This window comes from Stegostoma tigrinum, chromosome 11 (assembly GCF_030684315.1).
Source record: "Stegostoma tigrinum isolate sSteTig4 chromosome 11, sSteTig4.hap1, whole genome shotgun sequence".
NCBI lineage: Eukaryota > Metazoa > Chordata > Chondrichthyes > Orectolobiformes > Stegostomatidae > Stegostoma > Stegostoma tigrinum.
This window is the reverse complement of record NC_081364.1, coordinates 2431951-2504039: the sequence shown is the minus strand read 5'-3', so window position 1 is coordinate 2504039 and position 72089 is coordinate 2431951. Positions and strand designations below refer to the sequence as shown.

General features: G+C 45.6%; 1 protein-coding gene across 10 annotated transcripts; it reads left to right on the top strand.

The window, feature by feature from the left end:
* The first annotated feature begins 41712 nt into the window (after positions 1-41712).
* Positions 41713-64083, top strand: klf15 (Kruppel like factor 15). 10 transcript variants are annotated; one of them, XR_009446479.1, is made up of 5 exons: positions 41716-41923; positions 45727-46838; positions 51861-52078; positions 58868-58915; positions 60577-64083. XR_009446479.1 is itself a non-coding variant. In XM_048547611.2 (4 exons), the coding sequence occupies exons 2-3, from the start codon at positions 45820-45822 to the stop codon at positions 60635-60637; spliced, it is 1080 nt and encodes a 359-aa protein (XP_048403568.1). In that variant the 5' UTR covers positions 41713-41923; positions 45727-45819; the 3' UTR covers positions 60638-60671; positions 62250-64083. The 10 variants fall into 10 exon arrangements, 8 of the variants coding, with proteins under 8 accessions (XP_048403568.1, XP_048403567.1, XP_059505677.1 ...); XM_048547611.2 differs by lacking the exons at positions 51861-52078; positions 58868-58915 and having other exon boundaries at positions 41713-41923; positions 60577-60671; positions 62250-64083; XM_048547610.2 differs by lacking the exons at positions 51861-52078; positions 58868-58915 and having other exon boundaries at positions 41713-41923; positions 60577-60671; positions 61297-64083.
* Positions 64084-72089: the final 8006 nt, after the last annotated feature.

Below are 72089 nucleotides of genomic sequence, written 5' to 3'. Positions count from 1 at the left end.
GGGAGAAACAGCAATCCCCTCCCCAACACATCACCCCCACCAACCTTTCCACTGCACCCTCTCCTGCTTATCCCACTCCCCACCATTCCCCCCACTTCTCTTCCCCACTTCTTCCCTCCCCTCCCCCCTTCCTGTCTCCCACCTCCCCTCCCCATCTCCCCTGCCTTCCATCCCCACCTTCCTCCCCTCCCCCTTCCTCCCCTCTTTTCCCCTCCCCGTTCTCCTCACTCCCTTGGCCCCTCTCTAAGCCCCTTTTGTGGTCTTTCAGGGTCTTCGTCCACCACCCTTTACCTGTCTCTCATGGCCAACCTCCACATCTGTCTTGCCCCTCCCCCAACCCTTTCTATGTGCCCCACTAACCCATCACTCCCAGGATGAAGTGCTTGACATATGAGAAACAATTGACCACTCTGAGGCTGTACTTGATGAAATTTGGAAGGATGAGGGGAGATCTGGTTTAAACTTACAGAATACTGAGTAGCCTGGATAGAGTGGATGTGGAGAAGATGTTTTCATTAGTAGCAAGTGTTTCACTAGTAGATGTGTTCACGTAGGACCTGAGGACACAGCCTCAGAGTGAAGGGTCAACTCTTTAGAACTGAGATTAGGAGGAATTTCTTCAGGCGGAGGTGAATCTGTGGAGGCCAAGCGTGTTTAAAATTAGATAGGTTCTTGATTGGTAAGAAGGTCAAGGATTGTTGGGAGAAAGTAGGAGAATTGGGTTGAGAAACATATCAGATTGAATGGCGTAGAGTAACTGAGCCAAATGGCCAAAAAACAGACAAGAGCAAATCAAAGAAAGAAGTAACTCTGAAGAATGAAACTGCATTTATTTTAATGCAAGGTGCCTTACAAGTAAGGCTGATAAACTGAGGGCTTATTTGGGAATATAGGATTGGGATTTCGTAGCTATTACAAAAACTTGGCTGGTAGGGCAGGAATGGCAGCTCAGTGTTCCAGGTTTCACATGCTAAAGGAAGGATAGAAAGGGAGGCAAGAGAGGAGGGGGAATGGCATTACTGCTGTAACTAGCAAAGGTATTTCAAAAAAATCCAGTGAACATAAATGGGTTGAAATTAAAAATAACAAAGGAAAGATCACCATGATAGGGTTGTACTACAGGCCTCCAAATAATTAGAGGGAAATTGAAGAAGAAATATTTAGAGAGATCTCGGATATATGTAAGAATAAAGTTGTAATATTAGGTGATTTTAATTTTCCAAACATTTACTGAGACTGCTATAATTTTAAAGGTTTGGATTGTGAAGGATTCTTTAAATGTAGGCAATAAAATTTTCTTTATCAATATGTAAATGCCCCTGCCTCCAAGCTGATATTTCATTGCCTCCAAACTGATAGCCCCCCAGCCCTGCACAGGTCACTTCTACCTCCTTCCAAAAAACCACAAACAGGACTGTCCAAGCAGACCTATTGTTTCAGCCTGCCTCTGCTCCATTGAACTCATTTCTTCCTACCTTGTCTCAGTCTTCTCTCCGCTGGTCTGGTCCCTGCCCATGTACCTCCGTGATTCTTTTGATGCTTTACATCAGTTTGAAAATTTCCAATTTTCAGGCTCACTGAGTCAGACTCATGGGTCTCTAGTTTCCAGGCTTTACCTTCTGTCCCTTCTTAAACAAAGGCACAACATTAGCCAGTTGTCCAGCACTTCACCCATAGTTATAGATGAAGCAAATATATCTGCTAAGGGCCTCGCAATTTCCCCTCTAGCTTCTCCTAATGACCTGAGATACACTAGATTGGTCTCAGCGATTTATCTACTTTTATATTTTCTAAGATCTCGAGCACTTCCTTTTCTGTAATGTGAGCTGTTTTCAAAATATCAGTATTTCCAAATTCTCTAGCTTCCATTTCTTTCTCCACAGTTAAAGTGGATGCAAAATATTCAAGTAATATCTCTCCCAACTCCTGAGTTTCAATGCAAAGATGACCTCTTTGATCTTCAAGAGGCCTACTTTCTCTCCTTAGTTGCTCACTTGCTCTTAAAATATATGTAGAATCTCTTTGGATTATCCTTATCTACTAAGGTCATCTCATATATCCTCTTTGCCTTCCTGATCTCCCTCTTAAAAATGCTCCTAAACATTTTATACTGCTCAAGAGATTAATTTGAATCCAATTGTCTATATCAATGATTCTTTTTTATTCTTGACTAGAATCTCAATATCTTTATTCATAATAAAAACCAAAAGAACTGTGGATCTGTAAATCAGGAGCAAAAACAAAGTTGCTGGAAAAACTCAGCAGATCTGGCACAGGCAGCACAGTGGCTCAGTGGTTAGCACTGCAGCCTCACAGCACCAGGGACCCGGGTTCAATTCCAGCCTCGGATAACTGTCTGTGTGGAGTTTTCACATTCTCCCCGTGTCTGTGTGGGTTTCCTCCAGGTGCTCTGGTTTCCTCCCACAGTCCAAAGATGTGCAGGCTAGGTGGATTGGCCATGTTAAATTGCCCGTAGTGTTCAGGGGTGTGTGGGTTATGGAGGATGGGTCTGGGTGGGATGCTCCAAGGGGCAGTGTGGACTTGTTGGGCTAAAGGGCCTGTTTCCACATTGTAGGGAATTGAATCTAATATAATCTATGATGAAAAAATATGAGCTAACATGACCCTTCATCATTTCTCTCTCTAGTTGCTGTCTTGCTCTTAACATACATGTAGAATCTCTTTGGATTGCTGTTACCTACTAAGACTATTTCACATCCCCTCTTTGCCTTCCTGATCTCTTTTTCCTACGCTCTTCATACTGAGTAATGGTCACCAGACCCGAAAGGTTAACTGATTTTTTTCATTGCTCCCTCATACAATTAACCTTACCTTTCAATCTAACAGGAACACAATGACTCTGAACTCTCATTATCACACTTTTGAAAACCTTCCACTTACCAGACATGGTAAGTTTTACAATAACATTGCACAAATACTATTCCACACCACTAGAGCAGGTCATATTTGAGCGTTGTGCTTCCCAGCTCAGATTTAGGATGCTACCACTGGGTCACAACAGCCCAAACATAATAAACCAATCAACCCGTCATTGCACACTGGATGGTAGGCAGGATTTGAACCCAGGTCTGACAGGACATTATCTGGTTCTTTAGATTAATGTTTGAGTGATAATACCATAAAGCCGTCACCTCCCCAGACTGTCACTCGCAAAAAGATTTTAAAATTGTTCTCCTGACTGTGACTCAGACAATAATTGGCACCAGTCCATGGAGGAAATGTTTGGGCAAATGAACAAACATCCTGGAAAGAGGAAGTTTAACGATAGTACATTATATAATTTAATGGTGCCACAGATCTTTTTATGAGTATTGAATAGATATTGAAGTGTAGTTTTAATCATTGTCTAAACAGAGAAAGTGTGGCAGAGATGAATTCCAGAGCCTTGGGCACATTCACCAGTTCTGGGCCAAAGTGAGTTTAGAGTTTGCATAAGGCTAGAGTTGGAGGTGTACAGAGTTTTGTAGGGTCTGAAGGAGGTTTCAGGGAGAGAGATCTCAGGTCTGGTGGAAGTTATAGAGGGGTGTGGGTGCTGGAAGAGGTTACAGAGATGGGGAGGAATATGAGTGCTGGAGGTTACAGAGTTAGGGAAGGTTGTTGGGGTTGGAGGAGATTAGAGATTTAGGAAGGATTTTGTGGGTCTGGGGAAGGTTTCGGAGCTAGAGTTGTAGGGGCAGGAGGAGGTTACAGAGATAAGATTGTACAGATTAGAGGAGATTAGAGAAGGGGAGGACTGTTGGACTGGAGGAGGTTTCAAGAGAGGGTTACCAAGATGGAGATACTACTTTGTTTACAATATATCGTGCATGACATAATGTAAGACAATGGCTTTCTTCCAACTTTGGCATACACAGTGACAAAGTGGAGGGAGGAATTGGATTATATGGAGTGATTATCTAAATTGGGTACATTCTCACAGGAAGAGTCAAGATTGACAGATGATACAATTATAGATTTGAAAGGGATAATTTTAGTTATAACAAGCTATCCAACTTCATCCAGAGTAGTAAAACCAGATAATGCAAACTGCTTGAAGGAGAGATATTCTAAATTAAACTGGGCCAATTATATCACAATAAGAGAAGGTGACCAAACAGGTAGATGAGAGTTAACCGGTTGATGTGGTGTATATGGATTTCAGCAAGGTGTTCGATAAGGTTCCCCACAGTAGGCAATTGTACAAAATGTGGAGGAAGGGATTGTGGGAGATATAGCAGTTTGGATCAGAAATTGGCTTGCTGAAAGAAGACAGAGGGTGGCGGTTGATGGAAAATGTTCATCCTGGAGACCGGTTACTAGTGGTGTACCCCAAGGGTCGGTGTTGGGTCCACTGCTGTTTGTCATTTTTATAAATGACCTGGATGAGGGCGTAGAAGGATGGGTTAGTAAATTTGCAGACGACACCAAGGTCGGTGGAGTTGTGGATAGTGACGAAGGTTGTTGTAGGTTACAGAAAGACATAGATAAACTGCAGAGCTGGGCTGAGAGGTGGCAAATGGAGTTTAATGCGGACAAGTGTGAGGTGATGCACTTTGGTAGGAGTAACCAGAATGCAAAGCACTGGGCTAATGGTAAGATTCTTAGCAGTGTAGATGAGCAGAGAGATCTCGGTGTCCAGGTACACAGATCCTTGAAAGTTGCCACCCAGGTTGACAGGGCTGTTAAGAAGGCATACAGTGTTTTTGCTTTTATTAATAGAGGGATCAAGTTCCGGAACCAAGAGGTTATGCTGCAGCTGTACAAAACTCTGGTGCGGCCGCACTTGGAGTATTGTGTACAGTTCTGGTCACCGCATTATAAGAAGGATGTGGAAGCTTTGGAAAGGGTGCAGAGGAGATTTACTAGGATGTTGCCTGGTATGGAGGGAAAGTCTTACAAGGAAAGGCTGATGGTCTTGAGGCTGTTTTCATTAGAGAGAAGAAGGTTGAGAGGTGACTTAATTGAGACATATAAAATAATCAGAGGGTTAGATAGGGTGGATAGGGAGAGCCTTTTTCCTAGGATGGTGACAGCGAGCACGCGGGGGCATAGCTTTAAATTGAGGGGTGAAAGATATAGAACAGGTGTCAGAGGTATTTTCTTTACTCAGAGAGTAGTAAGGGAATGGAACACTTTGTCTGCAACGGTAGTAGATTCGCCAACTTTAAGTACATTTAAGTCATCATTGGACAAGCATATGGATGTACATGGAATAGTGTAGGTTAGATGGGCTTCAGATTGGTATGACAGGTCGGCACAACATCGAAGGCCGAAGGGCCTGTACTGTGCTGTTATGTTCTATGTTAAAAATGTTTTCAGTCTGTGGAGCAGGTCCTATTGGAACACAGTAGGAGTAGTTGTATTGATATATTCATTTTATAGATTTCTTTTGGGCAGTTTAGAAGGGACATCTAACACCTTGCTGTACCTGCCGTGGGAGTGTTTGATGGAAACAGTGTCAACAGAGTTTTACTTTCAGTTTAAAAGATTCAAGAGAGCTTTACTCTGTCTAACCTGGTCGTGTCCCCGTCAGAGTGTATGATGTGTATAGCGAAAATGGATCTTTATTCTGTATTAAACCCCATGTTGTAGCAGTCCTGAGAGTGTTTGATGGGGACAATGTTGAATGGTTTTATTTTTAGTTTCGAAGAGTAGTGGAAGCTTTCAGTTTGAAAGAGCAGAGGAAGCTTTTCTTGTATGTAACCCCTCATCATCATAAGGCTGACATTTACAAGTTAACACCTTTAGCAGAGTTAAACAAAACATACAAAGCTATATCTAACAAAATATGTGACTTAGTTGTTCATGCTGCTTCATTCTTTATTCTGTTTCTAATATTTCAGTTCATGTGCTGAAGCAATTCAGATAAGCTTGAATAGAGAACACAGTAATGTTAAAGTCTACATCCAGACGTGGCCGCCAGCCTTACTTAGAACCACAAGAGGCAAAAAGACGGCGTTTGGAACGGTACCGTTTGCGGAGGAAGCAGATGGTTAATATTGGCACAGAGACTGATCGCTGGCAGCAATTGAAATCAGAATTGGGTTTTGACAAAGATACTTGTTTGGCTAAATTCCTCTTAGATTATTACAGGTCTCATATTCATTCATGTATTGTTTCTGTGTCGTCTGTCAACATCACCAAATGTTTATGAAGCATGAAGTAAATGGAACAAGATAAATATTTTTAAAAATGCACTCATCTTTTTATCTCTGTAGGTCCCATCATGTTTCCACAACATTACTTTCAGATCCAAAAGCAAGGAGAGAGCTTGTTCACCACAGAAGTTAGTAATTACAAACACATATATTGATTGACTTGTGTCCTGCATGCTGTTTGAACCTTCCCAGTGCTGAATCTTTATGTATTCACTGTCTGTGGCCATTGTTGGCTGGGCTAGCATTTTGTTACCCATCCCTAACTGCTGTTGAGCAGGCAGAGTCTCCAGGTGTGAGGGTGGAAAAGCACAGCAGGTCAGACAGCATTTGAGGAGCAGGGAAGTTAATGATTTGGGGCAAAACTCTTCGTCAGGACTGATGTTGAAAAGATGATGGTGAGCTGCTTTCTTGATCTACTGCAGTCCTTTGTTATAGGTAGACCCACAAAGCTGTTAAGGAAGATTTCCAGGATATTGACCCAACAACACTGAAGTAGCAGTAATATATTTCCCAGTGAGGATGGTGTGTGGCTTGGAGGGGAACCTACAGCTAGTGGCGCTCCCATGTATCTGCTGCCCTGTCCTTCTACAGTGTCTGTAGGTTTGGGTGGTACTGTTGAAGAACCAGCTGTGATTTGCTGCTGTGCATCTCATGATTCTTGCACATGAAGGAGTTAATGTTGAAAGTAGTGGAAAATGTCCTCTGTGAGCTGTGCAGCACTGAGAGGTTCTTCACACAGCGATCATCGTGCCACCACATTGTTTTCTAACGTGGAAGCTGCTGCATGTGGACTTCTGAGGTCTGGCAATGGAAAAAAAAGGTAATGTCGGTGGTAGATAGGATGCCAATCCAATGGCTGCTTTGTCCTGGATGGTATTGAGTTTCTTGAGTCTTATCGGACCTACATTCAACCAGGCAAGTGGTAAATATTCTGTCACAATCCTGACTTGTGCCTTGTAAATGCTGGAAGTCTTGTTGCTGAATCCAAACCAGTAGCAAACAGTCTTTAGCAAAAATGTAGTGTTGGAAAAGCTCAGCAGGTTTAGCAGGATCAGGGGGAAGAGAAACAGTTAATGCTTTGAGTTCAAAATGACTATTCTTTGGAGCTCAAGACTAAAGTGAACATGTCCAGAAGAACAGTCATTTTGGACTCAAAGTATTAAATCTATCTCTCAATGAAGGATACTAGGCACTGAGAATACCAAGATAGAGATAGGTCCAGTAGACCAATTAGTATTGTTTCATACAGAAAGTTGTGTATGTTGGGTCCATCTTTCAAATAATTATCCACAGAGTTATGAGTGCACTTTCATCAAATGGATTGTTTAACAAATTAATATATAAATTCAAGCTGCATATAAATACACAATCTTATATTTTTCTAGGGAAAGGTGAAAGCAGTAATGCATCATCTACATCCTCCTTGGAAGATCAAAGTGAACAACGTGTTCGATCTTCACTGATGATTAAATTTCCTCAAAGAACTCCTTTACAATTGTCAGCTGTTGGGTATGTTTCTCAATAAATCATAGTGGATGTTAATACCCAAAACATATAGAATAATGATTTGAGTGCAATATTGGCAAAAATTTTAGCATTGCTGCTTCATCATGCATGAGTGCAATGGAACATAACTATTTACGTTGGAACATTAACTGTCATCTTTATGTTTCTACCCCCAAAGATTTTTCTCCCTCTCTCAAGCTGCTGCCTTTTCTAACTGTGGCTCTGTAGATAACGTTCTCTCAAGCCACTGCCTTTTCTAACTGTGGCTCTGTGGATAACGTTCTCTGTCTTGCCACTGAGTCAGAAGATTATGGTTTCAAGTCCTTTTTCAGAGACCTGATCACAGAATCCTAGGCTGAAATCTTCAGTGCTGAACTTAGGGTGCTGAATAGTTGGTGATACTGTTGTCTCGTGGTTGAAAAGTCAATCTGAGGCTCCTTCTTCTTCCTCAGATGCACGTAAAGATCCCATAGCCACTATCTTGAAGTAGCAAAGTGGAGTCTCATTAATGTCCTTAGCTAATATTTGCCACTCACTCAGCATAATTGAAACATACTATATAATCGTTATCTCGTTGCTATTTGTGGGAGCTTGCTGGGTACAGAATGGTTGCTATGTTTGCTACACTGCAACAGTGCTTACACTTTAGATAGCATTTAATTGAGTGCAAGGTGGTTTGTGAGGTCATGAAATCATAAAAGGCATTAAAGAAATGCAAGTTGGTTCTTTGTTCCCCTTAATGCTGATGGTCAGTCAACCACATAATTAAACAGAAATCGATAGAGAAACTCAGCAGATCATAGAATCCCTACTGTGCAGATAGAAGCTATTCAGCCCGTTGGGTCTGCAACAACCCTCCAAAGGGCATCTCACGCAGACCCACATTTACCCATGGCAATCCACCTAGCTTGCACATCCCTGCATTCTACAGGGCAATTTAGCATGGTCAATCCACCTAAACTGCACATCTTTGGACTGTGATGTGGTAGCATCTGTGGAAAGAAAACAGAGTTAGTGTTTTGAGTCCAGTGATCCTTGTTTAGAACCTCTTCAGTCAACAAGACGTGTCTGGCTCTCTGTCTGTCTGTCTCTCTCTTTCTCTCTCTCACTCTGTGCGTCTCTCTCAATGTTCTTTGTGAGTGTCTCGGTTTTTTGAGTGAAAGCAAGTTGTGGTACCATGCTTAGAGAGATCCAACTGGGAGCTGTCCTTCAAGATTATGCATGCTCATCCTTATCTGCGTAAAGATCGCCACTGTTCAGAAGCACCACGTGTTTGGTTTTCTTCATCCCTGGCCATAATGTTGATGCTGTTAACAGAGTCAACTGTTACATGGGGCTTGTTCATTTGATTAAGCATTGGATGGAAATTTCATCTTCAGTTCTGCATGGTGTCACATAGAGACTAATAGTTTTTAAGAGAATCAAATTTACAGTTAATCACTGAAAGAGGTAACTCAAGATTGTATGTTTTAAGATTTTTATTATAACTAATGACCCTGCATTATTTATGGAGACAGAGAGCATGGTGAGGTACTGGATGAATACTTTACATTTGTCTTTACCAAGAAGGCAGTTTCAACCCATGTTATGATGAAAGATGACATAGTTCAGACAATGGAAAGATTTAAGCTTGATAAGGAGGAGATATTGGACAGGGTGCCTGTGCTTAAAGTTGACAAGGCACTAGGACTGGAAGTTGGCATCCTACTAACCAGGCCGTCTACTCCCTACTCATCTGTTATCCCTCCCCGGCATCCTGCTTACCTAGCACCTTACTTCTCACTCATTTGGCATCAGGCACTCTGCCTGTCAGACATTTACAATGTCTACACTGTCTGCTGATGTCACTTCTGGTACTTCAGTCCACCCAGTTTCATTCCATTTTTAGGCCCTCTAGCAGTTGATAGAACTTGACCATTTCAGAGGGCAGTTCTCAAGTCACATGTAGGCCACACCAGATAAGAATGGCATATTTCATTCCCTAATGGACATGAGTGAATTTATTACAATGGACAATGGTTTGATGGTCATCATTAGACTCTTAGTCCAGATCTTTATTGAATTCAAAGTCCACCATTTGCAATGGTAAGATTCGAACCTCAGTCTCCAGAACATTAACACGATCTCTGGATTCACTATACTATTACCACCTGAGATAACAAGGTGTAGAGCTGGATGAACACAGCAGGCCAAGCAGCATGAGAGGAGCAGGAAAACTGTTGTTTCTTCAGAAATGGGGGAGGGGAAGGTGATTCTGAAATAAATAGGGAGAGAGGGGGAGGTGGATAGAAGATGGATAGAGGAGAAGATAGGTGGAGAGGAGACAGACAGGTCAAAAAGGCAGGGTTGGAGCCAGTAAAGGTGAATGTAGGTGGGGAGTTAGGGAGGAGATAGATCGGTCCAGGAGGACAGGTCAAGGAGGCGGGATGAGGTTAGTGCAGAGGAGATAGGGGTGGGGCTTGAGGTGGGAGGAATGGTTAAGGAGGCGGGACAAGCTGGGCTGGTTTTGGGATGCGGTCGGGGGAGGGGAGATTTTGAAGCTTGTGAAGTTCACATTGATGATTCTCCAGCATCAGCAGTTCCTACTATCACTGTTATCACCTGCATTTGTTATTCTAGACCCTCAGAGTTTATTATTTACAGTTACCAATTATTTTATGAATGGGTTCTGATTCACTTTCCAATGTTTAATTCACTGTGTATTTTTTTTTGTTTCTTAATGGTCCACTTTTCTCTCCCCTTCCTTCAAAAATTATCGACTGATGCTGTATTTCAATCCCTATGCTATCAGTAAGTTCACAGTATTGGCCTATTTGTAGAGGACCTCACAGCTGAGACAGACCCAGTCCTCACCTGATTCTGACAACTGTCCCAGTTCTACAGTTTGTGATGTGAAACAGGAGCCATGACAGACATCCGACTGCTCCAGATTCAATCACACATCTGGAGTTAAACCTGGGACTTTCTGCTCTAAGATAATAAAATGTGAGGCTGGATGAACACAGCAGGCCAAGCAGCATCTCAGGAGCACAAAAGCTGACGTTTTGGGCCTAGACCCTTCATCAGAGAGGGGGATGGGGTGAGGGTTCTGGAATAAATAGGGAGAGAGGGGGAGGCGGACCGAAGATGGAGAGAAAAGAAGATAGGTGGAGAGAGTATAGGTGGGGAGGTAGGGAGGGGATAGGTCAGTCCAGGGAAGACGGACAGGTCAAGGAGGTGGGATGAGGTTAGTAGGTAGATGGGGGTGCGGCTTGGGGTGGGAGGAAGGGATGGGTGGGAGGAAGAACAGGTTAGGGAGGCAGAGACAGGTTGGACTGGTTTTGGGATGCAGTGGGTGGAGGGGAAGAGCTGGGCTGGTTGTGTGGTGCAGTGGGGGGAGGGGACGAACTGGGCTGGTTTAGGGATGCGGTGGGGGAAGGGGAGATTTTGAAACTGGTGAAGTCCACATTGATACCATTAGGCTGCATGGTTCCCAGGCGGAATATGAGTTGCTGTTCCTGCAACCTTCGGGTGGCATCATTGTGGCACTGCAGGAGGCCCATGATGGACATGTCATCTAGAGAATGGGAGGGGGAGTGGAAATGGTTTGCGACTGGGAGGTGCAGTTGTTTGTTGCGAACTGAGCGGAGGTGTTCTGCAAAGCGGTCCCCAAGCCTCTGCTTGGTTTCCCCAATGTAGAGGAAGCCACACCGGGTACAGTGGATGCAGTATACCACATTGGCAGATGTGCAGGTGAACCTCTGCTTAATGTGGAATGTCATCTTGGGGCCTGGGATAGGGGTGAAGGAGGAGGTGTGGGGGCAAGTGTAGCATTTCCTGCAGTTGCAGGGGAAGGTGCCGGGTGTGGTGGGGTTGGAGGGCAGTGTGGAGCGAACAAGGGAGTCACGGAGAGAGTGGTCTCTCCGGAAAGCAGACAGGGGTGGGGATGGAAAAATGCCTTGGGTGGTGGGGTCAGATTGTAGATGGCGGAAGTGTCAGAGGATGATGCGTTGTATCCGGAGGTTGGTGGGGTGGTGTGTGAGAACGAGGGGGATCCTCTTTTGGCGGTTGTGGCGGGGGCGGGGTGTGAGGGATGTGTTGTGGGAAATACGGGAGATGCGGTCAAGGGCGTTCTCGATCACTGTGGGGGGAAAGTTGCGGTCCTTGAAGGACTTGGACATCTGGGATGTGCGGGAGTGGAATGTCTTGTCGTGGGAGCAGATGCGGCGGAGGAATTGGGAATAGGGGATGGAATTTTTGCAGGAGGGTGGGTGGGAGGAGGTGTATTCTAGGTAGCTGTGGGAGTCGGTGGGCTTGAAATGGACATCAGTTACAAGCTGGTTGCCTGAGATGGAGACTGAGAGGTCCAGGAAGGTGAAGGATGTGCTGGAGATGGCCCAGGTGAACTGAAGTTTGGGGTGGAAGGTGTTGGTGAAGTGGATGAACTGTTCGAGCTCCTCTGGGGAGCAAGAGGCAGCGCCGATACTGTCATCAATGTACCGGAGGAAGAGGTGGGGTTTGGGGCCTGTGTAGGTGCGGAAGAGGGACTGTTCCACGTAACCTACAAAGAGGCAGGCATAGCTGGGGTCCATGCGGGTGCCCATGGCCACCCACTTAGTCTGTAGGAAGTGGGAGGAGTCAAAAGAGAAGTTGTTGAGGGTGAGGACGAGTTCAGCTAGGCGGATGAGGGTGTCGGTGGAGGGGGACTGGTCGGGCCTGCGGGACAGGAAGAATCGGAGAGCCTTGAGGCCATCTGAATGTGGAATGCAGTTGTATCGGGACTGGACGTCCATGGTGAAGATGAGGTGTTGGGGGCCAGGGAATTGGAAGTCCTGGAGGAGGTGGAGGGCGTGGGTGGTGTCACGGACGTAGGTAGGGAGTTCCTGGACCAAAGGGGAGAAAATGGAGTCCAGATAGGTGGAGATGAGTTCGGTGGGGTAGGAGCAGGCTGAGACGATGGGTCTACCAGGGCAGGCAGGTTTGTGGATTTTGGGAAGGAGATAGAAATGGGCCGTGCAGGGTTGGGAACAATGAGGTTGGAGGCTGTGGGTGGGAGGTGTCCTGAATAGTGTTGGAGATGATGGTTTGGTGGTTCTGCTCTATTTTGCTACCAAGTGAGGAAGTGTGTTTACTCGGAGTTACAGTATTAATTCATTATTTATCCATTCATGGGATGAGGACATAATTGACTAGCCAGCATTTATACTCCATTCATAATTGCTCTTCAGAATGTGGTGGTGAACTGCCTTGTCATATTAGTGATGGCCATGTGGTGTAGGTACATCCCTTTTCGGGAGGGAGTTCCATGATATTGATCCAGTAGTGGTGAGGTAATGGATATAGCTGCAAGTCAGCATGATGTGTGGCTCAGAGGCAAACCTGTAAGCACAGGTGATTCTGTGCATCTGCAGCCCTTGTCCTTCCAGCTGGTGGCAATCGTTGGTTTAGAAATTGCTTTCAGAAGAGCTTTAGTGGCTTGTTGTTGTGCATCTTGTAGCTGGTGCACATTGTTTTCACTTTGCCTGTTTGAAACCCAACGCTGTCAGTCAATAATGCAAAGATATAACATCTTTAGCATGGTAAAACATTCCATATCCATCACAGGAGCATTGTTAAACTAAAATTCATCCCAAATCACAAAGGATCTGTTTGCAACAATGAACAAAAGTGAATCATAGAACTGTTACAGCTCAGAAGGAAGCCATTCAGCCCACTGTGCCTGGACCAAGAAAATCAGGAATGTTCAAAGGGCAGAAATGCTATAGGGTTAGCCATTTGGAGGTGGTCACAGAAAGAGGTGCAGGACCATGAGGATTGGAAAAATAAGGTGAATCTTTTAATTGAGACGTTGACTGAACAGGAGCAGTGTATCTCAGCGAACGCAGAAAAAGTGAGGTAAATGGATCTTGTGCGAGTGAAAATGAATATTGGCACCCTACTGGAATCAAGGCTGATGATGGCTGGGGTTAGCATTCCTTGCATATTTTCATATACTATGAGGTATATTCCTTTTTACAGTTTATCCACTGTTGATAGTGATACAGACACGGAGCATGATAAAGACAGTATGGAGTTTGTCGAAGATTCTGTAGATGTGACTGAATATCTTCTGCCAGACAGGTCGGTATATTTATACTTACTTATTTATTTCAAATAACTCATGTTGTGTAAGGATCCCTGCTAGGGACATTTATTATGCGTCCTTATTCCAGGCTCACAGGAACATGCAATCTATCTTTGTTAACAACTGCAGAAAATATTGGAAATGTTCAATTCGCCAGATATCATCTGTGGAAGAATACGTAGCATTCATATTTATATTGAATAATATTCAGTGGCCATTTCCAGACCATCAAATGCAAACACTAACTGTGTATTGACACATACACACAAATACCCACCTACCCAACCGGACACACACCCACACCCATGGCATTGCTCAGATCGGGTCTGAAATTTCCATGGAATGACGTGGAATACAGAATATTTTGGAGTACTCTTAAAACAATGCATTTGCCAAGAGCAGAGAATCTAAAATCTATTAATTGAACACCAACTGAGGTCATTGTTCAGTTGCAGTTGAAAGCTTAAAGTCTTAACTCCTGGTTTTCTTTAAAATGTGTCAACTGGTAACTGATGCAAAATATACATCATAAAATCAAGCTTAGTAAGTCAGTGTTGGTGTTTATACATCACACTAGTGTCCACTCACTCCTGTTCATCGAACTTTAAAACTATAATATGTGGGACCACATGTAGGCTCATCAGATCTTCTCTAGCATTCAAAGAGAACATAGCAGATCTCAGTTCCACTTTCTTGCCTTTTTTGCCATAATTTCTTGATGCTTTTGCTGGAAGGTTGTAAAAATCTATCTGCCTTGAATATATCATATGACCCAGCCTGAAAAGCCCTCTGCAATAAGGAATTCCATGGATTGAATACTTTCTGGCAGAAGACAGTCTTCATCTTTGTCTTAAATGCATAACCCCTTATTCTGAGATGATGCCCTCTGGTCAGATACGTCCACAAGGGGAAACAACCTTTTACCCTGTGAAGCCCCACTAAGAATCTCGAATTTTTCAAAAGGCTTCCTCTCATTTTTCTAAAATCCATTGGGTACAGGCAGAGCTTACTCCTCACAACTGGGTATCGAGGGACTATTATCAGCCTAATGAACCTCTTCTGGACTTTGTCCAATACCTGTACATCCTGTCCCTGGTTTGCCAATGGGTTCTGTTCCTGAGTTAATTTGCAAGTGGATTTGTATGCAAGTCAGAACACAATGCAGGATAATATAAAATAGCTGTTTGTAAGTGCCAAAGATATTTAAAGCTATAAACTTGCATTTGTACGTATGGGCTTTCATAAGTTGGATGTCTTTAAACTGGGGACCCCCAGCCCCATTTATCTGCCCTTAGGTAAAGGGCCCAATATTTCAGCTCTGGTCTGCATGGTATCTTACTTGTATTAGTAAAAACTCTGCTTGTAATAATAAACCATTGCTCGCTAACTCTGTATCATCCTCATAACTTACCTTCCGACCTACTTTTGTATCACCTGCAAACATGATAGCGCATTCACATCTCTCAACAAAGTCATTAATGCATATGTATATATATAGCCAATATTGTGGCCCTAGCACTGATCCCCATGGCACTCCATTAGTTAGCAATTGTCACCCTGAAAATGCCCCCCTTATCCCAACTCTGTCTTCTATTATTTAGCCAATTCTCTATCAATCCTGATACGCTACCTCCAACACCATTGTAGCCAAATGTGTTCTAGCTTAGCAAACACCTTCTGAAAATCCAAATATATTATATCCTCTGCTCCCCCTTTGTCTAACCAACTTGTTATTTTTTGAAAGAATTCTAGTAAATCTGTTAGGCAAGATTTCCCCTTCACTGCTGCCATGGAGCTGGTGATCCCAAAATCTTGCCCTGTGACCTCACATGGATGGCTACAATACAAATCTTTTCAATTGTATATGGTAGCATTTTTAAAATTCTGCACCAATCTCTTGTTGAAGGTTCTGAATTTCTTGTTGCATTTATTGATGACTATTTTTCTCTCCAACTCTTACTCTTTATATATATGTTAGACATGTGAATTACACTTGTAAATAATATTTCTGATTTCTGAACAGCTGCATAAGTTCTAAGCTGATGGACTGCACAGTTGAAGAAGAGGTCTTAAATATCATTAACAATGAAATAGTGTCTGGGGAGGAAGAATCTATCCAAGTTCCAGTGGCTTTGACATCTGACAAGAGCATACGTAGCATGAGGACTGGTATTGTCTACGATACATGTCTTATGTCCCTCGCTAAAAAAGCATTTTCAAGGTGTGAGCATCTCAACTGCAATGGTAAAATAGATTTGAAACTGCAGATTGTAGCAACAGCAATGAAAGTTGTGAGCCATTGCTGCCATGGACACACATCTGTCTGGTGGTCACAGCCATTGCTCGAAGGTGCCCCTGCTGGCAATATTCTGCTGGGGTCAAGCATAGTTTTATCAGGGAATAATTATCGAAAAATTGCTCTGATGTTCAAATTCCTGAATATGCGTCCAGTCAGTTATGAGTCATTCTTTAAGAATCAAAAGTCATACGTTCAGCCATCAGTGACAAATTTCTGGAAGAAGATGCAGGGGAAACATTTTCTGGAGCTCACACATCCCCTTGTGGTGTTGGGGGATCAAAGCAACAATAGCTGTGTCTCTTCTGAAAGATACCTCACTTACACAATGATGGACAATTGCACTCACAAGATCCTTGATGTTCAAGTGATTGATGCCAGAGAAGGAGCCAGGAGACTGAGAAATTTGGAAACTTCTGGGTTCCAACGTGCCTTCCAGTGCTTGGTGAAGAATAATCTCAATGTTTCTGAGATAGTTACAGATACAGATTCTCAGCTTTTGTCAATGATGAGTAAGTGTTCATGTGGTAAGAGAAAATAAGAAAGAATGATATGTTCAGTTGCCTTATTTGATTCTCCATCCTTGGTCTGACAAAGTAAAACTCCGCCCTAAGCCTACTCCTGGTATAGCTTTAAATTCTCCAGTTTCCCTCCTATCTCCCCTCATAATCTCTCTCAGCTCACCGTCCAAAGAACCTGGTTACTCAACCCCATTCCCACTAAACTGCAACCACATAACTTCACTTGGTCTGAAAAAAATCCCCTCAACCTGTCTTACTCCTAGCAAATAACCCCAGCTTCTCCAACCTAACCATGTAGCTGAAATTCCTTATCCCTGCCACCAATTTGGTAAATCTCTGCATCCTCTCAAGAATCTTCACATTCTTCTTCAAGTGGGCTGACAAATACCATACACAATATCCATCACTTATCTGCCACTTTGTTGTCAGGTTGCTTGTTCGATATCTGGTCTTTGAGGCACTGCAGTTTACTCCAGCTAAACGTTGGACAGACAAAACCCTGTGGCATATGTTTGAGGGAAGAGTGTAGGGTTAGAGACGATATTGAGCTGCCATTTCCATGACTGAAGAACAGTTCACAAGTGCTATTCATCTTCCAGCGCTTTGCTTAAGTGATCGTTCTTCAACAAGATTAATTTGCAGTTAAAGCAGTGTATAGTCCCAAAGCATTTCACAGGAACGTTAGCAGGCATAATGGTCAGCATAATAGATAACAAAGTGTGAAGCTGGATGAACACAGCAGGCCAAGCAGCATCTTAGGAGCACAAAAGCTGACATTTTGGGCCTAGACCCTTCATCAGAGAGGGGGATGGGGAGAGGGTTCTGGAATAAATAGGGTGAGAGGGGGAGACAGACCAAAGATGAATAGAGGAGAAGATAGGTGGAGAGGAGAGTGTAGGTAGGGAGGGGATAGGTCAGTCCGGGGAGGATGGACAGGTCAAGGAGGCGGGATGAGGTTAGTATGTGGGAAATGGAGGTGCGGCTTGAGGAGCGGATAGGTGAGAGGAAGAACAGGTTAGGGAGGCGGGAAAAAGCTAGGCTTGTGTCCTAAAGACATGTTAGGACAGATGGTCATAAAATTGGCAGGTTTTGTAATAGTATCCACTAATTGCGGTTTTATGCTTTTCTCTATTTCTGTTTAGAGTCAAAATATCCAAATATTCTTCACCAGTTAGATCTTTGGCATGGGATCAGAGCTGTCCATGAGAGGATAAGCAAGGTAATTTGATTTGAACAAATATTCATCTCTTCGGTCACGCAAGGACTAGCATCAAGCCGGTCAGTCTTGATCTGTCAGTTAGCATCATAGAAATGATGCTTTACAGAAGGAGATCATTTGCTCCATCTCGTCCATGTTAACCCAAAGACACCCAGATGACTTTTAATTCCATCTTCCTGGATACAGCCTGTAGCCCTATAGCTTTCAGCACTTAAGGTGCAGATCCTTTTTGAAAGAATTTAGAATCTCTGCCTCCACCACCAATCAGCCAGTGAATTCCAGACACTCACCATCCTCTGCGTAAAAAGTGGATTTCCTCCTGTCGACTCTATCTCCAGCCCTCTCAATTTTTTATATCTCAATCAAGGGCGGCGCAATGCATCACAGTGCCAGGAACCCAGGTTCAATTGCAGCTCCATGCAGTTGTCTGTGTGAATTTTGCCCATTCTCCCCATGTCTGCTTGGGATTCCTCCGGGTGCTATAGTTACCTTCCACCAAAAATGTGCAGGTTAGGTGGATTAGCTGTGGTAAGTGAAGGGTTACAGGGATAGAGTAGGAGGTGGGTCTGGTGGGATGCTTTTTAGAGGGTAGGTGTTGACTAAAGGGCTGAATGGCCTGCTTCCACACTGTAGGGATTCTATGATTCTGTGTCTCGCGTCAAACTTCTCTGTTCCAAGGAAAACAACCCCATCCTCTCAAATCTGTCCTCATAACCACAATTCTTTCTAGTAAATCTTGTCTGTGCTCCCTCCAGAGTGATTCCGTCCTTCTGTAAGTTAGATCATAGTAGATCTGTTCCTTGATTGCATTTGCCTTCCTTTGCTCCTTATTCCTTGATAGCCTTATTTAAGTCATTAAAACACTGTCTGTGTCGTAGCATACACGCTCTTTTGAGGCAGAGTGTTCCAGACTTCATTATTTTCTGTATGAAAAATTGCTTGTAAAAAAGAGCTTCATCCGGAAAGAGATAACAAGGTGTGGAGCTGGATGAACACAGCAGGCCAAGCAGCATCTTAGGAGTAGGAAAGCTGACGTTTCGGGCCTAGACCCTTCTTCAGAAATGGGGGAGGGGAAGAGGATTCTGAAATAAATAGGGAGAGAGGGGGAGGTGGATCGAAGATGGATAGAGGAGAAGAGGTGGAGAGGAGACAGACAAGTAAAAGGGGCAGGGATGGAGCCAGTGGAGGAGAGCATAGGTGGGGAGGTAGGGAGGGGATGGGTCAGTCCGGGGAGGATGGACAGGTCAAGGGGGCTGGATGAGGTTAGTTGGTAGGAAATGGAGGTGCGGCTTGAGGTGGGAGGAGGGGATAGGTGGAAGGAAGAACAGGTTGGGGAGGCAGGAACGAGCTGGGCTGATTTTGGGATGTGGTCGGGGGAGGGGAGATTTGAAGCTTGTGAAATCCACATTGATACCATTGGGCTGCAGGGTTCCCAAGAGGAATATGAGTTGCTGTTCCTGCAACCTTCGGGTGGCATCATTGTGGCACTGCAGGAGGCCCAGGATGGACATGTCATCTGAGGAATGGGAGGGGGAGTGGAAATGGTTCGCAACTGGGAGGTGCAGTTGTTTATTGCGAACCAAGTGTAGATGTTCTGCAAACCGGTTCCCAAGCCTCTGCTTGGTTTCCCCGATGTAGAGGAAGCCACACCGGGTACAGTGGATGCAGTATACCACATTGGCAGATGTGCAGGTGAACATTTGCTTGATATGGAAAGTCTTCTTGGGGTCTAGGATGGGGGTGAGGGAGGAAATGTGGGGGCAAGTGTAACACTTCCTGCGGTTGCAGGCCCTGAAAGGCCTGACATTATTTGTAAGATTTCAACTGGACAGACTGTGTGCAGTTGTTGGATAAATGTGACGATACCATGGCTTTAAGAAGTGTATTTTGACTTTTTCTTTTAATGAAGAGTTGTTGAGACAGAGGTACCCAGTCTGTTCCAAAGCCAATAAAGTAAACATCTTGTGAGGCCGTGGGTTAATTTTAGAACATAGAACAATACAGTGCAGAACAGGCCCTTCGGCCATCGATGTTACGCCAACCTATGAACTAAAAGTTGGAACAATGGAAGCAGCCTGAATGGGTGAGGTCAAGCTCCCACAGAAACAGGATTCTTTTTAGTTTTAGCTTTGTGTCAGTTGCTGCTGGGTTCTTGAAGCTGGATGTGGAAGGTGTTTTGTCTCTTTTTGTTACCAAAAAATGGGTTTCTCGTCCTGCTGCTAAATTTTCATGTGAGAAAATCTATTTTTCTGAGATTGCCTTTGCCAAGGGTATGTTTACAAGATATGATATTGGAACAGTTACTGTTTAGTAGTTAAATCTATCATTCCGTTAGGTTTTCCAATAAAGTTAGGTTATTCTGATTTCTTCTTTCTTTTGTTGTCTTTTAACTATAGAGTATTAATAAAGTATGTTTGTCTCAAGATTATAAAATGTGAGGCTGGATGAACACAGCAGGCCCAGCAGCATCTCAGGAGCACAAAAGCTGACGTTTCGGGCCTAGACCCTTCATCAGAGAGGGGGATGGGGAGAGGGAACTGGAATAAATAGGGAGAGAGGGGGAGGCGGACTGAAGATGGAGACTAAAGAAGATAGGTGGAGAGAGTATAGGTGGGGAGGTAGGGAGGGGATAGGTCAGTCCAGGGAAGACGGACAGGCCAAGGAGGTGGGATGAGGTTAGTAGGTGGATGGGGGTGCGGCTTGGGATGGGAGGAAGGGATGGGTGAGAGGAAGAACAGGTTGGACTGGTTTTGGGATGCAGTGGGTGGAGGGGAAGAGCTGGGCTGGTTGTGTGGTGCAGTGGGGGGAGGGGACGAACTGGGCTGGTTTAGGGATGCAGTTGGGGAAGGGGAGATTTTGAAACTGGTGAAGTCCACATTGATACCATTAGGCTGCAGGGTTCCCAGGCGCAATATGAGTTGCTGTTCCTGCAACCTTCGGGTGGCATCATTGTGGCAGTGCAGGAGGCCCATGATGGACATGTCATCTAAAGAATGGGAGGGGGAGTGGAAATAGTTTGCGACTGGGAGGTGCAGTTGTTTGTTGCGAACTGAGCGGAGGTGTTCTGCAAAGTGGTCCCCAAGCCTCTGCTTGGTTTCCCCAATGTAGAGGAAGCCACACCGGGTACAGTGGACGCAGTATACCATATTGGCAGATGTGCAGGTGAACCTCTGCTTAATGTGGAATGTCATCTTGGGGCCTGGGATAGGGGTGAGGGAGGAGGTGTGGGGGCAAGTGTAGCATTTCCTGCGGTTGCAGGGGAAGGTGCCGGGTGTGGTGGGGTTGGAGGGCAGTGTGGAGCGAACAAGGGAGTCACGGAGAGAGTGGTCTCTCCGGAAAGCAGACAGGGGTGGGGATGGAAAAATGTCTTGGGTGGTGGGGTCGGATTGTAGATGGCGGAAGTGTCGGAGGATGATGCGTTGTATCTGGAGGTTGGAGGGGTGGTGTGTGAGAACGAGGGGGATCCTCTTTGGGCGGTTGTGGCGGGGGCGGGGTGTGAGGGATGTGTTGCGGGAAATACGGGAGACGCGGTCAAGGGCGTTCTCGATCACTGTGGGGGGAAAGTTGCGTCCTTGAAGAACTTGGACATCTGGGATGTGCGGGAGTGGAATGTCTTATCGTGGGAGCAGATGCGGCGGAGGCGGAGGAATTGGGAATAGGGGATGGAATTTTTGCAGGAGGGTGGGTGGGAGGAGGTGTATTCTAGGTAGCTGTGGGAGTCGGTGGGCTTGAAATGGACATCAGTTACAAGCTGGTTGCCTGAGATGGAGACTGAGAGGTCCAGGAAGGTGAGGGATGTGCTGGAGATGGCCCAGGTGAACTGAAGTTTGGGGTGGAAGGTGTTGGTGAAGTGGATGAACTGTTCGAGCTCCTCTGGGGAGCAAGAGGTGGCGCCAATACAGTCATCAATGTACCGGAGGAAGAGGTGGGGTTTGGGGCCTGTGTAGGTGCGGAAGAGGGACTGTTCCACGTAACCTACAAAGAGGCAGGCATAGCTGGGTCCCATGCGGGTGCCCATGGCCACGCCCTTAGTCTGTAGGAAGTGGGAGGAGTCAAAAGAGAAATTGTTGAGGGTGAGGACGAGTTCAGCTAGGCGGATGAGGGTGTCGGTGGAGGGGGACTGGTCGGGCCTGCGGGACAGGAAGAAGCGGAGGGCCTTGAGGCCATCTGCATGCGGAATGCAGGTGTATAGGGACTGGACGTCCATGGTGAAGATGAGGTGTTGGGGGCCAGGGAATTGGAAGTCCTGGAGGAGGTGGAGGGCGTGGGTGGTGTCACGGATGTAGGTGGGGAGTTCCTGGACCAAAGGGGAGAAAATGGAGTCCTGATAGGTGGAGATGAGTTCGGTGGGGCAGGAGCAGGCTGAGACGATGGGTCGACCAGGGCAGGCAGTTTTGTGGATTTTGGGAAGGAGATAGAAACGGGCTGTGCGGGGTTGGGGAACAATGAGGTTGGAGGGTGTAGGCCCGAAACGTCAGCTTTTGTGCTCCTGAGATGCTGCTTGGCCTGCTGTGTTCATCCAGCCTCACATTTTATTATCTTGGAATTCTCCAGCATCTGCAGTTCCCATTATCTTTGTCTCAAGATTGTTAGTTTGACCAATCGAATTGCATGTGGAATGCAATGCCTGGCACTTGTCTTTAAATTAAGAAAATGCCAGGGTCCAGGCTATCTTTTTAGTATTTTGAGAGGGTTTGGTCTGATCCATTATAATGAGAAAGTGTAAACTAGTTTAGTTCGTAGTTGGTTTAAGCTGAAATCTGCAGTTTAAATGGTGGAGTTGACAAATGTAAGCAGGTTTTGTTCAACAGTTCCAATGTACCAGCAGCTAAATTAAACTTAATCCGGCTGCAAGTTGGTCCACATCAAATTAATCAGATAGGCCTTTTATTTTAAGAACATATAAGTTCAGCTAGCAAGTTCAGTTTAACTTCAGGCAAGAAAGTTTTCATTTTATTTTGCACAAGCCCAGTTTAGTTTGTAGTTTTCATTAAAATGAAAAATACAGGTGATATCAGCTCATTCGAGAGGATGACCTAAATGCAGGAAACTAGGATGTCAAACAGTTTTGGTAGATATCAAAAATACTAAAGACAGGAAGACGCTCGTGGGAGTAGTGTGCATACCACCACCACCCCCCATGGATAACCACAGGTTAGGGTGAAGCACAAAGGAAGAAATAATGAACACTTGTCGCAAAGGTGCAGTGATAATTAAAGGAGATCGTAATCTAGTTATAGACTGTTTTCAAGACAGTTTTTTGGAACATAAGGTTCTGGATCCTTCCAGAGAATATGGTGCAATGAGATAAAATTAATTAAGGATCTCAAAGCGAAGGCTCTGCTACATGTAAGCAATCATAAAAAGATTAAATTTTACATTCCGTTTGAGGGAGAAAGGAGTGGGTGCAAGATTACAAGAGCACGAAAGTAGAGGTGATTGAAAGGCAAATAAGCTTAAAGGATAGCTTGATAGAGATGCAATAATAGACATTGAAGGGGACATTTCAGACACTGTTGAAACTCTGCCTGAAGTACTATACACAGTGCTAGTCACCTTATTTAAGGATGGATGTAAATGTATTGGAGGATATTCAGAGAATGTTTATTAGCCTAATAACTGGAATGAACATGTTCTTTTATGAAGAGAGGTTGGAAGGGCTTGGCCTGTAGCTGCTGGGGTAAGAGGTGATGTGATTGAAACATGTTAAATCCTAAAGAGCCTTGACAAGGTAGATATGGAGAAGGTGTTTCCCTCTTATGGGGAATCTATAATTAGGTGTTGCTGTTTAAAAGCCAGACGTAGCTCATTTAAACAGCAAAATGGCAATTTTAGATTTTTCCAGGGGGCAATGGGTCTTTGGGTTTCCCTGCTTGAAAAGTGGTGGAAGCAATGTTCTTGAATATTATTTGGCAGGTGTGAATTGACTAATGTTAAAAAAGTGTTAAAGGGTTAGCAGGGTAAGCAGGAATGTGGATTTGAGGTTACAATCAGTTGAGCCATGTTGTTATTGAATGGCAGAAAGCATGAGAGGCTGGATGTCTTATTCTTACTTATTCTTACACTTCTATGTAACTTGTTCTGCATTCTCCCAGCAGAGGGAATAGTTTTCTCCACATCCCGCCCCTCCTCTATCAAATCCATGTATTTGTTAAACACCTCAATCAGGTCACCCCTTAATCCTCTAAACCTGAGGGACTCAAACCAAGGTTATACAAGCTGACATTGTAGATTAACGAGCATACTGTCAAAATATTTCTGCTCTGAGTGCTGTCTGAGAGCAGGTTGGTATAATGTAGGCTATTTCCTGATAGGACCCTTTTGGAATGGCGCCCCAGTCACATTTTGTTAATTTTCCCCATAACGATGAAGAAGTAATCAAATTTTGAATCTTTTCACCTTCCCTCAAGTCTTTTATTGTGTGATTTGATGCCACACGATGAGCTTGGATTCTTTATAAGCTAGATGAGAAGACAAATTCAAGACCTTCTTCAAATTTCAAAGTACCACTGTTTGTTATATATTAATATTAAACACATATTCGGCACTGACATTGGGTAAGAACTAGTCCATCTTCCTTGTGTTCATGTCCTATCAGTTCTCAGTCTATTATCCTTCTATATAGGTGATTTCAATGAACTTTAGACCATAAGACATAGGAGTGGAAGTAAGCCCAGTCGGCCCATTGAGTCCACGCAGCCATTTAAGTCATGGCTGATGGGCATTTCAACTCCACATCCCTGCACTCTCCCCAAAGCACTTGATTCCTTGTGAGATCAAAAATGTATCGATCTCTGCCTTGAAGGCATTTAACGTCCCAGCCTCCACTGCACTCCATGGCAATGAATTCCACAGGCCCACCACTCTCTGCCTGAAGAAATGTCTCCTCATTTCCATTTTAAATTGACCCCCTCTAATTCTAAGGCTGTGCTCACGGGTCCTAGTCTCCCGCCTAACGGAAACAACTTCCCAGCGTCCACTCTTTCTAAGCCGTACGTTATCTTGTAAGTTTCTATTGGATCTCCCCTCAACCTTCTAAACTCTAATGAGTACAATCCCAGGATCCTTAGCCGTTCATCGTATGTTAAACCTACCATTCCAGGGATCATCTGTGTGAATCTCCGCTGGATACGCTTCAGCGCCTGTCTAAAATTTGTTACATTCCTGTTGCATATGATACATCAGAGAGCTTGGCTCCTACATTTTGTGCACTGTTATAATGCTTCTTATCCTGTTTTTTAGGTAATGGCTTCCAGTAACAATAAAGACCTACAACCGTGGATTAGTGACATCATAAAACACTTCGTATACTGCTGCCAACATAGTAATGGTGATGTAAACACCTTGATGGTGCGTGTCACTAGTGTATGGAAATTATTATATTTGGAATTGGAATGAGGGCAGGCTGTGATTCACACAAGGGATGTTGGAATTCAGTGGGGCTTTTTGAATTCAGTACTGTATTCAATCAGATCCCATTTTGACTGTTGAAAGGGCGTTTGTCTGCAGTGTGGGAGTCACGAATTGATGGAGGAGACACAAACAGTCTTGTAGGGTGGGCAAGGTCTGCTCAAATGTCATGATATGAATTGTTTAAATTCCCAGGTTTTTAAGAAAGAATACTTGCAGGCGCCAGTGGGCTGTGAAACCACTCTGCTTTCTTACTTTGATTGACAAACCAGACGGACCAACATTTACTCTATCAGTTTCAATAATTGTTTGTTGACATTTCCCCAAGGACACCTAATGAATGCCTTGCTGTTTCCAAAAGCTGTAGTTATCTCAGTAAAGGGAACAGGGTTTGAGTTCACAATTTGAATGACATATTAAACAAGAAGTGCTTAATTTCCCATTAAAAGGCCTCTTACCTCAGGTCAAAGACAACTAATCTATTAAAGGATTAGTTGTCTTTGACCTGAGGTAAGAGGCCTTTTAATGGGAAATTAAGCACTTCTGAGGTCTAAAAATTGTTTGATGGGCTATCATGAAGTAAATTTTTTGAAAAAACAAATCTGTCAGGTGATATCTGTGATAGATTTTTAGTTTATCTCTACTTGGCTTCTGAGTGCTACCCATGGTAGATACTGAGTGAGGTGGCTAAAAGGGGTGATGTGTGAGGGGTGCAGGCATGACTTGCCGTGAGTTGGTATGGAGGGAATAAGGGGCCATGGAAAGTGAATGAAATGCTTTCCAACTAGCCGATGTCAGTGCTCACGTGGCCCTCCCCAGGGTCACCTATACCTTGTTTCCAGAGCTGCTGGACACTTTGATAATCTTACAAACCTCTAGTGGATCGCGGCTTAGCTGAGCTTTTGGAATGTTGGGAATCCTGGGATCAGTTGCTTCATCACAGGTTAATGCTTTCAGGAGAGAGGAGGGGATGGGGAGGAACTCATGATGTCTTTGAAAATCTGAAACGAATGCCTTTTATTAAAGGCTCGCTGGCGCAGCATCCTGCATCACACTGTAAATGTGCATGAGTGGCAGCTTGGAGATGGCTCCACTGCAGCATCCTGTGAGCATGGTCATCTCTCAGACAAGGAAATCAAGGACAAGCAGTGGCTAATAGCAGGTTCACCTGCTCATCATGCTCTTCGTGAAGTGGTCTATGACAAATGGCTCACTTCCCATCTCAACTATTTTGTCCAAGCCAGGTTTGTTTCTTTAATAACTTTTTAGAGGATAAGCTGAAATTCTTGTGTGTTTGTTCACTATCGAGAACATTGTTCATTGTTTTAATAACTCTTGCAGAGTAACCAATGAACTGGAGTCATTCAACAACCACATTCAAATGTATGCTGCTCAAAACTTCACATATGAGTAAGTAAACATCAACAAAACGCTCCTAATTTTATATTTTTCAGTGAAGTTATGTCAAGATATTTGAAAGAAGCTGGGATTGCTCCAATTGAGTGGAGAATGTAAAAGGGGAGATTTAACTCTCGTTGAAACTTGAGTGTTTTTTAAATCAAGGAAACATTGTTGGGAAAAAGCAGGAATGTGGGGCTGATTGGATAGCTCTTTCAAAGAGCTGGCATTGACTTGATGGGCTGAATTACCTTCTCCTGTGCTTTAAAGTTCTGTAAATTTGTTGTAACCCAGCGCATCATTCAATAACACTGTAATGAGGAAGCTGGTGATGGAAGTTAGTTTACAGATTTCCTGAATGACGATAAATGTTACAAAGGCGCTGAAGATTGGCAAATGCAATTCAATGCAGATAAGAGTGAAGTGTTGCATTTTGGAAATTCAAACCAAGGTAGCACTTGTACATTAAATGATAAGGCCCTAAGGAGTTAATGGGAACTGCAGATGCTGGAGAATCCAAGATAATAAAATGTGAGGCTGGATGAACACAGCAGGCCAAGCAGCATCTCAGGAGCACAAAAGCTGACGTTTTGGGCCTAGACCCTTCATCAGAGAGGGGGATGGGGTGAGGGTTCTGGAATAAATAGGGAGAGAGGGGGAGGCGGACCGAAGATGGAGAGTAAAGAAGATAGGTGGAGAGAGTGTAGGTGGGGAGGTAGCGAGGGGATAGGTCAGTCCAGGGAAGACGGACAGGTCAAGGAGGTGGGATGAGGTTAGTAGGTAGGAGATGGAGGTGCGGCTTGGGGTGGGAGGAAGGGATGGGTGAGAGGAAGAACAGGTTAGGGAGGCAGAGACAGGTTGGACTGGTTTTGGGATGCAGTGGGTGGGGGGGAAGAGCTGGGCTGGTTGTGTGGTGCAGTGGGGGGAGGGGACGAACTGGGCTGGTTTAGGGATGCGGTGGGGGAAGGGGAGATTTTGAAACTGGTGAAGTCCACATTGATACCATTAGGCTGCAGGGTTCTCAGGCGGAATATGAGTTGCTGTTCCTGCAACCTTCGGGTGGCATCATTGTGGCACTGCAGGAGGCCCATGATGGACATGTCATCTAAAGAATGGGAGGGGGAGTGGAAATGGTTTGCGACTGGGAGGTGCAGTTGTTTGTTGCGAACTGAGCGGAGGTGTTCTGCAAAGCGGTCCCCAAGCCTCCGCTTGGTTTCCCCAATGTAGAGGAAGCCACACCGGGTACAGTGGATGCAGTATACCACATTGGCAGATGTGCAGGTGAACCTCTGCTTAATGTGGAATGTCATCTTGGGGCCTGGGATAGGGGTGAGGGAGGAGGTGTGGGGGCAAGTGCAGTATTTCCTGCGGTTGCAGGGGAAGGTGCCTGGTGTGGTGGGGTTGGAGGGCAGTGTGGAGCGAACAAGGGAGTCACGGAGAGAGTGGTCTCTCCGGAAAGCAGACAGGGGTGGGGATGGAAAAATGTCTTGGGTGGTGGGGTCAGATTGTAGATGGCGGAAGTGTCAGAGGATGATGCGTTGTATCCGGAGGTTGGTGGGGTGGTGTGTGAGAACAAGGGGGATCCTCTTTTGGCGGTTGTGGCGGGGGCGGGGTGTGAGGGATGTGTTGCGGGAAATACGGGAGATGCGGTCAAGGGCGTTCTCGATCACTGTGGGGGGAAAGTTGCGGTCCTTGAAGAACTTGGACATTTGGGATGTGCGGGAGTGGAATGTCTTATCGTGGGAGCAGATGCGGCGGAGGCGGAGGAATTGGGAATAGGGGATGGAATTTTTGCAGGAGGGTGGGTGGGAGGAGGTGTATTCTAGGTAGCTGTGGGAGTCGGTGGGCTTGAAATGGACATCAGTTACAAGCTGGTTGCCTGAGATGGAGACTGAGAGGTCCAGGAAGGTGAGGGATGTGCTGGAGATGGCCCAGGTGAACTGAGGTTTGGGGTGGATGGTTTTGGTGAAGTGGATGAACTGTTCGAGCTCCTCTGGGGAGCAAGAGGTGGTGCCTAAGGAGTGTTGTGGAACAGAGGGACCTGGGAGTACAAGCAGATAGTTTGTTGAAAGCGGCGTCACTTATAGACAGGGTGGTGAAGAAGGCATTTAGCATAGTGGCGTTCATTGGTTGAGGCATTAAGTGTAGGAGTTGGGACATTATGTTACATTTGTGTAAGTCATTAGTGAGGCCGCACTTGGAGTATTGTGTACAGTTTTGGTCAACCTGTTTTAAGAAAGACATAGTTAAACTGGAAAGTGCGCAAAGAAGATTTATGAGGATGTTGCCAGGACTAGTAGGCCTGAGTTACAGGGAGAGGTTGGCCAGGATAGGACTTTAATTCTTGGAATGTAGAAGAATGAGGGTGACCTTATTGAGGTGTGTAAAGTCATGAGGGTCCCAGATAGGATGAATGCACATAGTCTTTTTCCCAGGAATAGAGAGTTGAAAACTAGAGGAGGTAGGTTTAATGTGAGAGAGGAAAGATTTAAGGTGGACCTGAGGGGCAACTGCTTCACACAGAGAGTGGTGTGTATATGGAATGGGCTGCCAGAGAAAGTGGTTGAGGCAGGTACAGTAGCAACATTCGAAAAACATTTGGATCGGTACATGGGTGGGAGGGTTTTAGAGAGATATGGACCAAATGTGGGCAATTTGAACTAGCTAAGTGGGCACCATGGTCAGGATGGACCTGTTTGGGCTGAAGGCCTCTAGTTTTCAATTCCCTAGTCCTGGGAAAAAGACTATATGCATTCATCAATGCTGTATTACTGTACACTCTGAGTCTCTGTGTGTATGTGCTAGTACATAAGAGCAAGCCAGCTACATTTACAACGTGGCAGAAGTATGTTGCTAATATTGGGTATAACAAATCAGTTTGAATTACAGACATGTTCAGATCTGACAGGTACTTTTCTCAGAGTAGAATCCTATAAATGACAATGAGGTGAATGACCACTGCATGAGCTGTAGCAAGTGTCTTGCTCTTGATTTATTTCTGTAACTCTGATAATCTACAATTTATATAGGTTAACAGCTCCCTGTAAGTCAGTAGTTGCTCCCCTAGGTTTAAAGAAAAACAGCAAGAAATGAGAGGCATTCTTTCTTTAACTAAGACTTTTAGATTTATCTTGTTGAAGTTTTTAAAAATTTGTTCACAGCGTGTGGTTGTGACTGGCAAGACCAGTATTTATCAGCCATCCCTATTGCCCTCAAAATGAGTGGTTTGCTGGGCCATTTCAGAGTGCAGTTTAAGAGGCAACCAGATTGTTGTGGGTCTAGAGTCACATGTAGGTCAGACTGGATAAGGACAGCAGATTTCTCTCATAAAGGGCATTAGTGAACCAGATAATTACAATAATTGATGATAGTTTCATGGTCACCGTCACTGAGACTATCTTCATATTCCAGATATATTAATTGAATTTAAATTCCACTAGCTGCCATTACAGAATTCGAACTGGTGTCCACAGAACATCAACGTTAGTTCGAGTGTTGCTAGCCTAGTGGTTACCACTGCAGCCCCCTTTCTGACTTTGCAGAGGTTTAAAAAATGAACATTTTCACTTAATCATGAATTGGTGTTGTATGCAACCAGAAGTGTTCCATGCCAACTTACCTTCTCTGTCTTAAGTCAGCTAGTTCATTGTTTCATTTTTTTCTCTCCTGTAGCTACGAGGATTACCAAGTGCGTACCTTGCTGGCTGCAATTGATTATAATGCACATGTTGATCGTGAATACCAACGCAATGCTAATGGTGAAATTGTGTAAGTAGGTAATAAATAAGGAGGGGGATAACTGGTTACACTCAGTGCAAGCCAGTTGTTTTCTTTAGCCTATTCATCCAAGCTGTTATTGAAACTGTTGATTCATGATGTACTTCACTGCAGTCCCTGTGGTGTAGGGGCACCCACAATGCCTTACAGTGATGATGTTCCAACATTTTGACCCACCAACACTGTAGGAATGATTATATATTTCCAAGACTGAGTGATGTGTGACTTGGAGGGGAATTTGCAGGTAATGGTATTTCTCGTCCTACTAGGTGGTGGAGTTCTCGGGTTTGGAAGGTGCTGTCGCAGGGGTCTGTGTGAGTTTCTGTTGTGCACCTTGTAGATGGCACACACGGCTGCTACTGAGTGTCAGTGGTGAAGGGCCTAAATGTTAAAGATGGTAGATGTGGTGCCAGTCAAGCAGGCTGCTTTGTCCTGAATGGTGTCGAGCTTCTTGAGTGTTGTTGGTGCTGCCCCCATCCAGGCAAGTGGAGTGTGTATTCCATCACACTGCTGACTCTGTGCTTTGTAGATGGCAAACAGGTATTGGTGGGATAGGAGGTGGGCCATGCACTGCAGGATCCCCACAATCTCACATGGCTGGTCCAGTTGAGTTTCTGCTCAGCGGTGGTCCCCAGGAATTTGGTAGTGGGTGATTCAGTGATGGTAATGCCATTGAACGTCAAAGGGAGAAGGTCAGACCCTTTCCTCTTGGAAATGATGACTGCTTGGCTCTTGTCTGGTGCGAATATTACTGTCCATAGCTGTCTCTGGTCAGTGGTCTACACCTTCATTAATTGAGTAATAAAACAACAGGATCCCCCCTGTTTATGGGCAGTGTCAAAGGCACTCTGTCTGTTGTCTAAATGCCTCCTTCTTTCTTTCAGATATAATAGAATATACTCAAAACGCCGTAAACACTGGAGAGCTGTCCCGGCAAAAGTCCAGAAACAGTACCACTACTTTGAGACTCTGAGAGAGGACATGGTGAAAGCAGTACGATCAAAGGATGCTGACCGACAGCTGCCCAGGGCCTCAGGAGCAAGAGGCAGGAGGGTTCCAACCTAGCTAAGCGGATCAATTTGGCAAAGATCAAATGAAGATTAGCAGAAGAACCTTGGTGTAAAGGAAAGAGAAGTGTCTATGCTTGATATTTTGATTTTTGTACTATTTATATGAAAGGTTTTATTTATTATAACATTAAATATACACTCCACGTTGCAATACAGAGCCCTCAAACTTACTAGGCCCACCTGCCATTTGTGAATGCCTCCTTTTGAGCTTCTAGTTGCCACAGCCTACTGTTTCACCTGTACGAATCTCATAAAGGAGTGTGAGAGTTCCACAAATCATTAAGGGCACTGTTTTGTGAGGCCAGAACCATGGAGAGTATGGTGACAGGGTGCAGCATTGGTGTGAAAATGTGAGAGATCCATCATTGACATTGAGTGTCTCTGCACCAGCTGCAGTCCTTCCACACTTCTCTTCCCTGATTCTGTTCTTCAGTTGCACTAATTATTTCCCCTTTTCACATTTTCTATGTTGATGTATTTAGGAAATGCACAATGCAGCTAAATGGGACAGATTGAGGTGGATACAGTAGACTCGTAATGATTCTTGTGGCCATAAGGCCAGGACCCTTGTAGTAATCACAAATGGACAGGATGATTCTGTCTATGATCCACAGTCCCATTGTGGTACTGGGATGTAATCTTGTTCCTATTTACAATTCCACCTAATGTTGGAGGAATTGGGAGCTTTTACAAGCAGCATATATATCTTACAATAATCTTTACCAGAGATGAGGCAAGTTACAAACATCAGAAAGGACGTGAAGGCAAATGTGTAAAAAGAAATCCTCTCTGGGATTGCCACTCTTCAGCCACAGTGTGTGAGACACAAGTTAGCAGCTTGCTCATTGTGTGAAGCACAGCTGCTTAAAACTAGTACTTGGTATCCTGTGACAATGTTTGATCGTCAACAGCAACGCTATATTGAATTTTTATCAAAATAGTGCACTATAGTCATGATATTCTAAAATTTCTTAACAAGGCCAAACCATCACAAGAGTTTCTTGTATACAGTATTTGGTCCTCTGCAGGTTGAAGATTTCTCATGCTGGGTAATGAAACACAAGTTAAGTCAGATATTTAACAGTTAATGCTGAGTAAAGTTGCCTCCAAATTGACCAACAATGTGCCTCAGCCACCAGCCTCAGGATATCAGCTTCTCCTGCATCGTAGGAGTTTAGAATGCAGGTGCAATCTGGTCCTTCCCGTTCTTTGCAGCCTTTATCCACCACATGAGCAAACAGACCACAATCTTATTTACCCACCATCTTCCCATTGTTTTTCAATTCCTTCTCCTGCATTGCCCTCCTGTTCAGTCCAGTTTTTGATGTTGACAGTGGTTTGGCCTCAGTCGTTGACTGTTAGAGTGAATCCCAGAGGTCAGAATGCCTTATATCAGGGACTCTCTCCTACTCTGTTCCTAAATCTCTGATAATTAGTCTTGTGCTTTTGGTCTAATGTTGTGGATCTCTTGATCAGCATCACTGAAAACTGCCCCCTGTCATTGGTCTTATTGCAGTTAGTGGAATCTCTTGGTGCACAGATTTTCTGCTGTATTTCCTATTTTACAACATTGATTATCAAAGAGTACTTTACTTTACTTTCCATCAAACTTGAAGTGGTGAATATACTATAAAAACACAAGTTTTTCGTTCAGTGTGGTTAATTTCTGTCATTTTCTAATGGACCAATAGGTGTCACCAAACTCCCAGTTGCATTTGAATGTCCACTCAAATTACCGGGACAACAAATACCAGTTCTCATGTGGCCATTTGGCTGTTCTCTTACTTTCATTCAAAGTTACTGCAGAGTTTGAGTGCACGGCTGTGGATGATGCACACATTGTCAAAGGGAGTGAGGCACTGTCAAAGACAGTAAGAATGTGGAGGTGCTTTTGGTGAGTGCATGACCGTAAAGGAGAGATTGAGGTGGTGTTGGAGGGTGTTTACATCTGGTGAACTCGAATTTCCATAATTGAGAAACTGATAACCACCACTGACTGAGCTGACATATCCCACACTGCCATTGCCATTGAGCTGGTTCAGTGAGGAGGATAGGAGAGCATTGTAAGGTGCCAATTCGGTTAAAATATAATGCAGGCTATAGCAGAAACAGCATGCGATAGAGTGAAGCAGTCTCTCAACTAATGATAAGAGAGTGGTAATGATCTAATGACAGTTCGCAGCATCACAAGTGCCAGTCTTCAGCCAATTAAATTCACTGCAAATAACATTTTTTAAAAATTTGAGTGTACTAAATACTGAGTGTTTTACTTGCATACTAACTTCTTTTGTAATTGATGCACCCCAACACATCAAGCCTGCTGCACATGACTGCAGAATTCCAAGATACAGAGATATTTTGATGTTCTTGCATGTGTATCACAGAAAAATCAGTGTCCAGAATAACAAGTGATTAAGGCTAATGGAATGCTATCATTTATTACAAGAGGAATTAAATATAGAACGTAGAACAGCACAGCACAGTACAGACCCTTTGGCCCACATGTTGTGCCGACCTATTATCCTACTAAGATCAAACTACCCTGCATACCCTACATTTTACGATTTTCCATTTGCCTATCCAAGAGCCACTTAAAAATCTGTCAAGTATCTGACTCCACTACTACTGCCGGCAGCGCATTCCACTGTGTAAAGAACCTACCTCTGACATCTCCTCTATACTGTCCTTCAATCATCCTAAAATTATGTCCCCTCGTAATAGTCATTTCCGCCCTGGGAACAAGTCTCTGACTATCCACTCTATCTATGCCTCTCATCATCTCGTACATATAAATATTTAAGTAAAGATGTTATGCTTTAGTATACAAGGCATTGGTGAGATTGCATCCCAAATAATGTGTGCAATTTTGGTTTCCTTATTTCCGGAAAGATGTAAATGCACTGGAAGTTGTTCAGAGGAGGTTCATGAGATTGGTACCTGGAATGAGTGGTTTGTTTTATGAGGAACTGTTGGACAGACTGGGCTTGATTCTTCTGGGACTTAGCAGACTTGATTGAAACGTGTATGATCCTGCAAGTTTTGACAAGGCAGATGTGGAAAGGATGTTTCCTCTTGTGGGTGGACTATGGGGGGGCATTGTTTTAAAATTAGGGTTCACCTGTTTAGGACAGAGATGATAATTTTTTTTGTCTCTTGTTTTATGTGTGACGCACCAAACCTACACATCCCTGGACACTGTGGGTAATTTAGCACGGCCAATCCACCTCACTTGCACATCTTTAGACTGTGGAAGGAAACTGGAGCACCCAGAGGAAACCCACACAGACATGGAAAGTGTGTGCAAACTCCACACAGACAGTCACCTGAGGGTGAAGTGCGGCAGTGTTAACCACTGAGCCACCGTGCTGCCTCCTTGTACTGAAGCAGTCTGTGTCCATATGCAGTAAAACTTGGACAATATTTATGCTTGGACTGACAAGTGGTCAGTATGTTTTTACACTACACGAGTTCAGACAATAATCATCAACAAGTGAGAATCTTAACCATCACACCTTGATATCCAATACAATTACCATCACTGACATTTTAACTATCAACATCTTGTGGGGGGGATGGTGGTGGTTGCCAGTGTCATAGAATCTGCAACATGCAAGCCGACCTTTCGGTCAAACTTGTCCAGGCCAACCAGGCATTTTAACAAAGTGTGAAACTGGATGAATACAGCAGGCCAAGCAGCATTAAACTCGATCTGCCACTTCCTGTGTGTCCCATGTGATCAAGATCTTGTTGTACTATTAGATAACCTTCTTCACAGCTCACTATACCACTAATTTTGGTGTCGTCTACAAACGTAGTAGCCATACCTCCTAAATTCTTTTCAAATTGTTGATGTAGCACATAAAACAATACAGCGCAGAACAGGCCCTTCGGCCCTCGATGTTGCGCTGACCTGTGAACTAATCTAAGCCCATTCCCCTACACTATCCCATCATTATCCATATGCTTATCCAAGGACTGTTTAAATGCCCCTAATGTGGCTGAGTTAACTACATTGGCAGGCAGGGCGTTTCACGCCCTTACCACTCTCTGAGTAAAGAACCTGCCTCTGACATCTGTCTTAAATCTGTCACCCCTCAATTTGCAGCTGTGTCCCCTCGCACGAGCTGACATCATCCTCGGATCATTAAATCACTGATATAAATGTTGAATAATGGTGGACCAAGAACCAATTCTTGCAGCACACTGCTAGTCACAGGCCTCCAGTCTGAAAAACAAACCTCTGCCACCATTCCTGTCTTCTGCCATCAAGCCAATTTTGTATCCATTTGTCTATCGCACTCTGGATCCCATGTGACGTAACCTTACTAACCAGTCTACCATGCAGGGCCTTGTTGAAAGCCCTGCTAAAGTCCATTTGGACAATGTCTGCCACTCTGCCTTCATCTACCCTCAGTGACCAGAAGCTGATCAATCCAGAAATGCAAGGTTATATATTACCAAGTACAAAAGAATCAAGGGGGTACATAATAAAAGGATGGTATTGAGAGGGGTTGAGGAAGTGAGGGACCTTGGGGGTACATGCCCACAGATCATTGAAGGTGACAGGGCAAATAGATAAGTGATAAAGAAGACACATGAGATGATTTCCTGCATTGGGTGAAGTATTAAATACACATGCTGTATGTAATGCTAGAAACTATATGAAATACTGGTTAGGTTACAGATGAAGGCAAACACAGTGGCTGTTAGAGTACATCTGAGGCTAGGAGTACTGTGGCAAGTGACTGATTTCCTGACTCCCCAAAGCCTCGTCATCAACAACAAGGCACAAGTCAGGAGTGTGATGAAATATTCCCCTCTTGCCTGGATGAGTGCAGCTCAGGAAGCTTGAATCCTGCTTGAATGCCCCACTTCCATTCCCTCCACCACCAATGCTCAGTAGCAGCAGCGTGGTACCATGCACATTAAGGACTGCAAAAATTCATCAAAAATCCTTAGCACCTTCCAAACCCATGACCGCTTCCATCTAGAAGGACAACAGATACATGGGAACATCACCCCCTGCAAGTCCCCCTCCAAGCTACTCATCATCCTGACTTGGAAATATATTGCCATTCCTTCACTGTCACTGGGTCTGAATCCTGGAATAAACTGGTCACTTTTTCTTATACCATTTTCTAGTATCTGGTCTGTATAGCTTTGTAGGAAGCATCACTTCAGGTGCTGATATTGGTAGAAGTTTCTACCTCATCATCAAACTGGGTAGCCAAATGCTGACACCCATCACAGTCTGGGTGAAAAAAATACTTTTCCTCATGTCTCATCCTATCCTTCTACAAATCCTTCTGCAAATCTGTGTCCCTGGTAACTGACCTTTCTGCTAAAGGAAACAGGTCTATCCTGTTCGTTCTGTCCAAACCCCTCATTATTTTGCATTCCTCAATTAAGTCACCTTCAGCCTCCTCTGGTCTAAGGAAAATAACTCTAGTCTATCCAACCTTTCTTTATTGTTGCAATTTTCAAGCTCTGGCAACATTCTTGTAAATCTCCTCTGTTCTCTCTCCAGAGCCATTATCTTCTTCCTGTAATGTGGTGATGACAAAGCCCCAGCTGTAACCTAACCAGTATTTCATATAGTTTTTAGCATTACATTCCTGCTCATGAGTTCAATCCTCACCCAGCGAAGGAAATGCATCTTCTTTAGCACTTATCTACCTTCCCTGTTACCTTCAATAACCTGTGGGCATGTACCCCCAAGGTCCCTCACTCCCTGGACCCCTTTCAATACCCTCCTATTTATTATATATTCCCTTGATTCTATTGTCCTTAGTAATATATAACCATGCATTTCTGGATTGAACTATATTTATCACTTTTCCACCCACTCAACCAAACCATTAGTGCTGTCCTCTTCACTTCCAGCTACAATACTTTTGTGGTGTCAGCATGTTTCCCAATCATGCCTCTTACACTTAAATTTAAACCATTAAAATATACCCCAAACAGCAAGAAGCATAAGGTCAGAAGTGACATGACACCAGGTTATAGTTCAATAGGTTTATTTGAGAACACAAGCTTTTGAAGCATTACTCCTTCATTAGGTGAAGTGAAGAGAAACACACAGGCATAGAATTTATAGGCAGAGAGATCAAAAGATCATACAAATTGTGAGCGGGGAGCGTCGACAGGTTTAATAATAAGTCTCTGTAGGTAATCAAAAGTGTCTGACAGTATGAGAAAAGTGTCAACAGCTGAATAGCAAGTGAAAGGATGATCTATAATCCAATTAACTGAGGCTGAGAGATAATTACAACAAATTAAAAATAAGGTGGTGCTGGAAACAAACCAAATGGGTGGACTAACATGATAGGTATAAAAATCACATGTCAAGGGTCTAAACAAAGAAAAAAGTAATCCAAAACTGTACAAATTGATTAAGGTAGAGAGATCACAGCAAGTTATTGAGGTCATGGTGTCAAAGGGGCATAACCCTGTGAAACATTGCTAGAAGCTGCTTTCCCTCAGCACTGACCGCCTGATAGTGCGAAACTCCCTCAGTACTGCCCCTCTGACAGTGCGGCGCTCCCTCAGTACTGACCCTTCGACAGCGCGGCACTCCCTCAGTACTAACCCTCTTACAGTGCGGCACTCCCTCAGCAATGACCCTTCAACAGTGCGGCGCTCCCTCAGTACTGATGTTCTCACAGTGCTGCATTCCCTTAGTACTTACCCTCTGAAAGTGTAGCACTTTCTGAGTACCCGGCCCTCTCACCCTCTCCATTGTCCCCAACAGACACTCCAGGACAGGAACAACATGGGGTTAGATACAATGTGAGCATCCTTCCACATTGCCTCATCAAACACACCCAAAGCAGATTAGACATGTATTTCTTTCTAAACTTTCCCAACCAAATGACAATCTGATATGATAGACCAAACTGACAGCATCTGCTTGTAACTGATAAACAGAATGAAATATTTTGTCTGATTGGATGCCATGTTTGAAAACCTCATCTAATACGTTGCTCAGATTGTGATTGTCATATTAATACCTCTGTGTTTTGAAAGATGTCATAAATATTATCTCCTGTAGCAATGACATTCCATTCATGCCCTAAGCTGTCCATCAGAGACAGTGTTGCTTAATAACTCAGGCAACACTTGCTGCAAACATCAAACACTACAGTGACCCCCTGTGAGCAATTCAGTGTTTTTCCAATGTGTTTGTTCTTCCTGAGGAAGCTGCTATATCTCTGGCCCAGTCTGAAACAATGGGGCAAGGACAAACAAGGTCCCAAACTGAACATCAATTGGCAAAGGAAATATAAACATATTTCTGTGCCAGTGTTCACAGTCTCAGTCAGTGCTGAACTTTTGTTGCAATTTCCACGTGGAAATTGGAAGAACCAGTGTGTGCACTGTCTGATCCCACTGTGCAAATGATAGTTTGTTTCTCTGTCACTGGTGGTCCAGGGATGATCATTGGCCTAGAACTCTAGGGTGTGCTTCTCAATGGTCTTCTCTGGAGTTTTGTCATGAGAGATTTTTTGCATCCATCGGAGAGAGCTAATGAAGCCCCAAAAGCGGGCACTAGCTTAGTACTCCACGTGGGAGTTTGAGATGATGCATACACAGTAATTTAAAGCATTCAAACACAGAGAGAAGGGGCAGGAGAGGTCCCCTTTGATATTGCTCTGCCATTCAATCTGATCATGGTTGATCGTCTTTCTCAAATGCCATATTCCTGATTTCTCCCCATACCCCTTGATGTTGAAAATTTATCCAGCTCTTTCTTGAATTTATTCTCTCGTAGAGAATTCCTATGGTTCCAGAGGTACAGATAGAGTGGACAGGCAGAGACTATTTCCTAGGGTGGAGGTAGCTATTATGAGGGGTCATAGTTTTAAAGTGAGTGGAGGTAGATACAGGGGAGACGTCAGAGGTAGGTTATTTACTCAGAGAGTGGTCAGGGTGTAGAATGCATTGCCGGAGAGGGGAGTGGAGTCGGCCTCATTAGGGGCATTTAATGGCTATTAGACAGGCACATGGATGATAGTATAAGGTAGGGGTGGAGGTTAAATAGACCTTAGGATTAGGGTAAAAGTTCAGCACAACATTGTGGGTCGAAGGGCCTGTACTGTGCTGTACTGTTCTACGTTCTATGTTAACTCCCCTCCAAGTGAAGAAATGTTTCTTCATCCCAGTCTGAAATGGTCTACCCCAATCCTCAAACTGTGCCCCTGGTTCTAGACTCCCCCACCAAGGAGAATCACCCTCCCTTCATCTTGTCTGTCCAAACTTATTAGAATTCTATCCTTTACATTCTTCTAAACTTTAGGAAAAACAGGTCCAGTCGAGTCAATCTCCCCTCATACAACATTCCTGCCATTCCTGGTATCAGCCTAATGAATCCCCACTGCACTCCCTTGAAGGTAAATATAAATTACTTTTGCTTACAGTTAACTCCAACTTGATTTTGAAGCACAAAAATTTTAACTAATATATTTTTGGCAGGTTTTAGTAGTGTTTACTCAAGAAAGTTGAGAGAGTTCTGATACAAGAAGTGATTACATGGATCAAATTAACATTCTCGAACTCAAATACCTGAGTAAGATTGAACTCTGAAAGATACACCAGATACTTGATAAATAATGCTTGTTGGGCTGAAGGACCTTCTTCCACACAGCTGTATGCATATGTATAATAATACCAATCAATTAGACAGAGTAGCCTAAAGGCTTTAATACTCAACAATTAACCCAGAGAAAAACGGGAAGAACTATGGATGCTATAAATCAGGAACAAAAACAGAAGTTGCTGGAAAAGCTCAGCAGGTCTGGCAGTATCTGTAAAGAAATATCAGAGTTAACATTTCGGGTCACCCAGAGAATGTCAGTGCAACTTCCCCTGGGTTGGAAAACCCATTAAAAATAATCACAAAGCTGCCAGGTTGAAAGCCGCAACTAATGCCCTTTAGAATCACACAATTACAGAATTGTTTCAGTACAGGAATCCACTCAGGCAATCATGCTTGTACTATTTCTATCCCTTAGTGCCAATCTCCTGCCATTTCCCCAATTTCCTGCATACCATTTCTCTCCTAATAACCATCCAATGCCACAGTTGGACCTGCCTCCACCACGTTTAGCAGCACAGTGCTCCAGATCCTCATACTCACAGGGTGAAAAAGGTTTCTTTCACATTGTCCTTGTTTCTTTCGCTCATCACAATGAGGGAGGGAAATCTGCTGTCTTTACCCAGTCTGGGCCTAACAGCCCACACCGAAGTGGCTGGCGGTGAACCGCCTTGTGGAAACAGTTTATGAAGATGCTCAGTTCTATTGCTCCATCTTGATCAGCCTCAAAACAAGAAAGGATCCCAGATGAAATGCTCCGTTCTCACTATCGCAGGCCAACCCGGGGATGTTTAAAAGGTAAAGGTTCAAGGCCCACTGCAGATATTTGAGCACAATTTCTAGACTGACAGCAGTGCAGAGGGTATTCTGCATTCTTGGAGATACTGTCAGATGAGAAATTAAACTGGGGAACTATCTAATGTCTCTCTCTCAAGTGCCTATCGAAATACATTTTAAATATTTTGAGAGTTCTGCTAACACCACCGTTTGAGACCGTGAGCTCAAGATTACCATCATCTTTCAAGTGCAGTGACCCTTCTTCAGAACCCTTTTTGTTTGGATCAGCTTGGATTTTTCTGGACAATTGGGGACAGGTGATAAATTCTGAGCTTGCCAATAATTGCTTTAAAAATAGGTTCTAACCCCGGGGGTGAACCAAAGTTGTTGTGGACACAGTTGGTGATTTTGAGAGCAGTGGGCAATGTTGGTGATGGGCACATGCCGAGAACAAGTGGCCAAAGAAGGGTCACTGGCCTCGAAAGGCGAGGCCTGTTTCTGTTTTCCCATACATCAGACCTGCTGAGCTTCTCCAGCAATTTCTGTTGTTGAATGAATGAAAAGTACCTCCTCATGAACGACTTCCTGTTTCCCTAGCCACTGACAAAGAGAATCCGATGGTGACAGAGTAAACACACATGCACACACATCATTCCCTGCAAACCTCCTTGGATAGAGGTTGTGAATGGCTGACCACATTACTGAGGAATGGGAAGCACTCGGTACGGGAGCCCTGAGGCTGAACTAGAGGAGTGGGAACTGTCAGCAAATAACACAGACAATTCCTGAGAGTTATGAGTCACAAGCTGTGTACAACCGAGCCAATATTTTGTGATTGTTTTTCTCTCTTTCTCTCTCTGTTGCAAAATAAATACTGAAGGAGAATGTTTTGAAAGGTTGTGTGGACCAGCCCCCATGAAGAATACCAGACCAATGAGAACAGGTTCAGTAAGCGAGCCTCCCCAGTGCAGTGGTTCCAGTTTGTTGAGCAAGGCAGAGAGCTGGGTCTGTAGTCACATGTGTACAGTGTGAATCCTCTGACATTGCCCGCAAGCTGCAGCTAGAGCCAGCTTCAATGAGACGTTGCTTCAGGTAGGTCAGAGCCCACTCCCCATACAACTCGCTTTTATTTTGCAAACAGGCTCATGGTCCCCAGTGGAGTTTTTGATTTGACAGCCTGTCTGATCCGTGACAGCTCACTTTCCGAATACTGTCACTTTCTCAGTGTTTCAGAAACTTGTGCGCGGCTTGGAAACTGTATTATTCCTTTTCTCTCTGTCTTCATTTCTCTCCCCTCTCCTGCGAGTTCTGCACCGGCTGATAGCTCCGGCTGGTAAAATGGACTGGGCAGGGTTACTGTCGGTCAAACTGATGTGGGGCCAGTTTGGGGAACATTCAGAGGGAGAGAGAGAGAGCAATGGGAGAGAAAGAGATAGAGAGAGAGAGAGAGAGAGGAACAGGGAAGGGAGGAGAAAGAGAGAGAAAAAGAGAAATGGGAGAGAAAGAGAGAGAGAAATGAAGGAGAAATAGAAAGACAGAGGTACAGGGAAAGAGAGAGAGACGTGAGAGGTGAGTAAGAGAAGAAAAAAGAACAGGGAAGGGAAGAGAAAGAGAGAGAGAGAAATGCGCAGGGAAGAGAGATGTACAGGGTAGGGGGGAGAAAGAGGGAAAGGAATGGGAGAGATAGAGAGTGAGAGGAGGAATAGAGTGGGAGAGAGAGGAAAGAGAGGGAGAAAAGTGAGAAGGGAGTGGGGGAGTGAGGGGGAGGGGGGACAAGGGGAGCACTGAAGGAGGAGAGGAGAAGAGAATTGGGAATGGTAGGGGGAGAGGTTGAAGGAGGAGTAGAGAGAGAGAGGAAGGGTAGATGGAGGAGAAAGTGTGAGGGAGTATAGTGCAAAGAGAGAGAGAGAAGCTTGGAGAGTGGGAGAGACGGAGTGAGACCAGGGATAGAGGGAGAAGGTAAGGGAGACTGACAGAGGTAGTATACATTTCTCTAAAGTCTAACGCTGATGACCTGATTTGGCTTCTCTAATTATTCAGTCAGCCTTTTAGATAATGTTTATGAACAGTTTTTAAATGATGGTACAGTTACAGTGTAGTGTACTCCATGCGATACAGGTTTGAACCTTCTAGAAGAATCCTAACACATGATAGCTGAGCCACTGTTATCCCAGGAACTTAGCAATATTCATTAGACCCTGACTCTGCATCACCCCCAAGTAATTTCTCAGGTTCCAACATGATTAAGTGGAAAACCACTTCTCCTTGACTTAAGGGAACCCATTGCCACTGAGGGCTGTGAAAACCGAGGTATTGAATGTATTGAATGTATTGAAGACAGACCTCGACAGGTTCTTGATTTGAAACAGGGTGGAAGAATCACAGGGAGAAGGCAGGAGAATGAGGTTGAGAAACAATTTCACTATGGTCAAATGGCAGAGCAGGCTTGATGGGCCGACTGGCCTAATTCTGCTCCTACATCTTATAGTCACTGAATAGTTGTTCTTTTTCATGTAACCATCCAGCGCAAAAAGGATCAGACACATGAACAGTGAGGATACACCACCAAAGAATAAACTTTTAATTGCTCACACAAGGGCAGTGAAAGATGAAGCTTCTAAGATTTCTGCTCAGTCTGTCTCACCAACGTGTTCCCTAGGACCAGAATCCCCTTGATCATATTTGTGCCGATGGGTTGGAAAGTTCTGGATCGAGTCCCCTCCAAGGCCTGAGCACCGTGGTGCTGGCCTATTGATGGTGAGGGATTGCTGCACTCAGTCAAACGGTCTGCTGCTCAGATGAAATGTGAAACCTCAGGTGGATTGTACGATCCATTGAAAAGGAGACCGGAGTTCAGGGTATTGTAGGACGCAGCCAAAACAGAGCACTGAGTCACTACACTGTGACTGTTTGTGGGAGCTTGCTCTGTATGTTTCTCCATCATAGAATGTACAAATACCTCACTAACAGAAAGGAGCTTTGAGGCACTTGCTGCTCAGAAGTGTCTAAACGTCATTAACATTTTATTTTTCAGGTGGTCTCCAGCCGGTGATGACCACCTTCCATGGATGTGCAAAGGAAGAGGGCATTCCCTGGTTAGAAGGTGTGCTCTGAGCTGATCTCAATCCACCTGGGGAGAGGACACAGTTGGATACAGGCTGGGCCAGTAGGAAGACAGCAGCCAGTAAATCCCAGTTGGACTATCAAATTGCATGGATGTTGGACCAGGCTGCCATATTGAATTGGCAAGGTGACAGAAAACAAACTGGGCCTTGACAAAGGGATGTCCCAAGATTTTATGAATTAAGGTCCAAAACCTTTGTAAGGAGGGAGCAGAGAGTCTCATCGGAAGGATATTCTGTTCCTGGTGCAGCCCCAGATCTTAATCTGCCTGTCGTGTTCTTCAAATTTGGAGTATTTCCTTCCCACCCTTCAACCTTCCAAAGATTCACCATCTATGAGCAGGAGATATACTTATCAAGGAGGGAAAGGCCTGACTCCTCAGCTCCACTTCTCCCATGGCACTGTGTATGCTCTCCCCTCTTCACTACCTCTACCCACTGTTTTATGTTTATGCAACATATCCTCCATCACAAAATCTTGCATGAAAAGCTATTGAATATTCAGCCCTATTCTGAGCTGAAATCCTGCATTCACGTATTTTCTACTCCCTGGCTATAATGACAATAACAACATGCCACAGGAAGTTAAATTACAGATCAAAGCCTTATACTGATTCTCTGAAGCTTTCTTTTTCACTACCCTGCCATTTTCCTGTCTACATATCTCTTCAGTGCCCGCTTTGCAGTCTTTTGTTCCCACCACCTTTCCCAGCAGCACAACAACCTGATGAGATCATTTACCTGCACATCACTTTTAGTTCTGTTCTAATCTCCTTAAATCTGTGATTCCCTCCATGGCCAAATAACCTACTGGTGTCCTCTGCCACAGTTCAGCCAGAAAGACAATATAGGGGACAGTGAGAGGGTCTGGTGAGGTGTTTGGACGAATTTAAGACAGTGTCGTTAGGAAACGAGAGTCCCTGATCACACTGACAACTCACATCTTGTCATTTTGAGTGTTGTGATTTGTGAGGACAGTTCCCGTCCCCAGACATTGCAGTTCACAATCTCCCTGCTGCCAGCCATTAGATCAGACACAGTCAGAGTGAGGACATGTACAACAGGTCAAACCCTCAAGCCCACTTCACATAGTGAGCCTGTGCTGTCCCTGTCCTGGGAGTGTTTGATAAGGCACAGTGTAGAGGGAGCTTTACTCTGTATCTAGCCCCGTGCTGCCCCTGCCCTGGGAGTGTGTGATGGGGGACAGTGTAGAGGGAGCTTTACTCTGTGTCTAACCCCATGCTGTCTCTGTCCTGGGAGTGTGTGATGGGGGACAGTGTAGAGGGAGCTTTACTCTGTATCTAACCCCATGCTGTCTCTGTCCTGGGAGTGTTTGATGGGGGGACAGTGTGGAGGGAGCTTTACTCTGTATCTAACCCCATGCTGCCTCTGTCCTGGGAGTGTTTGATGGGGGGACAGTGTAGAGGGAGCTTTACTCTGTATCTAGCCCCGTGCTGCCCCTGCCCTGGGAGTGTGTGATGGGGGACAGTGTAGAGGGAGCTTTACTCTGTATCTAACCCCATGCTGTCTCTGTCCTGGGAGTGTTTGATGGGGGGACAGTGTGGAGGGAGCTTTACTCTGAATCTAACCCCGTGCTGTCCTTGTCCTGGGAGTGTTTGATGGAGGGACAGTGTAGATGGAGCTTTACTCTGTATCTAACCCCGTGCTGCCCCTGTCTGTAGTGAACATAAACAATGTGAAATTTGTGCATTTTAAGTGGCACCCTGCTGTGTAGTTGTTGAAATGTAAGATAAATCTTCTTGTGTTTATTAGGCACTGGGTCCAACTGGTTTCCTGTGGATTTGAGCCCAGATAGCGGGAGATCTGATTGGTCCATTGTTGGCCGACAGCATTCCTCAGGCAGTCATGGTGGATCACCTACCGCCCAATAACAGCCACTTCCTGTCCCTGGCTCCATCGGTGGGTTACCATGGTGATAAGATGATGGAGAGAAGCAGTTACCGGATGTTACCATCCCCTGTGTCTGAGGATGACAGTGACTGCTCAAGCTCACACTCCTGTTCCAGTCCTGACTCCCTGGTCCTAAGCTCCGGCTGTAACAGCTCATCCAGCAACCAGAGTAGAGACGGAATCATCGATTACCTGCTTTCCCAGGCTTCCATGAGGAACTTCCCAACTCTGGGTTTAGACCAGAAGGCTGGCCATCCCACCATCAAGGAGGAGGCTGTGGAATTTCCCAGTTTTGGGGCAGTCAGGGATGAGTTGGGGCCATTCCAGCCAACACTGGAGGAAATTGAAGAATTCCTTGAGGAGAACATGGATGTGGGTTTAAAGGATGAATTCAAAAGTGAAGTGACTGAGGAGACAAATGGTGACCTGGGATCCACTGGCATGCTGCAGGGCAAAGGTCAGTTCAAAGTCCTCCCCGTGCAAGTCAAGTCTGAAACCAAAGGTGTGAGGAATATTGAGGAGGCATTGAAGATTGGTGGAGCCATCCCAGTCATTCTTCAACTGCAGCCCATTGAGATGAAGCAGGATCATGGCAGTATGGGTGCTCCACATCCTCGAACAGACCTGAAGATTGCCCAACTCCTCATCAATATCCAGGGGCAAACTTTTACCCTCGTGCCTCAGTTTGTGCAGTCAGCCAACCTGAGCTGTTCCCGTCAGTATGTGCGGATTGCACCGGTTCCTGTAGCTGCTAAGCCGGTGGCGGGAGCTATAGAAGGCTCCCAGGGCCAAGGCAACCTCCTTCTGGGGCACAAGTTTCCAAAAGGGACCCCAGCAGAACTCCTGAAAATGCACAAGTGCACATTTCCTGGTTGCACCAAGATGTACACCAAGAGCAGCCATTTGAAAGCTCATTTAAGGAGACACACAGGAGAGAAGCCGTTCGCCTGCACTTGGCCCGGATGTGTCTGGAGGTCAGTGAGGGGTCCTGTTATAAAGCAGAATTTCCGTCACATCTTTCACCACCTCACGACACCTCAAAGTGTTTCGTAATAAATCAGAAGTCATTGACACTCATCTAGTCTCTCACAAACATCAACATGACCAGGAGCAGATAACCTGTCGATATTGACTGGAGCTAACGATTGACCAGGAAACCAAACAAAACGTCCCTGATCCTCTTTGACCTTTGTATTTACTCATTCATGGGATGTGGGTGCCGCTGGCTAAGACAGCATTTTTTTTGCCCATCCTATCAGCTAGCTGTAGGCCTGGAGTCACATGTAAGACAGATCAGGTCAGGATGGCAGATTTCCTTCCCTAAAAGATATTAGCGAACCAGATGAGTTTTTACAACTATTAACAGGGTTGAGGGAGTGCCCAATGACTTCAAAGAAAATGACAAATTGTGAACCGAAGCTCCAGCAAAAGATGAGATTCAATCTAAACTCCCATCTTCCCCCTCGATTTTAAATTAGAGATTACATCAGCGTGAGTACAAAGAGCATGCAATCTTTGAACAACATTACTGAAATCAATGATCTGCTCGTTTATATTATCGCCGTTTGTGGGATCTTGCTGTGTGTAAAGTAGCTGCCATGTTTCCTAGATTATACCCATGAAAAAACTGCTTCATCAGTGATGAAAGATTTCAGAACATGTTGAGATTGAAAAGACTCTGATTAAAATGTATGTTTTCCCACCTTCCAAGCACATGTTGGTGTGATGTGGTGGGAACATTCGGAATTCCGACTGGTTCCTTTCATTGACAGACAAAAAATCAAGTCAGAAAAGTATAAGAAAAGGCAAAATATTATTCTGTTGTTTTCCAGGAGACTGTCAGGCTCAGGAGCGACTAACAAACGAATAAAAGAATGAATGAAAAATCAGATCTTTCTATTCAGAATAACGCTGCTTGCAGGATGATATGATGGAAATGTTTCTGGAGGACAGACAGAAGTTGATAAGTCCCAGCCATTGGGAGGTCAGGAACAAGGATCCATAGATAGGAAATTAAATGCCTGAGATTGAGAATAGAGAGTGGGAGAGAGTCCCTTACACAGAGTCTCTTCCAGGGTCAGTGACTGAGGCAGAAATTGGTTTCAACGTAATTCAGAGGGAAATCCCGTAAAACCTTATAACATTCAAAAAGGGCTACATTGGGTAAATGCAGGAAGAATGTTCCTGATGACTGGGAAGTCCAGAACCTGGGGTCACAGGCTAATGATACAGGGTAGGCCATTTAGGACTGAGATGAGGAGTGATGTCTTCACCCAGAGGATGGGGAGCCTGTGGAATTCTCTGCCACAGAAAGGGTGGGCTGTGTTGTTGACAGCAAAATGCCACAGGCAGCAATGTCATGGTGTCCTGGTAATCACTTTTGGTAATGTTGGTTGAGGAATCCAGAAATTAATCCAGAAACTCCGCTAATGTTCAAATCCTGCCTCAGCAGATGACGGAATTTAAATTCAATAAAAAATATGGGAATTAAGAACAACTGCAACCAGTGCCAGTTGTTGGAAAAATCCATCTGTTCACATTGTCATCCTGGGAAGGAAAATTGCCAGGAAGGGAGGTGAATGCTGAGTAGTATTATCGCAGGACTGTTAATCAAAAGACCCAGGAAATGATCGGGGACCTGGCTTCGAATTGTGCCATGGCAGATGATGGAACTTCAATAATAATAATTTGATAATAATCTGGAATGAAGAGTCGAAGAATAGCCATGAATCCATTGTTGATTGTCAGAAAAACCCACTTGGTTCTAGAAGGTCCTTTAGGGAAGGATACTGCCATCCTTACCTGGTGTGGCCTACATGTGACTACAGACTCACAGCAATGAGGTTAGTGCTTAACAGCCCTCTGGGTAATTAGGGATGGGCAATGAATGCTGCCTGGTCAGCGACACCCTCATCCTGTGAATGAATTTTAAAAAAGTCTTCTATTGAGGACAATGTTATAACAAAGCATGTGGACTTTTTTCAATCCCCCAGCACTGACCCTCCGACAGTGCAGCACTCCCTCAGTGCTGGCCCTCTGTTGGTGCAGCACTCCCTCAGCACTGACCCTCCGACAGTGCGGCACTCCCTCAGCACTGACCCTCCGACAGTGTGGCACTCCGTCAGCACTGACCCTCCGACAGTGCGGCACTCCCTCAGCACTGACCCTCTGACAGTGTGGCACTCGCTCAGCACTGACACTCCGACAGTGCGGCACTCCCTCAGCACTGACCCTCCGACAGTGCGGCACTCCCTCAGCACTGACCCTCTGACAGTGTGGCACTCGCTCAGCACTGACACTCCGACAGTGCGGCACTCCCTCAGCACTGACCCTCCTACAGTGCGGCACTCCCTCAGCACTGACCCTCTGACAGTGCCGCACTCGCTCAGCACTGACACTCCGACAGTGTAGCACTCCCTCAGTACTGACCCTCCTATAGTGCGGCACTCCCTCAGCACTGACCCTCCGACAGTGCGCACTCCCTCAGCACTGACCCTCCGACAGTGCGGCACTCCCTCAGCACTGACACTCCGACAGTGCGGCACTCCCTCAGCACGGACCCTCCAACAGTGCGGCACTCCCTCAGCACTGACCCTCCGACAGTGCGGCACTCCCTCAGCACTGACCCTCTGACAGCGCGGCACTCCCTCAGTACTGACCCTCTGACAGTGTGGCACTCCCTCAGTACTGAGCCTCCGACAGTGCGGCACTCCCTCAGTACTGACCCTCCGACAGTGTGGCACTCCCTCAGTACTGAGCCTCCGACAGTGCGGCACTCCCTCAGTACTGACCCTCTGACAGTGCGGCACTCCCTCGGTACTGACCCTCTGACAGTGTGGCACTCCATCAGTAATTTGAAACGTGTTTGAAAACAAGGATGATGTAAATCAGTGTGCAGGGTTAGAGTTGGGGTGTGGTGCTGCAGTGTTTCTGATGAGCTGAAATTTATGGTGAATAGAAACTGAAGGTGGGAAGATCCTACAGGAGACCTTGGGGCCAAAAACACAAAATACTGGAACTGCTCTGTAGGGATGGCTGCTTCTGTGGGCTGGGAATACAAGTTAATGTTTCACATCAATTAATTGGAACTGGCACAGTCAGAGATTGCACTCTCTGTCCAGATACTCCGTAATATTTTCAGTAAGTTTCACATTTTCTATTGGAGTAAATTGTAGAAAATTATGATGTCATGTATTTTAGCTGGAAGAATTCAAACAGAAGCGTATTACTGAAATTGTGAGAAGTTGCAGAGAGATCTGGGTAATCTGTTCCATGTATCACAAACTTAGTGTGCAGGTGCAGCAAGTGATCAGGAACGCTAACATAATGCCTTCATTTATTGCAAGGCAAACTGAGTATGAAAATAAGGATAATGGGAACTGCAGATACTGGAGAATCCGAGATGACAAAGCATGGAGCTGATGAACACGGCAGGCCAAGCAGCATCTTAGGAGCACAAAAGCTGACAATTCTGGATGAAGGGTCTCGGCCCGAAACATCAGCTTTTGTGCTCCCAAGATGCTGCTTGGCCTGCTGCGTTCATCCAGCTTCACACTTTGTTATCATGAAAACTAGAATGTTACATTTCAGTTATACAGGGCACTGGGCAGACCACATCTGGAGGACTAAGTACAGTATTGGTCACTTTATTCAAGGAAGAATTTAACACCTAACTTGTGTGTTCATATTTTGGGGGCAGATTGAAGGTTGAGGAAGATCTGATGCAAGTCCAGGGTTTAGATCAGGAGAGTTGGTCAGAACCAATGGGAAGTTCAGTGACTGCCTGGGAAGCAGGAGAGATGCAGTGACAAAAATCAAGATGGTTTAAAGCAAAACGGGGATGGTACAGAAACAGGAATCACACTTGGAGGAGGAGTACATAGCAACTGTAAGTTTGTGAGCAAATCATTACATTTATGATTCTTGAAAACACACCTTGATTAGACTTTGTCATAAATTTTTTGTGTTTATTGTCAATGCCCCCACAGTCGGTGCCGTCCTTTCTGTAGCTTTCCCTTTTCCAACCTGTGTACTCCCTCAGTCTTCATAGAGCTGAAATTAAAACCCATTGCAATGAGGATGTAACAGCAGGCCATTCAGCCCCTCTGTTTGTTGTGCTGGAGATGAAGCAAGTAGCAGTTCTTGAATATCTCACTGCCCCTGTCAGTTTCTGCGACACCCCCATCCTCTAACCCCCATCCTGATTTCAGACAGTAAGGACAGTGAGTGAAACCTTTCGATCTTCATTCTGAACAGTTCCCGGCTCTGTTTCTTTATTCCATTAGTCTTCGCAGGTTCCTTAATCCCTTGGCCCAGCAAAAAACATTGTCATTTTTAATTTTGTTGTTTACTTTGAATGAAGATGTGCTTCCTGACATCACAGTTGAATAGCCTGGCTTGAATTTTATAGTAATCCCCTTGCCCAGCTTGTGTCGACTACCCAAACCAACTTGAGGATTCATTTACCCCCATCCACCCTCCAGACCCCTTTGATCATCTGAAACAGCTCAGATGGGTCACACATTCATGGGTGGAGGTCGCTTTTATGAGGGGGTTTGTTTTAAAGTGAGTGGAGATAGATACAGGGGAGACCTCAGAGGGAGGTTCTTTACTCAGAGAGTGGTAAGGGCAGGGAATGCATTGCCAGAGAGGGTCGTGGAGTCAGCCTCATTAGGGGCATTTAAGCTGCTATTAGATAGGCACATGGATGGTAGTATTAGGTATGGGTGGAGATTAGATAGACCTTAGGTTTAGGGTAAAAGTTTGGCTCAACATCGTGGGCTGAAGGCCCTGTCCTGCTCTGTGTTCTTTGGCTAAGGGATTACAAATCTAATCTTTGCAATTTACCCTCATTATTCGAGCCTTTAAGACTCTGTGTTCTCAGGGACTGAGGCCAGCAGCTGCAAGTGAAACATGGCATTGCAAGAGGAGATGGTTGGCCTTTGTTGAGACAAAAGCGGTGAATGACCATCTAACCTCTTGGTGCTTTACTTCAGGTTCTCAAGGTCCGATGAACTATCCAGACACCGACGATCACACTCTGGAGTCAAGCCATACCAGTGTGCTATCTGTGAGAAGAGGTTTGCTCGCAGTGACCACCTTTCCAAACATGTCAAGGTCCACCGCTTTCCCAGAACTGGCCGGATGGCCCGGCCTGCAAACTGACCGTCTGGAATGGTGACCCAGCCCTAAGGGCTGCCTGTGAAAACTGAAGGTGAACAAGGAGCAAGGAGTGGGCATAGAACCAGGATAGAGACACACTGTTTTACTCACGTCCATTGCAAGGTGTCTGCACCTTGACCTTTTCCAAGTTAGGAGAGGCTGGGAATTAACCCTCTGGTGTCATTGCTGCGGAGAGGTGGTGGATTCATGATGCCCAGCGCCAGTCACCAAACTCTAACCTCAGGCCACTGGCCTGGTCACACCGTGCAAATCTCACATCAAAGGGTGTCCAGCTGCTGTGTTCCTCACCATCACTTTTCCTGTTAATCTGCATGGAAGCATGTGGCCATTTAAATCCCTTTTGTTCCTTCTGAAACACAGGCAAGACTCCATTTCACTGCCTGAGCTGTGGTTTGTGCAAGTGGCGCTTCTCAATGTAGACTGAAGGTTATTTACTGGATGCTGTTTGCAACATGCTGTCTATGAAATGTGTAAATAAGCCAGCAAAAGTTCATCCATTCACATCATTTCAAATGTGTGGCTTATTTTCCTTTATAGGAAAGCAAGCATATCTCAAATTTATAAGGTTACATGAAAAAGCAAGGCAGAATATGGGAGAGACTGAACAGAGAGCTCAATCACCAAAGATCCTCATACAGCACCTTCCAAACCCATGACCACTTCCAACGAGAAGGACAAGGGCAGCAGATACATGGGAATTCCACACCTTGAAAGTTCCTCCTCCAAGACACTCCCCATCCTGACTTGGAAATATATCGCCGCTCCTTTACTGTCGCTGGATCAGAATCCTGGAATTCCCTCCCTAAGGGCATTGTAGGTCGACCCACAGACATGGACTGCAGCGGTTCAAGAAGGCAGCTCACCCCCACCTTCTCAAGAGGCAACTAGGGACAGGGCAATAAATGCTGGACCAGCCAGTGATGCCAAAATCACATGAATGAATTAATTTTAAACGGAATCCAGCACAGAAATACTGTAGTGAATGGCCTCCAGATCTTGTTGTCATTCTTTGAGATTGTGACTTCAAATCCCACTCTGTCAAATTGTGAAGTTGAATTCAATAAATTTCATGATTTGAGGCTGGATTCATAATCAAACAAGTTGAGGTGTTGCCAGATGCTGTTCAAAGCAAAACAGCTGGTCACGAATAAAATTTAGGGAAGCAACCACTTTTAGCCAAACTGACTTGTTTTAACTCCATGAAGAGCTGCATTTCTAAAGCACCCGACACAAACCAGCAACATCCCAATTTGTGTCACAGCCCAAATGAACTGCTTTTTAAAATGTAGTCACACCTGTAAGATAAAAAACATTATAGCCAGCTTACACACAGCAGGATCCCACCTGCAGCAAGGTGATAATGACTGGATCATCTGTTTCAGTGGAATTGGCTGGGAATAAATAGGGAACTGAAAATACCTCCCTTGCTCAAGATACACCTAGCCCGAAAAAGAGTTTAAACTTCAGTCTGAAAGGTGGTACCTCTAACAGTGCCCATTCCCTCAGCACCGACCCTCTGACAGCACGGCACTCCCTCAGCACTGACCCTCCAACAGTGTGGACGTCCCTCAGTACTGACCCTCCGACAGTGCGGCACTCCCTCAGGACTGACCTTCCAACAGTGCGGCGCTCCCTCAGCACTGACCCTCCAACAGTGCGGTTTTCCCTCAGCACCGACCTCTGACAGTGCGGCATTCCCTCAGTACTGACCCTCCGACAGTGCGGCGCTCCCTCAGCACTGACCCTCCGACAGCACGGCACTCCCTCAGCACTGACCCTCCGACAGTGTGGACGTCCCTCAGTACTGACCCTCCGACAGTGCGGCGCTCCCTCAGCACTGACCCTCCGACAGTGCGGCACTCCCTCAGGACTGACCTTCCAACAGTGCGGCGCTCCCTCAGCACTGACCCTCCAACAGTGCGGTTTTCCCTCAGCACCGACCTCTGACAGTGCGGCATTCCCTCAGTACTGACCCTCCGACAGTGCGGCGCTCCCTCAGCACTGACCCTCCGACAGCACGGCACTCCCTCAGCACTGACCCTCCGACAGTGTGGACGTCCCTCAGTACTGACCCTCCGACAGTGCGGCACTCCCTCAGCACTGACCTTCCAACAGTGCGGCGCTCCCTCAGCACTGACCCTCCAACAGTGCGGTTTTCCCTCAGCACCGACCCTCTGACAGTGCGGCACTCCCTCAGTACTGACCCTCCGACAGTGCGGCGCTCCCTCAGCACTGACCCTGTGACAGTCCGGCACTCCCTCAGCACAGGCCCTCTGACAGTGCGACACTCCCTCAGTACTGACTCTCTGACAGTGCGGCACTCGTTCAGTACTGACCCTCCGACAGTGCGGCACTCCCTCAGTACTGACCCTCTGACAGTGCGGCGCTCCCTCAGCACTGACCCTCCAACAGTGCGGCACTCCCTCAGCACTGACCCTCTGATAGTGCGGCGCTCCCTCAGCACTGACTCTCCGACAGTGCAGCACTCTCTTAGCACTGACCCTCCAACAGTGCAGCACTCTCTCAGCACTGACCCTCCAACAGTGCAGCACTCCCTCAGCACTGACCCTCCGACAGTGCAGCGCTCCCTCAGCACTGACTCTCTGACAGTGCGGCACTCCCTCAGCACTGACCGTCCGACAGTGCCACACTCCCTCAGTACTGACCCTCCGACACTGTGGCACTCCCTCAGCGCTGACCCTCCGACAGTGCGACGCTCCCTCAGCACTGACCCTCCGACAATGCGGTGCTCCCTCAGCACTGACCGTCCGACAGTGCGGCACTCCTTCAGCACTGACCCTCCGACAGTGCGGCACTCCCTCAGTACTGACCCTCCGACAGTGCGGCACTCCCTCAGCACTGACCCTCCAACAGTGCGGCACTCCCTCAACACTGACTCTCTGACAGTGTGGCGCTCCTTCAGCTTTGAAACAGTCAGACTTGTGTTTCTGGAGTGTGACCTGAATCCATAGCTGTGTGCCTCTTGTGTGTGACATGCTCTGTGATAGCTGGGACTCATTGCGGTATTACAGTGACTTAATAAATAATTGCTGAGGCGGGATGGGAAGTGAAATCTTTTCAGGGTCACTCAGGACGGTCAAAAGACTGGCTTTGAGTACCTTCCTAAACGTAAAGCTAATTTTATTGGAATTATTGTTTATTGAGTTATGGGATGTGGGCATAATGTGCTGGAGCAGCATTTATTACCCGTCCCTAGTTGCCTCTTGAGAAGGTGGAGGTGAGCTGCCTTCTTGAACTGCTGCAGTCCATGTGCTGTGGGTTGACCCACAATACCCTTAGGGAGGGAATTCCAGGATTCTGATTCAGTGACAGTGAAGGAACGGCGATATATTTCCAAGTCAGGATTGGGAGAGGCTCGGAAGGGAACTAGCAGGGGGTGGTGTTCCCATGTATCTGCTGCCCTTGTCCTTTGAGATGGAAGTGATCGGGGGTTAGGAAGGTGCTGTCTGAGGGTTGATGGCGAGTAACTGCAGCAAACCCAATCCTGCCGGGACTACTGTGCTATTCCTGAAACGTTTCAACATTTGACAGCGTTTGGTTGTTATAAATCCTTCTTGGAATTTGGAAATCTTCAAACAGTATTGCCACAGTGTGGCCATGGAGACAGCATTGGTCCTGCTGGTCTCCCGTTAGCGCCCCGTGATGAGGATCTGGCAGACTGAAGCCTGTGACCTTGTTCACTCTCACTCAGGAATGTTACACAATTCTGGCCAACCACTCATAAGACCATAATATATAGGAGCAGAATTAATTGATTTGGCTCTCCTCAATTCTGCTCTGCCATCTAATCATGGCAGACATGTTTCTCAACCCCATTCTCCTGCCTTTTCCCAGCAATGCTTGACCCTGTTACGAATCAAGAGCCTATCTACCCCTGCCTTAAAGTCTCCATGACTTGGCCTCCATAGCCTTCTGTGTCCCACAGATTCACCACTCTCTTCTGAAGAAATTCCTTCCCACCTCAGTTCTGTCGGGTCACTCCTTCTCTCTGAGGCTGTGCCTTTAGGTCCTAGTCTCTCCTATAGATGGAAATGTAATGGGACCCCTACAGTGTAGAAGCAGGCCATCCGGCCCGTCAAATCCACACCAACCTTCCGAAGAGCATCCCACCCAGATCCGTCCCTTACCCTATCCCTGCATTTCCCACTCTAGACACTACGGGAAAATTGAGCATGGCCAATCCACATAACGAGTACATCTTTGGACTGTGGGGGGAAGCAGAGCACCTGGAGGAAATCCATAGGAACACAAGGAGAATGTACGAACTCCACATGGACAGTTGTCTGAGGCTGGAATCAAACCCTGGTGCTGTGAGGCACCAGGGCTAACCACTGAGCCACCGTGCCACCCCGCATCTCCACAGCCACTGAGTCCTGACCTCTCAGTATTGTATAATTTTCACTGGGATTTCTCTCCCAAACAGCCTTCTAAACTCCCTTGAATGTAGACCCAGAATTTCTGCGAGTGATTCGGGGGCAGAGCAGAAATTGATTCCACAGAAGAAGAAATGTACTGAGGGGATGATGAGGCAGCCGCGGCTGGCAAAGAAAGTCAGCACAGCATAAAAGCAAAAGGAAAAGCGTACAGTGTGGTGAAGATTTGTGGAAAGTTTAATTATTAATCTGTAAATTGACATTCCAGAGCCCCTGGATAGAAGCCCAGATAGGAAAAAGCGGCTCACTCTGTCAGAGATAGTGTGACTTGTATCTATATTGAAATGTATCAGGTTTCACAAACATCTCAAAGTGTCTCCTCGACAATAAGTGATTCTGAAGATACACACTCATCATTTTGGCCATTGTGGCCACCATTGTGTGCACAGAAGGATCCCAGACACAACAAAAACAAAATGACCAGAACCTGGTGGATTTGGTTCGGAGAATCCCTACAGTGTAGAAGCAAGCCATTTGGCCCATTGAGTCCGCACCAACCCTCCAGACAGCGTCCCACTCAGTCACACCCACTATCAATGTCTTTGTAACCCTGCATCACCCATAGCTAACCCAACTAGCCTGCAAATCTCTGCATACTGGGAGTAATTTAGCATGGCCAATCCACCCTAATCTGCACATGTTTGGACTGTGGGAGGAAACCAGAGCAAACCCATGGAAAAATGTGGAAAGTGTGCAAACTCCACACAGACAGCCTGAAGGTGGAAGTGAACATGGGTCCCTGGTGCTGTGAGGCAGCAGAGCTAGCCACTGAGCCACCGTGGCATCCACAATGCTGTAGTGCTTCCCACAGAGGGTAAAATGGTGGACCAGGGCATCAGGGACAACCCCAAGCTCTTCAAATCATTCCCAAGATCTTTACATTCACCATTGACTTTCCAGCTCTTTTCTTCCAGCATTTTGAGAAAAGTAGCCCCACACTTTGATTTTCTGAAGAAGAGTCCTGACCAAAATGTCAGCTTTCCTGCTCCTCTGGTGCTGCCTGGCCTGCTGTACTCCTCCAGCTCCACGCTGTGTTATCTTTGACTCCAGCATCGGCAGTCCTTACTATCTCCACACTTTGTCCATTTGTCACATTACTCAGTTTGCCAATATTTTTCCAAATTATTCTGTAGGAATAAAGGGTTTGCAAAGATCAAACACTTCCACTTTCCATCCTGTGATTGGTGACCACAAAATGTACCAGAGGTAATGTTGACTCTCATAAGTTGCCCTGCCTTGTGCAGAGCACGTAGCCTGGATTTGAAGAGGTGACATTCTCAACTAATGTGAGCAAATGACATCTCAATCTATGGAACAAATTCCTTTGGGAGGTGGTGGAGAGGATAATCAGTTGGGGAATCATGGGTTCCAGAGAAAATGCAGGGAATTGGATGTGAGGAATGTTGGATAAGCCATGATCCTATTGAATGGTGCAGCAGGCCTGAGGGGGCCGAATGGCCTATTCCAGTTCCTGTTTCTTATGGTCTCATCATTTTGATACATCCACGTGTAAGTTGACAGATTTCTCCCATAAAATTACGATTTGGGATAAAGTGTTATGTGAGATGTGACGCGGTGAGCAGAACATGCTCAGGAGAGAGGATTTGTTTCCAAATCTCTGACCCGTTACCACTGGGGCTTTACCCATCCTCACACCTGCTTGATTATGGATTCATTGTTGGAGTCTGATCCCAATAATCCCACCACCAGACGGAGAGAAGATGAATTTAATGTTCCTCGGTCTTCCCGAGTAATTGTGACATTCCCGAACCTGGGAGCTCATGTGTTTGTGATGTTGGATATTGTCCTTAACGAAGGAGTGAGCTGTGCTATATCCTCACATCCAGCGTGTAAACCCCTTCGATAGCTGAAGAGAGCCACCAGGTAAGTGATAATCTTCTTCCCGGGATGTTGGCATTCTTGCTGAAGTCACCAACTCAAAAGCCAAGATGGAACCAAATAAATGAACCTTGTGATAAAACTGCATCTGTCCAACTGGATTCTGTCAAGTGTCAGCTATTCTCATTGGATGGATTCCGGGGTGGTTCATCACACGAACCTCCAGTGGTTCTGCACCTCCCCCCTCTCCACCTTCCTCTATTGGTCCCTCATGCTCATCCCAATTGATCCTAAAGTCAAACAACATTTTCTTATCTCTCACTTTTAGCAAAATATTCGACATAAATGAAAAACCGAAAGAACTGCGGATGCTGTATTAATCAGGAACAAAAACAGAAGTTGCTGGAAAAGCTCGGCAGGTCTGGCAGCTTCTGTGAAGGAAAAAGCAGTTAATGTTTCGGGTCCAATGAACTTTTCTGGGGAAGGGTCATCAGTCCCAAAATATTAACTCTGTTTTTCCCTCACAGATGCTGCCGGACCTTCTGAGCTTTCCCAGCAATTTGTTTTTGTTCAACGTAAGTTATTTCTTTTAAGAGTATATGATCTTTCTCCAGAGTTTTGTTTTTCTTACAACAGTGTCCCAAATATTAATCTACAGTTCCTGGAGACTTCAGGACAAATACTAGGCCCAAAGCCAAACTCAAAATGTCCCTGAAATGTAGAATATCAAGGTGCGATTTTCACTGAGATCACAAAAGCTAATTACTGTGGACACTGGAAATTCAAACTTAGAAGAGAAAATGCTGGAAATATTCCACGGGCCAGGCAGTATCTGTGGAGGGAAACAGGATAAAGATTTCAGGATGTTACCCTACATCAGAAGCTAGCAATCAAATTCGCTCAGTTTAATTGAGTTGTCGTGAGAGTAATATGTGGAAGTGAGTGAGTGGCAATGCAAGCAGCAATGTGCAGAAGCAGATCCCTGTTCAGTTACTGTTTTAGACCCACACAGAATGTATCTCCCAGGGGTTAAACTTTGAATCCAGCTTCATTGACATTTTGAATCCTGTTATTGTCACAAATGGAGGTGTTGCTGATGTGCTTTTATCTGGCACCGAGGTGAGCAAAAGATTTTTCTTGTGTTGATTAATCGTGGTAGGAAGTTTTGAAAGTGAATAACAGCTGCCCAGTTTGTGCAACAGGAAAGAAAGCCATCCTCAGGACATCCCAAATCAGTTCACAGCCAGGAAGCTCTTTTTTTTTGAAGTGTCATCACTGAAGTGATTCAGGAAACATGGCAACTGCACACACAGCAAGATCCCATTAATCGGCAGTGTGATTATGGCATGGTTTCGGTAATTGAAGTATTGTCACACACACTGGGGAGCACTCCCATGCTCGCCTTTGAAAGAGAAGCTTTTACATCGTCTGAGAATAGCCAAACCTCACCTACAGCTTGGCACCTCTGGCAGTGCAGCACTCCCTTGGCTACAGCTTGGCACCTCTGGCAGTGCAGCACTCCCTCGGCATTGCACCATGTGAGTCAGCCTGTTGGAAGGCCTCAGGTCTCTGGGTGTGGGGCTGGAACCAATGACCTTCTGGGTTGAATGTGGAGAGAGATTTCCAAGAGATTCCCTTATGTTTTCCTTCTGTGTCACTGCTGTGGCTCCAAGGCTGGTCTCCCTGTGCTGTTCCCACCTTCTGTGATTTGGTGCTAGCGAGAGAACAGGAAATTATTCAGCTATGACAAAATTTAGAGTTAGTCAGCCTTATTATTGTCCCAGTAGTGGCTGGAATACAGTTGTTAATTTAGTAACATCAGAGAGCAGAGTGTATAAATATTTAGCAGTGTGTTGATTCTAACACAGTACATTATTTTTAATGTAATCAATTTAATTTGCATCCTATGAATGTTTGTGTACATATCCTGTATCCAGATAGTCGCTATTTAGTTAAACTATTTGAGATTTCTCTCTGATTATGTAAATCTTGTCATTTATGTGATGTACATAAAAAACTGTATATCTTCTTTGTTCTGTAAAATGTACAGCATATGCTTTAAAAGGAATTGCATTAAATTCTGACCATGAGAGAGTTTCTAATGAATTGTTTCTAAAAAAGACTGGAATTGGTATTTGAATGGGTTCAATATCCTTGGGCATTGTCACTGTTATCATTACGATGCCCAGGTGCACATTTAACTTTTTATCACCATCTGTTCTGTTTATTCACCCAGACAAATCGATTGGCATTTTAGATTCCACTGGGTTGACAGCACCCAGGGTGATCTGTTGTGAAGGGGAGAGGATACCGCAGATGACTGAGTTTGGGGTGAGTGCAACTTCAGAATCTTTCCTCCTCGTGTTTCTGATGAGCCTTTGCTCGAGGGAGTTGGTATGTTTGTTTCTTTAATCTGGCTACACCATCTGCAGAGATCCTGGCTGACATTTTATGGAATTCTGACAATTGAGCCTTCCTCATGTGTTTGTAACAATGTCAGCCATACCACTGCAATCCATGGTGTCCAAGTGAGTAGTTGCTCACAGAATAAAATTACTTAGTGATCGATACAAGACATAGAACATAGAACAGTACAGCACAGTACAGGCCCTTCGGCCCTCGATGTTGTGCGAACCTGTCATACCGATCTCAAGCCCATCTAACCTACACTATTCCATGTACGTCCATATGCTTATCCAATGATGACTTAAATGTACCTAAGGTTGGCGAATCTACTACCGTTGCAGGCAAAGCGTTCCATTCCCTTACTACTCTCTGAGTAAAGAAACTACCTCTGACATCTGTCCTATATCTTTCACCCCTCAATTTAAAGCTATGCCCCCTCGTGCTCGCCGTCACCATCCTAGGAAAAAGGCTCTTCCTATCCACCCTATCTAACCCTCTGATTATTTTATATGTTTCAATTAAGTCACCTCTCAACCTTCTTCTCTCTAAGAGTCAAGCTCCACAGATGATGGAAGCAGGATGGAGAAAACCCAGGACAGCTGTGAGTTGGTTGCAATGAGTGACTCACTGGAAAGATTCCCCAGACACTCATGAGAAACTGGCAAGTGAAACTAGAACCAGGGGGCTTAGCCTCAGGGGGAGCAGATTTAGGACTGAATTGAGGAGGAACTTCTTCAACCAAAGGATTGTGAATCTGTGGAATTCCTTGCCCAGTGAAGCAGTCGAGGCTCCCTCATTGAATGTTTTTTAAGGCAAAGATGTATTTTGAACAGTAAAGGAATTAAGGATTGTGGTGAGAGGGTGGGTAAGTGGAGCTGAGTCCATGAAAAGATCAACCATGATCTTTTTAAGTGTCAGGGCAGGTTCGAGGGGCAGATGGCCTACTCCTGCTCCTTGTTCTTATGTTCGTATGTTCCCTTGAGCTCAGACTCCAGCCATCCCGAATGTTTGTGCTCCTGAAATGCTGCTTGGCCTGCTGTGTTCATCCAGCTTCACACTTTGTTATCTTGGATTCTCCAGCATCTGCAGTTCCCATTATCTCCAAATGTTCACTCTGGTTAGTGAGTGTCAGCTATTCTGGCAGCATGACCAGGTTAAGTCCGTGGGGACTGAGCCGAGATGGTATGGGTACGTGGTATTATTGGGTTGAGTGAGGGCCTCAGCACCTGCTGGGGTCTTGTTCTGCCATGTGACCACACCCCCCTCCACCACCCCCCCAAATGGTTCTCAAGAGAAAGAGGTTGAGCTTCTCGGTATGAAACCTTTCTACAAACCCCGTCTCAGGAATGCCAAGAGTTTCAGGTTGGTCCAAGAGCCTCTTCGTTCTCAAATTGAACTTGAAAGTGACTTTTGCTTTACCAATTATTATTTCCCCCTCATCAACAGAGACAGTTTGTGAGAGGCCGAGCTTCTGAGATAAATGGGCTTTTCTTCTGCTGACAGATTCCGGCCCTGGACTGAGGACTGGGGCTTCAGGAGAAGGCTGGGACATTACTGCATTTCTCTGCATTGCTCATGTCAAAGACGGGTCACGAACCCCATCTGCCAGTGTCCAGAGAGGACGATATGCATCTTGGAAGTGTCCTCCACAGCTTTGGGATATCCCAGGTGTTTCACCACCAACAAAAACACTTTCCAAGCATGGTCACCACTGCATCTTGGGAAAACAGGCAAGCAATTTTCGCACAGCAAGATCCCACAAAGAGTAACCCGAGAGTAACCAGGTCTCAGTGAATCTCAGAAGTGTTATGGCCCAGGTGAAGGTCATTTGGCCCATCAGAAACAGGGGAAGCTATCCATGGTTGACACTATTTATGCTGTCAAAGGAAACTCACTCAGTCACTCACTCAGAATTCATCCCCACTTTCTTCCCTGATAAACAGTCAGCTGAAATAGCTCAGTTGGGAGAGCATTAGGCTAAAGATCTAAAGGTTCCCTGGTCCAATTCTGGGTTTTGGCAACATGAGTGGTTGCTGATTGGGTTAGCCTTTGTTTAGCTGTGATGGAGGAGAGTGAAGTGCTCCTTTTGGGGCAGCACAGTGGCTCAGTGATTAGCACTGCTGCCTCACAGAGCCAGGGACCTGGGTTCAATCCCACTCTCAGGCAACTGTCTGTGTGGAGTTTGCACATTCTCCCCGTGTCTGCTTGGGTTTCCTCTCACAGTCCAAAGATGTGCACGCTAGGGAGGACTGGCCGTGCTAAATTGCCCGTAGTGTTTAGCGAATGTGTAGATGAGGTGGGTTATAGGGGGATGGGGTCTGGGTGGGATGCTCTGAGGGCCAGTGTGAACTTGTTGGGTTGAATGGCCTGTTTCCACACTGTAGGGATTCTACGAAGCATGAACTCATTCAAAACTCCACAACTAATAACAAACACCTTCACACTCATTCCCTGAATGCACACTAACATCCATTGGCTACTAGCCCACACAAACCTCTTTTATTAAATTTTCACCTGCAGGTTCAAGTCCTCTTTGGCCTCACCCTTTCCCATAACTGCATGGTGCCATTCCTGTACCCCTGCCACCTTCATATTTGTATGCATATCTCCATCCGTTGACTCCATCTATATCTCTCATTGCCTTGGAAAAGTGGCCAACATCATCGAAGACTCCTCGCACCCCTGTTATACTCTCTCCCAACCTCTTCTGTCAGGCAGAAGATACAAAAGCTTAAATACACAATACCCTGATGCATTTTGTACAGTATGATCTGCCTGTACTGTATGCAAAACAAAACCTTTCACTGTACCTAGGCACATATGACAATAATAATTTAAATCAAATCAAAAATCCACTATTAGCAAACTCGCTGCCACCACCTCCTTTCTCAGTGAAAAATTATGCTCCAAGTCCAGGCCCTAACCACTTTTCCATGATCTTATCGACAATTATTTTCTTACCTTTACTGTTAAATGTTGTCATAGACTAAATCAGGTACCCAAATCTACAGAAAGTAAAGTGAAAATATTTGTTCTTTATTACCTTTAAATCCACAGTCACTGCATTATTAAAATCCGCAAGTAAGGGCTGTTTAACAAGGATACTTCTTTCTATTCTCTCCTGGGACATGACAGTGTCTCTTGGCAATTCTTACAAATCGACAGCTTATTTCTTCCAGAAGCTTATTGTATTCACCATTCCTTATTTCTGCATCCTTTACTGAGATTATTAACCTTCTGGGGGATGAATGACCAAAATGCCTATTTAGGATGTGAGTTTGCTCGCTGAGCTGGAAGGTTCGTTTTCAGACGTTCTTCGTCGGAGGCTCACTGATGATGTTACCTAGAATGGTGACGAAACATCTGAAAACGAACCTTCCAGCTCAGCGAGCAAACTCACATCCAGAACCTCAACCTGAGCTACAAATCTTCTCAAAACTCGCTATGCCTATTTAGTTCTACCACAATAACATTTTTGCCTTCTAATTTTTTTTCCATTTATGCCCTGATCGCTTCTTTAATTTCTTTAGTGGGGAAAGTTATGTTCCGTTAAAGAAATGCAATAGTGTCCCAATTATGTAAATCACAAATTCACAGATTTTTCAAATGCAGTAGCTTTCTGGTTTTCTGTGCACAGTTTTGTCTGAGCTTCCTTCATCAATGGCTTGCTTAATAACAATGGTATCTGACTCAAAACTTCATCCATGTTAATAAAATAAAAGCTTCTCACTATTTTACAAAGAATGATCCATCCTTCTTAAAGATTTTAGCCTGTTATCAGTATCTGAGGCAGGTGTAAACCCTTAATCAGTTCTGGTGCTTATTATTCAGGGCGTCTGGTATTTTACACACTTTATTCCAGACAGTGTAGAGATTTATCCAATTTTTAACAATGTACAATTGACAGATCCTACCAGCAAGATATTCATCTCTTGTGGCTATTGCAATTCCATCTCTTTGATTCATATCTCCATCTATTTTTGGAATACGTCCATGAGAGGTGCCGCTTCAGTGCTAAACTTTGGCAAGGTTCCAACAAAACTTACACATCCCCAAAAATCTGATGGCTTTCCATTTAGTTTTAGGAATGGGGTATTCTATCAAGGTCATTACTTTCACTGTTCTTGGTAATAATTGCCCTTGTCCTAAAGTATGTGGAAGCAGGCCATTTGGCCCATCAAGTTCACATCAACCCTCCAAAGAGCATCCACCCAGACCCACCCCATCCTTGTAACCCTACATTTCCCATGGCCAACCAACCTGTGCATCTTTGGACTGTGGAAGGAATCCAGAGCAAACCCATGCAGGTACAGGGAAAAACGTGCAAACTCCACACAGGGTGGAATTGAGCTCACGTCCCTGGTGCTGTGAGGCAGCACGGCTAACCACTGAGCTGTTGTGCACCCCTAGCTAAGTTAGAATCGCTTACACAAGCTCACCTTTGGTAAAAATTTATAACTAAGATAGCTAATTTTAGCTGTTTTATTATGGCTCCCAATTGTGTTACATGCTCTTTCCAAATTTTACTGTATATTAATATGTGATCTGAGAAAATTGCAGAATTAGGTACATGAACTTTTACTTGGTTGAGAAGTATTTGGAATATATCTGCAGTGATTTTCAATCTGAATGGCAGGATTTAACACTGATGGAACCCATGTGGCATTTCAAAAGTTGATATCTTGTAGCCCTTGATGTCGATGGTATCTGGCAGTATCCTTCACTAAATCAACCTTGTAAAGGATGAGGCTCTGCCAATCCTATTAATACAATCTTCTAACCTAATTGTGTATTATTTTATTACTGACTTTGCTTATCTGTAGTCTCTGCAGAACCTCGCCAACCCAACAGTTTTAGGAAATAATACTACTAGTAAAATTCCAATCAGTTTGACTAGGTTCAATTTTCTAATATATACCAAATACCTGTTTTCAAACTGAGTCTCTTTGTTTGAGTGTAATATTATTTTACTGCTTTTGATTCCTCCATAACCACATCATGTCTGTTTGAGTTCGTACACCCACATTCATCTATACAGAACTGTAATGAGAAGCAATTTTTTCAGCCAAAGGGTGATGAATCTGTGGAACTCATTGCCGCAGAGGGCTAGACAGGCCAAGTCATTGAGTGAATTTAAGACAGCGACAGAATCTATGAAGAAATCCAGACCTTTCTCCCATCCCTGAGAATATTTGTGTTAAAAACCAAAAGAACTGCGGATGCTGTAAATCAAGAAAAAAAGCAGAGGTTGCTGGTAAAGCTCAGCAGGTCTGGCGACATCTGTGAAGGAGAAAACAGAGTTAACATTCTGAGGAAGGATCACTGGACCTGAAACATTAACTCTGATTTTTTCTTCACTGATGCTGCCAGACCTGCTGAACTTTTCCAGCAACTTTGTTTTTGTTCCTGATATTTGTGATAATATGCTTTCATCATTGTTTTGAGAGTCTGTTGGTATTACCATATATCTTTGCGTTTGATGTGCTGTAGATAGTAACTCTTTTACCCTGAGTTACTGCGTTTAGAAATATTGGATATAAAATGGGAACCTTAGTCCAGCTGTACTTTTATTGATAAACAATTGTAGTGGTTGTAACAGGGTCAACCAGCTGGATTGGGGCTGTTAATCTGGTCTCATCAGGAAGTCCTGGCAGGCAGATGTAAATGGGAGTGTTGGAGTTGCTGACAATGACACTGACGAAGCTGTACCACAGTCAAAGACTTTCCACAGGTGACTCGGTGACAGGACACTGACCTCTGTGGAGTTATTTCAGTGGCAATGAGAGAAAAGCATGCTCCTGAAGGAATTTGCTTACACTTGTTGTCTTTGAGTTGGGGTGAATCCTTATGGCACCATGCTGTTATTTGGGAAGCTAGAACTTGCCACCAAAAACTGAGCCCAGTATGTGGAATAAGTGGGTTATTCTTTCCTGGGCAAATGGCATTGGGGCAGATGCAAATCAATGAGTAATTCTCCTGGTAGCTTGAAAAAACTTTCCCGGCTCCTACTTGATCATTGTACCAGCACCCCCCTCCTCCCCACCACCACCACCAATGTAAGTATAGGGACAGCTCCAGTGGAGTTATTAATGGGGAGAAGACACTGCAGCAGCTTAAACCTGATCTTCCCAGACCTGGGGGTGGGGGGTGGGGTGTGTGGTGTGTGAAATAGTGTCAGGATTGTCAATGCTGGACACAAGACTTCACTAAGTGAGGGTGAGAGAGTTTACTGCAGGGGGTGGAGTTTGGTGTCATAACTATGGGAATGGCCGTGCATGGACAAGAGCCTGGCTAGTGATGTATAAAATTTGGGTAGGTGAGACGGTCCTGAACAAGCACATGGACCATACGGAAGCTGCAAACTCACAAACAGTGGGGGAGCAGAATGTGCCTGGCTCCTCAGAATGGTTGGAAAGTCTGTCAGAACCCATGGGCTCTTCGTCTCCATCCAGTGTTGATGAGTCCCTCCGATTCCGAGATGGACACAGCAAATGTCTTTGTTGCCTGAAGAAGAAAGTGAATTTCCAAGGAGGCATTCCTGGTGCAGGAGGTAAGCTCCCATGTGTTACACACTTCCCAAATCAGAAACTCAGCTGAAGGAATCTGACCTGGTGCTAAACGCCCCAGGAGGGGCCACAGAAAGAACAAACCAGCCTATGTGCTCAGACTAAGAGGGGAGAGGGATGTAGTGACTGTAACGAGGTCATCCAGGTGGACCACGTTGTTTAGGAGATCCGTGACTGGGTCTGTCAGTCTGGGCCAATCAGGGAGCCCTGGCTGACAGATAGAATCAGGAATGTCAGAGGTCCTGTTCTCGCTGAGAGCTGGCTCTGACGAAGCCATGCCAGGGTCGAGGACTCTCTGTGTAAATCAGGGGTGACTTGGTGATGGGAGACTAGCCTCTGTGGAATTATTTTGACAATAATAACTAAAACATCAAGTTAATTTTTCCTTTACAACTTTAGTTAATAATTTCCTCAAAGGAATTGCTTCTGGAAATCGTACTATTACATTGATAAGGGTATGTAGGACGAACTGGTGTCCTGTTTTCAATTTTGGTAACAGTGCTCCACTCTGTACTAACACTCTGCAAACTTAATGTAAAAAGACTTGTGTGGGTATTAACATTGTGAGTTTGAATTTATGTTGAAGTTCTCCTGCTATTTGATATGTTTTACAGAACTATAGTACCCCTAATAAAAACTTGGGCCTGTTTATAAGATGCTGGTTTGTTGATGTTTGAGTTTTCTGTAGTCCCACATGCCCTGGAAAGTGACAGTGAGCAAAAGCTTAGCATACTTAGTGTAACTTGGGGAAATGTGAGGCGATGCACTTTAGCAGGAAGAATAGAGGAGCTGGATATTATTTAAATGGGGGAAGACTGCAGAAAGGTACAGAGCAGAAGGATTTGGGATTCCTTGTCTATAAATGACAAAAAGCCAGCATCCAAGTTCAGCGAGCAGTAGGAAAGGCAGATGGAATGTTGGCCTTTATCTCAAAGGGAACGGAGTAAGAAAGGTCTAGGCCCGAAACGTCAGCTTTCCTGCTCTTCTGATGCTGCTTGGCCTGCTGTGTTCATCCAGCTCTACATCCTGTTATCTCAGAGTATAAAATGTTATCTCAGAGTATAAAAGCAGGGAGGTTTTGCTAACGCCATACAAGACTCTAGCTTACACACACGCACACGCGCACACGCACACGCGCACACGCACACGCACACACACACGCGCGCAAACATATATATCTATGGGATGATTGCAGATACTTTGTATTTTATTCAAAAAGCACATAATTTATATACAGTCAGTCAATGTGGCATTTTATAAATTCCTACTTTAGAAACAAAACCAGTCTGACTCCAAGCCAAAACACAAACAGACTCTAAACAAGGCCTCACACCTAACATGCATTGTCTGATCTAAAATGTCACCTCTTCCTTACATTGAAAAAACCTTTAGTTGTCACGGGAAAGGAACTTGAAGGAATTTGGGGATTTATATATACATATTAATCAATTAAAACCTTTAACTGATTAAAGATTAAACATTATCTTAGGTTAGTTTAGTGCATCCTCATCAATGGTGCGAACCTAAGATCTTTTACTTACAAATTCAGTGTCTGATACCACCTCTCTCACGAACACCTGAAGGAGTAAGACTCTGAAAGACTGTGTTTTCAAATAAACCTGTTGGACTTTAACCTGCTAAGATAATAAAGTGTGAAGCTGGATGAACACAGCAGGCCAAGCAGCATCTCAGGAGCACAAAAGCTGACGTTTCCGGCCTAGACCCTCACTGAAACATCAGCTTTTGTGCTCCTCTGATGCTGCTTGGCCTGCTGTGTTCATCCAGCTTCACACTTTATTATCGGATTCTCCAGCAACTGCAGTTCCTACTATCTCTGAAGTACTGTGAATGGTTTCGGTGGCCTTATCTAAGGAAAGAGACTGGCATCAAATGTAATTCAGAGAAGGTTCAATTAGCTGATCCCCGGTATGAAGGGATTACATTAGCAGGATAGTTTGGGCCTCTACTTATTGAAGTTTAAAAAAATGAGGGGCAACTTCATTGAAACATACAAGATTCTCATGGGACTTGACAGGGGAGATGGGGAATGTTGTTTCCCCTTGTGGGAGAGCCTAGAACAAGAGAACATCTCTCAGAATGCCCATTTAAGACAGAGAGGAGAAGGAATTCCTTCTCAGAGGGGAATGAATCAGTGGAATTCTTTATCACAGATGGCTATTGAGGCTGGGTCATTAGTATATTCAGTGCTGAGACAGACAGATTTTTAATCAGGAAGGGAATAAAAGGTTATGGGGGAAAGGCAGGAAAGTGGAGTTGAGCTTTACCAGGTTAGCCATGATCCCTTTGATTTAGATTTTTAGATTTAGATTTAGACTTTAATGTCACATGCACTTGAATACAAAAGTACAGGATTGCAGTGAACAAGTGTATAATGTCAACAGCGACGTCTTAGATACACATACCCGGATATAAAAACTTAACAACAAGGTAGAAAGAAATAAGGAACAAAGGTAAAAGTTAAACGTTACAGTCCTTCTCAGTATTAAGTCAAAAATATAAAATAAAGCTAACAGTTCAACCATTGCAGACTTTCTTAAGTGCTTGGCTGTGCTGGGACCACACTTCCTACAAGGCCTCGATCTCCTCCGCTTTGGCACACTTTCCCTCTACTGCCTCTATCATCCCTGCTCCCCTACTCCCCTACTCCCCTACTCCCCTGCTCCCCTACTCCCCTACTCCCCTACTCCCCGACTCACCTGCTCCCCTACTCACCTACTCCCCAACTCCCCTACTCCCCTGCTCCCCTGCTCCCCTACTCCCCTGCTCCCCTACTCACCTGCTCCCCTACTCCCCTACTCCCCTGCTCCCCTGCTCCCCTGCTCCCCTACTCCCCTACTCACCTGCTCCCCTGCTCCCCTACTCACCTGCTCCCCTACTCCACTACTCCCCTGCTCCCCTACTCCCCTGCTCCCCTACTCCCCTACTCCCCTGCTCCCCTACTGCCCTGCTCCCCTACTCCCCTACTCACCTGCTCCCCTACTCACCTGCTCCCCTACTCCCCTACTCCCCTGCTCCCCTACTCACCTGCTCCCCTACTCCCCTACTCCCCTACTCCCCTACTCACCTGCTCCCCTGCTCCCCTACTCACCTGCTCCCCTACTCCCCTACTCCCCTACTCACCTGCTCCCCTGCTCCCCTACTCACCTGCTCCCCTACTCCCCTACTCCCCTACTCACCTGCTCCCCTGCTCCCCTACTCCCCTACTCCCCTGCTCCCCTACTCCCCTACTCCCCTACTCACCTGCTCCCCTACTCCCCTACTCCCCTACTCCCCTGCTCCCCTACTCCCCTACTCCCCTACTCACCTGCTCCCCTACTCCCCTACTCCCCTACTCCCCTGCTCCCCTACTCACCTGCTCCCCTACTCCCCTACTCCCCTACTCCCCTGCTCCCCTACTCCCCTGCTCCCCTACTCACCTGCTCCCCTACTCCCCTACTCCCCTGCTCCCCTGCTCCCCTACTCCCCTACTCCCCTACTCACCTGCTCCCCTGCTCCCCTACTCACCTGCTCCCCTACTCCCCTACTCCCCTACTCCCCTGCTCCCCTACTCACCTGCTCCCCTACTCACCTGCTCCCCTACTGCCTTGCTCCCCTACTCCCCTACTCACCTGCTCCCCTGCTCCCCTACTCCCCTGGTCCCCTGCTCCCCTACTCCCCTACTCACCTGCTCCCCTGCTCCCCTACTCACCTGCTCCCCTACTCCCCTACTCCCCTACTCACCTGCTCCCCTCTCCCCTACTCACCTGCTCCCCTACTCCCCTACTCCCCTGCTCCCCTACTCCCCTACTCCCCTACTCCCCTGCTCCCCTACTCACCTGCTCCCCTACTCCCCTACTCCCCTGCTCCCCTGCTCCCCTGCTCCCCTACTCACCTGCTCCCCTACTCCCCTACTCCCCTGCTCCCCTGCTCCCCTACTCACCTGCTCCCCTACTCCCCTACTCACCTGCTCCCCTGCTCCCCTACTCCCCTACTCCCCTGCTCCCCTACTCCCCTACTCCCCTACTCACCTGCTCCCCTACTCCCCTACTCCCCTACTCCCCTGCTCCCCTACTCACCTGCTCCCCTACTCCCCTACTCCCCTACTCCCCTGCTCCCCTACTCCCCTGCTCCCCTACTCACCTGCTCCCCTACTCCCCTACTCCCCTACTCCCCTGCTCCCCTACTCACCTGCTCCCCTACTCCCCTACTCCCCTACTCCCCTGCTCCCCTACTCCCCTGCTCCCCTACTCACCTGCTCCCCTACTCCCCTACTCCCCTGCTCCCCTGCTCCCCTACTCCCCTACTCCCCTACTCACCTGCTCCCCTGCTCCCCTACTCACCTGCTCCCCTACTCCCCTGCTCCCCTGCTCCTCTGCTCCCCTACTCCCCTGGTTCCCTGCTCCCCTACTCCCCTGCTCCCCTACTCACCTGCTCCCCTGCTCCCCTACTCCCCTGGTCCCCTACTCCCCTGCTCAACTGGTCCCCTACTCAACTACTCACCTGCTCCCCTATACCCCTGCTCACCTGGTCCCCTACTCCCCTATACCCCTGCTCACCTGGTCCACTACTCCCCTATACCCCTGCTCACCTGGTCCCCTACTCCCCTGCTCCACTACTCACCTGCTCCCCTGCTCCCCCATTCCCTGCTCCCCTACTCCACTACTCCCCTACTCCCCATCTCCCCTACTCCCCAGCTCCCCTTACTCCACTGCTCCCCTACTCCCCATCTCCCCTACTCCCCAGCTCCCCTACTCCCTAGCTCCCCTACTCCCCAACT

Excerpts from the sequence above, each read along its gene's own strand:
- klf15 (XM_048547606.2), top strand. The coding sequence starts at position 45,820 with ATGGTGGATCACCTACCGCCCAATAACAGCCACTTCCTGTCCCTGGCT. Across the intron at positions 46,839-51,860 it reads TGGCCCGGATGTGTCTGGAG|GTTCTCAAGGTCCGATGAAC; the intron begins GTCAGTGAGGGG and ends GCTTTACTTCAG.